The 72,089-nt window shown below is 38.5% G+C and overlaps 2 protein-coding genes across 2 annotated transcripts in view; both read left to right on the top strand.

Moving 5' to 3' along the window:
- Positions 1-2,778, top strand: part of LOC311298834 (uncharacterized protein) — a gene marked incomplete at its 3' end in the record, with an annotated part of 5,103 nt that extends 2,325 nt beyond the window's left edge. The window contains exons 2-4 of the mRNA XM_084422100.1: positions 1-371; positions 500-968; positions 2,758-2,778. The exon at positions 1-371 is cut by the window's left edge and continues 1,457 nt beyond it. Coding sequence (XP_084278226.1) covers positions 1-371; positions 500-968; positions 2,758-2,778 — 861 coding nt within the window. The remainder of the gene's footprint in view (positions 372-499; positions 969-2,757) is intronic.
- A 21,915-nt stretch (positions 2,779-24,693) lies between these two features.
- On the top strand, positions 24,694-54,852 carry fn1a (fibronectin 1a). Its single transcript, XM_084422440.1, has 46 exons — positions 24,694-25,012; positions 25,216-25,341; positions 25,495-25,632; positions 25,733-25,864; positions 26,367-26,504; positions 26,774-26,932; positions 27,101-27,283; positions 27,399-27,581; positions 28,320-28,496; positions 30,349-30,504; positions 30,592-30,720; positions 30,927-31,070; positions 33,494-33,615; positions 33,758-33,926; positions 34,089-34,277; positions 34,412-34,540; positions 35,158-35,247; positions 35,348-35,548; positions 36,769-37,047; positions 37,969-38,232; positions 38,330-38,424; positions 38,567-38,735; positions 38,829-38,915; positions 39,302-39,493; positions 39,971-40,243; positions 41,414-41,605; positions 41,717-41,806; positions 42,789-43,055; positions 43,148-43,264; positions 43,893-44,057; positions 44,176-44,331; positions 44,457-44,570; positions 45,253-45,522; positions 46,579-46,766; positions 47,181-47,268; positions 47,348-47,527; positions 47,629-47,718; positions 47,969-48,157; positions 48,253-48,342; positions 49,281-49,735; positions 52,001-52,139; positions 52,225-52,392; positions 53,180-53,305; positions 53,393-53,499; positions 53,638-53,754; positions 54,025-54,852. The coding sequence occupies exons 1-46, from the start codon at positions 24,883-24,885 to the stop codon at positions 54,091-54,093; spliced, it is 7,431 nt and encodes a 2,476-aa protein (XP_084278566.1). The 5' UTR covers positions 24,694-24,882; the 3' UTR covers positions 54,094-54,852.
- Positions 54,853-72,089: the final 17,237 nt, after the last annotated feature.

Raw genomic sequence — 72,089 nt, 5'->3', positions numbered from 1 at the left:
CGATTAAATAAGGCAGCGGATGTAGCTGAGCAAAGTTTAAAATGGGAAGGTAGGACTCTGGATAACAGGAGCAAAGAGGTAGCAGTTATGTTCATTCGTAATTGCCCTGACAAAGAGTTAGCTTTTGTTTTCAAGAGTAAACCTGTACAGTCATGGAACGCATCTGAGGTGCAAGAGCAGCTTGACGAGTTGTTAAGAGAGCGGAAGTTGACAAATCAAGCGGTCAAACAATTCACCACGGTTGTCTCAGAACCAGATGTTGATGTGTCTATCTCGCCTTCTAAGTCTGAACAGAGTGCGGGCGTAACTGACGAGAATGCATTAGACAAAGTCTTGTCTTTGCTGGAAAAAGCATTAGTGTGCAACTCTCAGTCTGTGCAGGGTCCCTGGCCTAAACGTACGGGCAATAAGATTCGAGAATGTAGAGTGTGTCATAGCAGTGAACATAGCACGACTGCTCATTGCAAAATGTATAACTTGTGTTTCAAGTGTTTTGCAGCTGGACACACAAGCTACAACTGCGACAGTCACAGAACTACGTCAAGGGTGGGCTCCGGTCAGCAAGACAAGGTCACGTCTCAGGGAAACTAGGCCGCTCCCTTCGGGCAGAGGACGAGGTGGGGCTGTATAGTAATTCCTCTGAGACTGATCTTGAGTCGGTTTATTCCTTTTACCGTGAAAGCATTGACAAAACAAAAACAGTAGTATTTCAGAACAACATGCAAGTTGATCAAAGTAGCAGTTTGTTTTATGCAGGTGTTTTAGTGCAGGACAAAGTTGAGCTTCAGGGGATGTTGGACAGTGGCTCCATGGCGACTACTCTGAGCGCAGACGTAGTTCCTCAACTCAGAGACGCTGGGGTGCTGGACCAAGATATCCTGAGTTCTTCTGATATTGTCCTGGTGGGTTGCGGTGGAAAACAAACTAGCCCGGATGGTGTATGCAATCTGAAGCTTGAAGTTTATGGGGTCAGTTTCAATGTACCGGTTCTGATTGTGAGGGGTCAAAAAGACCCAATTATACTCGGCACAAATGTCTTGAAGCCTCTAATAAGTCAGATGAAGCATACAGAGCAGTTTTGGAGGGTGGTAAACAGACCAGACACGGCTATACAATCGGAAAATAGCCAATTTTTGCGCATGCTTTCTTGTATTGAGAGATGGAGGGGTGATTTGATTCCTGACAGGGTGGGTACTCTGAGACTGAGGTCAGCTGTGACACTCCAGCCAAGGAGTGAACACCTTGTTTGGGGTCGTTTGCCCCCAGGGTCGGTGCTGTCTGTAGGGAGCACAGTAGTCATCGAACCAAGTACTTCACGTTGCGTGCATCGGAATGTGTTGGTTGGGAGGGTTGTTTCACCTTTGTGGGGTGATGGTTGGCTGCCAGTAAAAATGATCAACCCGACCAATTCAGAAATTTTGTTGAGGAAAAACGCGAAGGTGGCTGATGTGTATCCTTGTGTTGCGTTAGAGGACCTCGAACAAACGACTGACTGGGTGGTTAGCCAAAATGCGGGTGCGGTATGTTCTGACAGGTCGTGTGGTAGTCTAACGGTGAGAGACTCTACATCTGGAGAAGGTTCAGTAGGTGACAGCAGGTTGGATGACCTGGGACTGAACAATCTTAATGTCAAAGATTGCGAGGTGTCATCCTTTTGGCAAAACAAGCTGGTTGACCTAGTCGAGAAATATGAGTGTGTGTTTTCCAGGCACAGTTTGGACTGTGGTGAAGCAAAGGGGTTTTGTCATCGTATCAGAGTTACAGATGACAAGCCCTTTCGCCTTCCATACCGCCGTCTTTCTCCCGCCCATTACTTGAAGTTGAAAGAGACCTTAGACGAAATGGAGGAGAAGGAAATTATAAGGAAATCGAGCAGTGAGTTTGCGTCTCCATTGGTCTTAGTGTGGAAGAAAAATGGTGACTTAAGGATATGCACTGATTTCCGATGGTTAAACGCTCGCACGGTGAAGGATGCTCATCCTCTTCCTCACCAAGCAGATGTCCTTGCAGCGTTGGGTGGGAACGCGTACTTTAGTACCATGGATCTGACCTCTGGGTATTATAACGTCCCGTTGCATGAAGATGACAAGAGGTTCACGGCGTTCTGTTCACCATTGGGGCTCCATGAATATAATCGATTACCCCAGGGATTGTGCAACAGCCCAGCCACATTTATGAGAATGATGCTGACTGTGTTTGGTGACCAGAACTTTTTGAGCCTTCTTTGTTATTTAGACGATTTATTGGTTTTCGGAAAGTCTGAGGAAGAGAGTTTAGAAAGGCTTGAGATGGTGTTTCGGCGTCTAAAAGACCACAATTTGAAATTGTCTCCTTCAAAGTGTAGGTTTTTGAGGAAGTCTGTAAAATTCTTGGGTCATATTGTGTCTGAAAAGGGTGTGGCCAGTGATCCAGCAAAAATTGAGGCCATTGTGAGTATATCTGAAAAAGATTTGATGGAGAGTGATTGTGTTACACCATCAGCAAGTAAAATCAGGTCCTTCTTAGGTATGGTGGTGTACTACCAGCATTTCATAGAAAATTGTTCCATGGTGGCTAAACCCTTGTTTCAGCTTTTGACAGGACAAAAAAGACCCAGAAAGGGAAGAGGTGTGAAAGGATTGAAAAGAAGTCGTACGCTTTCTCCGGCAGATTGGACTGATGAGTGCAGAGCAGCTCTGGAGAGTTTGAAGTCTGCTTTGGTGAGTCAGGTTTTGCTTGCGCACCCAGATTTTTCTAAGCCGTTTCTGTTGTCTGTAGATGCCTCCACTAGTGGGTTAGGGGCTGTTTTGTCGCAGGTTCAGGAGGGATGTGCTGTGGCAAGGCCTATTGCTTTCGCGTCAAAATCTTTGAATCATGCGCAGTCAAAGTATCCAGCACATAGACTTGAGTTTTTGTCAATGAAGTGGGCTATTTGTGATAAATTCAGTCATTGGCTGCGGGGACACAGGTTTACTGTGTGGACTGATAATAACCCACTTAAGTACATCCTCACAAAGCCCAAGTTAGATGCGTGTGAACAACGGTGGGTAGCAAAGCTTGCGCCTTATGATTTTGACATTCAGTATATCCCTGGACCGAAAAATGTTGTGGCGGATGCATTAAGTAGGGTACCGTTTGTGACTTCGAGAATTTTGCACCGATTGACAAGGACACCTTATGATATTTTGTTGCATGAGGCTGAGTCTGTCGCTGTTGAGCGGGTGCAAGACATGTTCCATTTTTCGTGCGAGCGTCCGAATGGCGAAGAGGTAGAGGGGCTGTTGGAGTCTACAGATGTAGGTGGAAATGTGAATGTAGGGTCCACTCACCTTACTGGAAAAGTCTCTCACCAAGATTTGTCAGCTGTACTTCATTCTCACTGTGACTGGGAGCATGGTGCAGCCATTAGAAGTATGTCGTTTGTGCAGCATTTAGAGAGTTTGGGGGATGTAGGGCAGAGTGAGCTCCCTAGTCTTACCCATGATGAATTGCTGGTGAAACAGAGTCAGGATCCTGCGATTGACAGAGTAAAGTTCTTTGTGGAGAGAGAAAGACGTCCGTCTCGCAGAGAAAAAGTTTTTGAGTCTAAAAGAACTGTGAAGATACTGCGCCAATGGGGTAAACTTACCTTAAGGTTGGGTGTTTTGTACAGAGTTTCTAAGAATCCAGTGTCTAAGAAAAAGACTTACCAGTTTGTGGTGCCGACAGCTCTTCGAGGTACTGTTCTGAAGGGGGTGCATGATAACGCTGGTCATCAGGGTCAGCATCGCACACTATGGTTGGCTAGGCAACGATTCTTCTGGGAGTCTATGGAAGAGGACATAAAGACATACGTTAATGAGTGTAAGAGGTGTATTTTGAGTAAAAGGCCTGAACCAGAGGCAAGGGCTCCACTTGTGTCAATTCACACGAGTGCCCCTCTTGAAATGGTGTGTATTGACTTTTGGTCAGCGGAAGATTCTAACAACAAGACGGTTGATGTGCTAGTGGTCACTGACCATTTCACAAAGCTCGCTTGTGCTTATGTGTGTCCGAACCAGACTGCAGAAGCTGTTGCACGTGTCTTGTGGAACAAGTTTTTCTGTATTTATGGGTTTCCGGGTCGAATACATTCCGACAGGGGCGCGAACTTTGAGAGCTCACTCATGGTCGAACTGTTGAGATTGTCGGGTGTGGGAAAATCGCACACAACCCCATATCATCCCATGGGTAACGGACAAACGGAGAGATTTAATCGTACTCTAGGGGATATGATTCGTTCGCTGCCTTCAAGATCTAAAGTCAAGTGGCCACAGATGTTGAACACTCTTACTTTCGCGTACAATTGTACGAGACACGAGACCACTGGGTTTCCACCATTTCTCTTGATGTTCGGCCGAACACCAAGATTACCAGTGGATGTTCTGTTTGAAAATGTCATGTTGCATAGTGAGACTGTTAATGTTCACAAGTATGTTCAGTCTCTTGAGAAAGACTTAAGGGAAGCAATGGCAATTGCACAAGAGCATACTAAAAGGCAACAAGCAAAACAAGCGGAGTATTATGATCGGAAGGGTAAAGGTCATTCTCTTGAGTTGGGTGACAGAGTACTCCTGGCGAATAAGGGTGAACGTGGGAAAAAGAAGTTAGCAGACAGATGGGAAAAGGTGGTGTATGTTGTTGTGGGAAAGAGGAGTGATCTGAACACTTACCAGATAAGGAATCCTGGGACGGGTCGTACCAAGACGGTACATCGTAATCTATTGATGCCTGTCAATTTCCTGCCGGTGCCAGCTTGGAATGATGGTAGTGATGGTGGTGATGTTGTGGATTCCACTGTCTGTGGCTCATGTGATGAAGTTGATCAAACTCAGAGTGATGATCGGACCTCTCGCTGGGTGTTCGATCTTAATGCTGGCACAGATGTGACCAAAATAGGGTCTGTGAAGAGCTCTAATGCTGATCAGAGTGATGCATTTGATGACAATGCTGTGGAATGTGACGCTGAGTTGGACAGTGTACCTGAGTGTAAGACAAATGTGGAAAACATTCCCTCCTCTACTTTGTCTGTATGTTCTTTGGTGTCTGTTGATTTTTCTGTATCAGCAGTTCTAAGTGATAAATGTGCTTCTGAAGTTGACGAGTGTACTTCAACTGTTGCAGAAACTGTTTCAACGTCAAGTGTACAAAATCAGCAAAATGTAAGAGTCCCTGGTCTACAGGAGGGTTATATGTCAAGATTTGGGAGACTCATTAAGCCAGTTAACAGGCTTATACAGACAATGTCTACACAAAGAGTACATGCAATTCATGACATTTGAATGGTTACATTAAGAAGAACAAAAGGGTTTGTTGGAATGAGTTTAAAGGATTTTTATTTTATTTATTTTTTTGTCTTGTTTTTGTAATTACATGTTTTGTGAGTAATGTACATTAAGAGGTACATTGTTGGTGTCATGAGTAGAACTGTGTATATGGCATGGTTTTCTATGGGTAATTTGGGGATTAGCTACCCCTGGGTTATCTTAATCTCGAAAGAGATAGTTAAGAACTGAGCAAATCTAATATGATTTCAGAAAAATTGACATCGCTACTTTGGTAAGACTTTGTAGGTCTATGTAATGCAGAATCTGGTGTAAAACAGTGGGGGTGGATGTAGCAGGGATATGTTGTTACACCAGATTATAAACCATTTTATTTATATTTTTATTTATTTTTATTATTTGTTTTGGGGCATTTTATTTTGAAAGAAGTTTGTGTGCTCTTACTAAGGGTAAACATCGCAGTATGCACGTCGGCTGACGTCATGCGTAGGAGCGAGCTTCAAACAGCAGTGCAATCGGAGGTTCGTCCTCTTTCCTGCAATGTCTCTTGAGGAGAGGTACGATTTCATGAGCTCCGTGCACTTGATGTTAAATTGAGTTAAAAGTGTTCATGTCAGGTTTAAATAATCATTTGTGAAAGAGTATTCATTGAGATGTTATATTTGACTATTAGTTCGAGTCATTAACTTGTTAAAGTAAGTTTATTTTTGTGCTGTTAATGAGTGAATAGTGCGTTGCGTGAAATGGCGGCGGGGTGTGTGCGTCACAAGTGAGAGATGTGTTAGTGGCTAAGCGTCTTGATTAAATTTTATATATGTGTGTGTATAGAGATGTGTATATTTGGTACGCATACTAAATATATATTCTATTTTATTAATAGATATTGTACATCGCATTTACTGGTTTCTGTAGTTAACTTACTGGTGTATTTAAACATGTATTTTGTGTTTAACAGGTACAGTTAAAAGAGCTGCGGTTTAACAGTGCCTGTCTGTTTATGTGTTTTATCACACAGGTATGTTAATTGAGATCTAAGAAACACTGTAATGCTGTTTTGAATTATTTGCATACAATGACATTTTTGTGAATATATTAATATTATTATTATTATCATTATTAATTATACTATTGCTATTATTACATATATTGTGTATGTGTGTGGTGAAGTGTGTGTCGCTCTTTCCTGCAATGTCTCTTGAGGAGAGGTACAGTTAAAAGAGCTGCGGTTTAACAGTGCCTGTCTGTTTATGTGTTTTATCACACAGGTATTGTAATTAAATTCATCTTTTGCATGACCAGCTTTGAGTGGAAAATCCTTTTATTTAAAATATTCAAAATAACACAACGCAGAGGAACAACCGCTACACACACAAATCTCATACATTACTCCAGAAGTTTCCCTGGGGTCACATGATGAAGTTCTATTGGATGTCACATCAATAACTAGCTCTAACAATGGCTCTATTGACTGGTGTGGATTCCATGTGGGACTCTAAATGCTAAAGCGCTAACAGGTTGGCTTTAAAGGAGTGTCCAGATGCTAATTTATCACATAAGTGTGTTGACCTTTGTTCTTTGCACAGCTTCCCATTGGGGGTGGAAACAACATGGCTCTGTCAGGCAAGTCAAGGTCAGAGAACATGCTGAGGAAAGAAAGAACCTGAGAGAAAGAGAGAGAGATTCCTGCTTCTTAGTAGGTCACTTTGTGTCTTAACATGTAGCGACTCATCCCTTTATGAATGGACTTTAAACATCTGTAATTACAGCGTTCTCCGGGAAGGATATAAAGTGTTGTGTGTTTCCGCTCTTTATGTCCCCTGAGAACCACCTCATAGCTCATCTTACACAATAAAATCTCTCTTTCAGCCTGTAGATCTGTTCTTTCTTGTTTTGTTTATTTTAATTCTTCACCCTTTGCACTACTTTCTGCATTTGTAATCCAGTCGCTCATTTTAGCAGTTTACAGTAAAGACCTTTTGATTAATCTCAATGTTCCCAAAAAGAGGTTTAGCATTCTCCTAAATCAGACATGGGGAACTCCACAGCCTGAGGAGAGCATGCTCAACTGAGTTCCTTCACACAGAGATCAAACATTTAGTAATGCAAAGGTATGGTTAAAAATAGAAAAAAATTATTAATCAATTTGACCCTCTTCATGAAGGTCAGAGAGCAGGAAATGTTGTCCTGGGCCCTCCGACTAGGGTGAACCCACTAAATGCGTCATTACATTGCCTAGTATATTGTTGGGAGGGGAAGGGGGGTAGGTGCCACCCTCATAATTTGTCCCGGGCACTATGTATTACGGCCCTGCATTGGACTGATTTGAGAAAGTGCTTTTTTATTTTAATAAGATTAATGAGGCTCATTTTCCTCTGCATGGGAAATGCACAAAGCAAACAAATACAATCCAAATTAAGTGAAGTTTTCCCATTCACTAAAGTAAGTTATTAACACTGAGTAGCTTTCTTTTAAAGAGTATAAGCCACTAAACTGTGGTAGTTCACGATTTTACACGACAAAAAAGACTTTACTCACTCTTATGTAGTTCCAAACTTGAATGATTTTCTTGCTTCTGTGGATCACCCCAAAAAAAAGATATTTTGAAAATGACAATGAAAGTCAATGGGGTCCAAAAGAACACTGGTGCTCATTGACTTTAATTGTATTGACAAAAGCAGTTCTTCAAAATGTTTTCTTTTATGTTCCACAGATAAAAGAGAGTCATACAGATTTAGAATGACACGAGGGTGCGAAAATTATGACAGAATTGTGATTTTTGGGTGAACTATCCCTTTAAAGTATTTTAGGGGGTATCTTAATCAGTCCTGCATTAAAGGGATATTGTTCACCCAAAAATCACAATTTTGTCATAATTTTCCCACCCTCAAGTAGTTCAAGTAGTAGAAAGAAAAATATTTCGAAGAATGTTGATAACTAAACAAGTTTGGAGAACCATCTACTTTCATAGTATGGAGGGAAAAATACCATGGAAGTTTAAGGGGCCCCTCAACTCTTTTGATACCAACATTCTTCAAAATATCTTCTTTTGTGTTCAGCAGAACAGAGAAACTCATACAGGTTTGGAACAACTTGAGGGTGAGTAAATGATGACAGAATTTTCAGCTTTGTGTGAACTATCTCTTTAAGATTAGCTTTCTATACAAATGTAAAGTCAAATTTGCACAAAAAAAATGACTAAGTTTGTTTATGTTTCACCGGAAATGCCCCTGCAGCAGGAACTTGATAAGGTGGAGTCCCTGTTGAGCTTGCCTTGCATTTTCATCCCCTGAGGAGCAGCAATTGCAAAGCGCTTATCTAGATGCGCCCGAACTGGCCCTTGAAGTTTGCGGTAAATGCTGATGTGCCAGAGAAGGTTTTTTTATTCCTCAGGGGAGCCGAGCGGGACTCATATAACCCACCCCGGCTTTATCTGCAGCGGTCTATCAGATTTGCATGTCAGAACGTGACAGACAGTGTCAAAATGCTCCCTCCCCTTCTTCCTTTGGTGTTTATAACAAACTAAAAGAACAAATATTCACAGCGGATGCTCTCCTCTCTGCTGGGATCCACTTGGGTCTGTGAGTAAATAGACTCAGTGGGTTGTTTCCTGGCAATAAAAAGGAAAAAATCAGCAAATGGGTGAAAATGTAAGCAGATGACAAAAAAAAAAAATCATTTTAGAAAACAAGTATGTCCTCACTCATTTCACATTATTTAGGGTGAAGTTATAAACAAATAAGTCAAGCTATGCATGATATCTAATGATATTTTTATAAATTCGAATTTGTCTGTTAAATATATATATCTTTTTTAAATGTGAAAAAGTATAATTGTTTTAAAATTCTGAGAGTTAGAGTATCAGCAGGTACCTTCTTGAGCCACGGCACAACATTCAGGTAAAATGGGCCGGTATAAAAAGAGAACAACACGGGTCATTTCTGCTGAAATCATTTTATTGTTAACAGTAAATTGCCGCTATTGTCTTTAGTGTGCCATAGCAACACCATGAATGTATTTAATTAAATAGAAAGTTGAACAAATATTTCATTAAAAAATGCAATTAAAAATGAACTGGTAATGTTGTATAGGTGTGTTTTTCTATGCATTAGTGTCTTTTGTGTGCATGTATGTGTGTAAAGAATAGAACATCTTTGACAAAAACACACACACACACACACACACACACAAAAAAACACTTTAACATTTCCTGTAGCACCCCCCATCCTGTCATTTCTCCACTGGTTGGACATTTTCCTTTCTTTCCCTTTCTCTTCATGTCTCTGTTTCCTTTCTTTGATTGTCCTTCTGCCATACTGTCTGCAATGCCTTTAAAAAAAAAAGATATCTAGGCATATAAACCTATTTTCACCCTCAATTTCTGTGTAACTTCTGTGTAAAAGTGTGTGTGTGTGTGTGGATGCAGCCCATTTTAGCTGAAAATGTCAAAACATTGTTCATAAACCGTTGCTTTGTTGGGAAGCTTAATTGCTTAAGTACCCTTATTAGTGATGAATGAAATTTCAGGCTCACTTACCTTTCAATTTCTCTGACAAGCTTCATGTAACACTCTGCCCTGCCCCCATTATAAAACTCAGACCAATCAAAACTATTGTTACATGTCAACAAGTGTTGAAGAAACAATGCAAGATCAGTTATTGTGATTGGCTGTAAAAATTTAAAGAGATTTGACGCTACAACCTTATTTAGCCTATTTTACCTGATAGCCCATTTTAGCTGACTTCACCCCGATGATGAGCATTTCTGACCAATTTCTGTACTTTATCCCAGCTAGTAAAAACATGTTCTAATAATGTTTTACTAACGTTACCGTTAAGTTATGCAAACATCATTTCAGAATGTTCACCGAATGTTCAAAACATATATATTTTTTAATGTTTTAAAAACCTTTTCTTGGTTTTATGAATGTTAAAGGAACATTCCATTTTAGCATTTTAGCATACTACTGAAAAACAGTAGCCTAACATTTAAAAAATGTTTGACAAACATCCAGCTAGTATAAATAATGTTTTTATGTCAGTGTTTTAAGAACATTATTAAAGACCAGATAACTTTAAACGAATGTTGTATTAATGTTAATGGAAAAATGTTTGTTCATAACTTTGAGAGAACCTTGCCAGAATGTTAGCCACAGTTCTGACAATGTTCCCTGCTAGCTGCGTTCACTACCTCAACTAAATGATGGTGAAGCCTTCAGGTAATGTTTCATGAAAATAATGTTTAATTCTTTGACAATACCTGAAACATAATTTGAAAGTAAAATAATAATAAAAAACATCTATAAAAAGCAATGCTTACGGTTAGCATCATAGCTAGCACTTCATTAGCCCATACACTCAAACATAAGTAAATGCACAGCATTGGAGCAATGACAAAACCATTGTTAATCCATGTACACACATTGTGTAAACTGCATTAGTGTGTGGTCTGTTGTATTGCGGTCATTGCTCTGTGGTCATTCAGATGTGTGTTCTTTGGCTTTTACCAGGGGTTTCTAGTTACAAATCCCAGATTTGTTTTTAAACCTTCTATTTAAGCTTCTTTATTTGCATTGTTATTTAGTCCAGTTTTAAACCATCACAAGGGAGTGTTGAAGTTCCTGACAATAGAATTGTTTATCTAAACTGCATATTTGCTTGTATGATTTTGAAAAGAGACACCACAAAAGCTGAACGCATTTACTGAGAAATGCAGGACAGTTGGTCTTATTCACTCTAAGTAAGTCTAAGCCTGCTAATGAGCTCTTATCACAAGAACGGCACCCCTGGAGCGAGTGTGTGCACAAGGGACACTGCTAATAGGTCATCTGTGTTCTTTTAGTGCCTGATTTACTAAAGAAAAATAATGTAATGAAAACACGCCCACAACATCTGTTGTTTCAATATATTTTACATAATGACTGTTACTGATTTCACTGTAACCACGACAGCAATAAATAATGATACATGTAACAATTGTGTAAGTGAATTTCACTTCTCCTTTTTTTTTTTTTTTACAGTTGGATAAAAATGGCACTAGACAGGCCAGTCTTCATCATTTTGGAAGATTATAATGGTTTTATGTCATTTAGACCGACACTTCAGATTCTCACTGTCATAAGTGAGATTCTTTGGAAGTAACGTGTCTCGCTTAAAAGCATAGTTCACCCAAATATTCATTTTTGTGCCATGTTGTTTCAAACCTGTATGACATACACTCTCCTGTGCAACATAATAGAGGATAATTTGATACCCCCCCATACAATGGAAGTATTAAAAATGTAATATGTTCTTTTGTTTTCAGCAGAAGAAAGTTACTGCACTTTTATTAAAAAAGGTTAAATGGGGTTCTATATAGAACCCTGTTGTTCTTGACTCAATTTTAAAGAACCATTTATGCCAAAAAGGAGAACTGTCTACTACTGATTTTTTTTTCTAGTGATAAAGTATAGCGTGCTGTTTAATTCATAAAATTGAATTGAAATAAAAAATGAATTAAAACTAAATCCATAAAACGATCCCATGGGAACCCCTTAAAGCGGTGGAATAATGCCCTTTTCACAAGATGTAAAATAAGTCTTTGATGTCCCCAGAGTGTGTATGTAAAGTTTTAGCTCAAAATACCCCGCAGATATTTTTATATAGCATGTTAAAGTTGTCCTTTTTTAAGGGTGAGCAAAAACACACCGTTTTTGTGTCTGTTCCTTTAAAGGCAAATGAGCTGCTGCTCCCCGCACAGAGGGCGGAGCTTCAAGAGCTTGTGTCCTTTTACCTCACACAGACATGCACTGGAAATTTCAAAAACCTTTAGCCTTTTATGTTCAAACCGAAGTCAGAAAGATAGAAAGACTCAAGAAGAAGTGACAACATTTCTGAATGGTTAGTTGGTGAATTTATGTATCTTATGTGTAGTTATCTTCTAGTCATTGATTAGCATATTCTGTCTTGATAATCTATAAATCGTGTTCAGGGGGCGGGGTTTATGTAAATTTTAGGGTTAGTGATGTCACTAACCCGGGAGGAATGTCGTGTAGTCCCTACCAGCCGTTTGTTGTAGTCCTTAAAAAACTATTTCTTTAAAAGCAAATACCTCCCTTTGCTTTAAACTTTGACCGTCGTAACTTTGCAGATGTTGTTTATGCTCAAAAAGCAACATTACACACCAACTAAAGTTAAAAAAGTGAAATCATATTCAACCACCCCTTTAAGGCCAATTCACACCACACCGACAGGCGGCAACAGACACTTTGCCGGGTTTTGTCGGATCAGTGTGTTACTCTGTTGGCATTTGCCAGAGCTTGTTTTCAACAATTGAACATGATGAATCGGAATTAGAATGTCTGAGAAGTGACATGTTGTATTCTGGTGACTGTCAGCGTTGGTCTGTGTCTGTCGGTGAAGCATGAATTGGCTTTAAAAGTTTCTATAAATGAAGCACCTGCCAGAACCCTTGAAGGTTCTATAGAACTTTTCTTTTCAAGAGTGTGGAATGACATGAGTGTGTGAGTAAACAACTTTTTCATTTTAGGGTGAATTATCCCTTTTAAGACTATGATGGTGATTGTTACTGGTTGCCATTGAAGGATTCCAGCCTAAAAACAGACCTTATACCACTACACCACACTACCACCCCTGAATTTAATACTGAATAATGCTTTGCAGAAAGCTCCCACACCTCAGCACACTGTCTGTTTTCAACATCTCTCAGTCTTACACACACACACATCAAACAGATGGTGATAAAACATAACAGAGCCTTTCATCTGCAGGCATCTTACGAAACATGTAATAAATTAAACAGGAAGAAGGTTTAAGTAAGGCCTTACAGACAGGTAGGTGAGGCTGCTTTGTAGACATGGTGGGCCCGTTAGCCCAGGACCCTTAGGCCCTTCCCTGTGTACACCTAACATCCGCCTTGGGTGATCCGAATGTCATGTGAGACAGATCGCCGTTTACACCCATGATGACTGGATATCTGATGTGGTGTTTAAAACACACAAAAAAAACCCCAGTAAACTTTATATCATTTATAAAAGTGAATCACATATAACAGCATTTTACACAAAATTGGTCCATGGAATTTGTAATCAAATGTGTTTAGGGGTGTCTATGCACAGAATTCAATGGCATGTAATTTATACGAATAACAGTCATTTTGACCTCAGTTTGTGCAAACAAATGGGAAACAGTCTTCAAGGCGAAACCCTAAAACTGTCCTTTGGTGCAACAGATAATTTATACTATAAAATAATTATTTAAATACTTATTTGATAGACCTGTGAAAAAATGGATGGTACACATTTATTATAAAGTCTGACATGTAAAATATAGTCTCTGTATGATTTATTGGCATGCCATATGTAAGACCTTATGGCATACCCACTTCCACATGGCACCGGTGTAACAGGACCCAAAATGGCCTAGAACCTTAAACCTAAAACATATTTAGGGAGATCATTCAGTGATATATTTAGCTGCTTTTCTAATACTCTCACAGTTGGATGTGGATAGTTTTAGTTAGTTTGGATCTATCCATCAGTTGTTGATTGGATGGAGGCAGATCCAAATGCAAGCTTGCTGATGATTTTAAGAAAAGTGCGGGGTTTGAGCAGACAAAATGATTGGAGAACGGCAGCATTTGTCATTCGTTTCAACGGACAATCAAGTTTTTCACATTTTTATTAAAAATACAAGGTAATTTACTTAATGCATAAATTAATCATTCACAATAAGATCTATAACATGCATTTAGAAAATAGAGAGGGTGAATTTTCATTTCATGCCTACTTTAGAAGTCAACGTTACCAATCCTGGGAAACCACTGAGAATGTTTATTTTAGGGTGACTCACACATATTCTGGGATTTGCCCAGGGAAGGAGAAGAGTTTTCCATCAATAACATTATTTTCAGCTGATATTGATTCATAGCTTTTTTCTTTTATTTCTTCCCCAAGAAAAAACGCAGGATTGATATTGGTTTTATATAACAATTCCATAAAAAAATAAGGCAATTTTTTTTATGTTCCAAACAATACATTTAAATTTAACAAGTTCAATTTCAAAAGCTGGAACGTTCGCTCCCTGAAAAATATCACAATGCACCGCAAAAACCAGGGAGCATCGATGCTCATTATGCTTCCTAACCGGAAATTGCGTCCCATTTCTGAAGTCAACTCAATAAATATAATGACATCCAATAGAAGATTTTAAAAGACTAACTGTTAGCATTAACACACATTGCGAGACAGGTAGTGAACACATCTAGTTAACATTTATAATTAATATTTGGCTTAAATGTTGTAAGGATATATAACAGAACAATGTGTTTACACAACATAACAAATAATATCAAAAAAGATATAGGCCTGGGTCCTGACTGTTGTTGATTAATACCAGCGGTGACGTTCAACAACGCTGTACAGTACATTGACATTTACGTAGTCCAGCCACAGAAAATTGAGTAATCACTTTCCCAATCCAAAACCAATGGTCCTTACCAGTGCCTGGATTCATGTACACGATGTAGCTATAGGGATCTGATTGAGACGCACCCTTAAACAAGTGAAGTGATACAAACAAAAAATCCCAATACTGGTATAATAAACATGAACACTTTTGGAGTGCCGTTTAATAATCTCTTTTTGGCATCATGTGATGTCCTTATATCCCAGTCTGGGATTTATGATTTATCTCACACCACAACAGTTGACAACATGATGTCATTCCCTAATTGTACAATGACACAGAGAGATTCATTGACAAGATAAACCATGTTTTTGTCATTTTGAATTAAATTCCTTCTGGGAGCTTCATCCAACTTTCCAACCCTAGTGGGTGGTGTATGAATCCTTTTGAAGATGGAAATGTAATGATTCAGAGTGCTATAGCAATAAAGAACTCCACAAATTTTCCTCTTGATGCCTGTCACTCTACACTATTGGCTTCCCAGTGCAAGGAAATTCTCTCATTACTAGCGCTGCAGATCCGCAGCACCATCTGGAATGACGTGCAGGTGTTTATCCATGTCTCAGGATTTCCACTCAAATTGCCCACAGACGCTGTTCTATGACATAACATTGGTTGAATTATGGCACTGAGTAATAGTTCCACTCATGCACATCCTTCATTTCAATGGTTTGTGTAGTTTATGGGGTTTAGTGTGCCTGAGTCTGTACTGAATTATTGTTACCGGTTTCAAAATCTCATTGTTTTTCTTTTACAATATTTGCCAGTTTTCCTGAAATGCATCTTTCTCACTATCCTTTAAAATCAACCCCCAGGAATATCTAGCAGTACTCTTCTGGGAAACGTCTGAGAAACAAAAACATATTAAGGAACTCTCCATACCACATGCCAGGAACTAACAAGATTAGATTTTCCTTAAAGGTCCAAAAACTCATAAATCTCAAGCAAACAAGTACTTACGCACCTATTAGGGCTTTAAACACAGCTTTAATATATAGTTGCCATTGATCAGTTTGCACCAGTGACTCAACCAAGCACAGCGCAAGCTGTCTTTGTCGGCATGAGTTAAATTATAAGTATAACAGTTTGAAAGAGTTGTTATGTATTGTTGTATGTAATATCAACTTCTATGTTCAATGTGCCTTACTCAAATACTTCTAAAAAAATGTTTCTAAACCATGTGTCAGTTTAGATTTAGCACATTACTATATAAGGCTAAGATGTTCTTGTATATGTGATAGGTATTAAAGTTAATCCAGGATAAAAAAAGAAAAAAGTCTTAATCAGTGTTATTATGTGATTTATGCCTTAGATAGACAAACATACTTTCTCGGTCCAGAGTAATGCACACTAAGAACTGCCTCCCATGCTTTTATCTGCAGATGATGTAGGCTCATTAAACAGGATAGGAGAGAACACAGCCAAATACTGTTTCCCTCCCTCTCAAACTTCATTTTGCTGTGCTTGCAGCTCTGGTGGAAGGGTGGACTAAGTGTAGCTGAAAGCAGGTGTAGGTGTAGTGCTGGGTAAAAGTGACCTGTCTATATCAGATCATCTGCCAGGACAAAAATAACCAGCCATTGTTTTGCAATGAGGGCTATCTGGGATGAGATTGGGATCAGTGGTGAAGGCGCCTCTCATCGGGGATAAAGGGTCACCTTATCATCTCAGCAGGGGCTCTTTTGGATTCACCCTGGCCTCATTTGAGCAGTTTTCCCCTCCGCCCATTCCTCTTTCCACAAAACATTTCCATTGTTGCAAAACACCGAATTTGTGGTTTGTTCACTCCACCCCATGTGTTGGGTAACTTTTCTTTTGTAAGAAATGAATAATATATAATATATTTGAAGCCTCTCTTTATTAATCCCCATGTTCAAAGTCAACATTTCTAATGCTTTTGGTCTTTTCCTAATCCTATGAACTCTGATTATCAACCACATTTCATGCTGTTACTGCTCTAATATACTTCTGTTTAGGTCTTAATGTTCCCGAAAAAAAAAAAAACTATTACAAATCATTTTAGTACTAATAATATGTAATTATTATTCATATTTTTGTACTAATTTGTATTCATTTGTATTAATCAATCTGCGTACAGCATTGCAATCCTCATTTATTTTTTTAAGTTTGAATTTTATTGCTATCTTAAGTGCTACAGTTGTAATCGAAATTATTCAATCCCCATTGCAAATCAGGTTTATTGCCAAAATGTACAGACTTTCAGCTGTTTGCAATGAACAAATCAAACAAAAGTAATTGAAATAGCTCAACACAACAAATGTTTCAGGTGGTTTCCCCAAATTCAAATGAAAATGCAAATTTTAATGACTTCTGCAGTCTCTAAATTATTCAACCCCTTCATGGCAAGCATCTTTGGTACTTAGTAGAACACCCTTTTGCTGTTATAACCTGCTGTAAACGAGATGTATAACCAGACACCAGCTTCTGGCAGCGTTTCTTAGGAATCTGAGCCCGTTCCTCATGAGCAATGGCCTCCAGTTCAGTAATATTCTTGGGTTTGCGTGCTGCAACCGCCTTCTTCAAATCCCATCAGAGATTTTCTACGGGGTTCAAGTCAGGTGACTGTGATGGCCACTGTAGAATCTTCCAGAAATTCTTCTGCAACCAAGCCTTGGTGGAATTTGAGGTATGCTTGAGTTCATTGTCCTGTTGTAAGGTCCAATGACGACCAAGCTTCAGTTCCATCCATGACAGCATGACGTTTTCTCCTAGGATTTCCTGGTACTTTAATTAATCCATCTTGCCTTCCACATGCTGCAGGTTTCCAGTGGCAGAGGATGTAAAGCAGCCGCAGAGCATCACCTAGCCACCATAATGCTGAACTGTGGACAGAGTGTTCTTTTCAGCATATGCTTCATTCTTCTTCCTCCAGGCATACTGCTGATTCATAGGGGCGAAAAGTTCCAGTTTTGTTTCATCGTTCCACAGAACAGAATCCTAAAACCTCTGTGGCTTATTTATATGATTTTGAGCAAATTGGAGCCGAATTTTCTTGTGCTTTTGGGTCAGTAGTGGTATAAGCTACATCTTAGAGTTCTGGCATGCGTTTACCTTACTGTGCAAGCTGAGACTTCAGTGCCTGTTGCCACCAAACCTTGTTGCAGGTCTTTTGCAGTCACTCAAGGGTTTTTCTGAACCTGCCTTCTCAGAAATCTGGTTGCAGCCATTGATAGCTTCCTTTTTCTGCTTTTTCCGCTTTTTCCAGGTAGTGTAACCACTGTTCCTTTAACTTTAAACTTGCAAACTATGCTTCCAACTGTGTCTCTAGGAACATTTAGTGCCTTCGCTATCTTTTTGTATCCTGTTCCTTATTTGTGAAGGGTGATGATATCTTCTCTTAACTTTTTAGACCATTTGACTTTGTCTAACATGCAGTCAAACGTGACACTCAACAAACCTAGCCAGTTCAGATATTTCAAGTGTTCTAGCTCAAGCACACATGGCCTGGTGCAACTAATGAAGCCCTTGATTAGTTGCATGAGGTGTGCTTAAGACAACACCTGTTTTGCAGATTTGTGCTGTTGTGAGGGATTCTGTTCAGGGGTCTGAATAATTTGAAGACTGCAGAAGTCATTAAAAGTTGCATTTTCAGTTGAATTTTGGGAAACCACTTGAAACATCTGTTGTGTTGAGCTATTTCATTTACTTTTGTTTGATTTGTTCATTGCAAACAGCTAAAAGTCTGAAAGAAATTTTGCCAATAAACCTGATTTGCAATGGGGGTTGAATAATTTTGATTACAACTGTATTGTATTTTGCCACAGTGTGGTAAAATTGAACCCAAACAGACATTCATAGCATACCCTTTCAGGCATGGGGCAGTGCGAGTTCCCCCTCGTTCGCGATCGCCCTCTGGGGGGAATGGGAGTGGTGTGCCCCCCTCTGTCCTTTCACGAAGCAGGAGTCGCACTAGTTGCACCACCATACTGACGGCCCTGAATTGGATAACAGACACATTATTGGCAATTGCATTAGGTATATAACAGAGGTTTAAAGCTTAAAAATGTCTGGCTTAAAAAAAGTTATATTTGCAAATTATTTATTGGGGTCTCTGGGGCACAAGCATAAGACAGTGAAGGTAGTCCAAACAGAACATGAGGGTTAATGTACGAAAGGGCAGACCATATTCACAAACTACAAGCAGATTCTGTTCTGACTCACAAATCTCAGGGGTGTAGGACCTTGTGTGAACTTCCGCTCACAAACATCAGTCACTTTCTTTTCTGTAGGAGGTTTCCTAATTTTTTTTCCTTTTGCAAAAAAAAAAAAAAAATTACTCAACAACTTAGTAAGCATTCCTGTCACAGAAGTTCTATGCCTGGTTTGCTGTAACTAGGGATAACCCGTCCTCTGTGCAGACTTTCAGACTATGGAAAGGAAATTCTGAGACATCACTGACTAAATGCACATGTGGGTTGTCATGGTGATGAAAAGTAAGTAAAGAGGTATATGTGTCTTTTAGATCCCTGAGACATGACCAGATCTCTCATGAGCATAATTCCCCTTTACCCTCTGACCTCTCTGGAGCTCTATAATAAAAAAAACCCCACAAAAACCAGGCGCACACATGAACACAAACATGCAAAGAGACATACAGACAATCAGAACAGAAGCCGATTTGGTGTGATGGAGAGTTTGTTGAAATAAACAAACGCCCCTCTAACTGACTTGTAATTTCCTCTGGTAAGTAATTTGATAAATTTGTGTCTTCCTCTGCCCCTTGTCATTGAGAGCACTTCTTGCAGATCCATTGATACACTGTAAAAAAAAAATACAAATAAAAAATAAAACTGTATAAGTATTCATGCTGCCTTAAAATTTTAAGTTTAGTCAACTTGAAATGTGAAATTGTACAAAGTGACCTGGATATTTGAGTTGACTAAACTTAAAATTGTAAGGCATAAACACTTACTTTTTTAGGTTTTAGCAGTGTAATAACTATTCCACACAAGTGTTGTGCTATGATTAGTATTTTTTTATTTAACCCTCATGTGGTGTTCAAAACCCTATAACACCTGTGGTGTTCCCGGTCAAAAATGACAGGCCCATAAAAAAAAGCTTATAAATCACTCATTATACCATATTTTCACCCAATCTTGGATTCAATCTTTTTGTCAACTTGTTCTCTTTCAATTAGGACTGGTTTTATATTTCTGTTTGCATCTGATTAATCATGGGCCTCATTTATCTGAGAGTAGGCATCTCATTTTTTGAGTAAAAAACAAATAATTTATGAGTAAATTTGGAAATATGAAAAAAAAAAAAATGAAAAAAATGGCTACTGTTGATCACACTAGTCTACTCTAATATTTCACCAGGAATTTTGTTTTGAAACTTTTGTTTTGTAAAAAATATGCCACATAGTCACACTTGTGGTGTTCCCGGTCAAAAATGACCGGCCTATAAAAAATAGCTTATAAATCACGCATTATACCATATTTTCACCCAATCTTGGATTCAATCTTTTTGTCCACTTGTTCTCTTTCAATTAGGACTGGTTTTATATTTATATTTGCATCTGATTATTCATAGGCCTCATTTATTTGATAGTAGGCATTTTTCTCAATATTGCCAAAATTATTAACAAATAATGCTTTTTTCACTCAAAAACTGAGGTGCATAAGCTCGGATAAATGACTCCTACAATTAAACTGTTTGAAAATTGAATACAAAACCAGTCCTAATTGAAAGGAAACAAGTTGATAAAAAGATTGAATCCAGTTTTTGGGGATAATATAGCATAACGAGGGATTTATAAGCTATTTTGTGTAGGCCTGTCATTTTTGACCGGGAACACCATAAGTGTAACAAGGTGAAAAAAACAACACAAAAAAAGTAAAAAAAAAAAAAATTTGGACAAGTTGTTATAGTCTCTGTGAACAAAGTCACTAAGTTTCAGTTCAATGCGATAACATTAACTAGTATTTTCAGGAAAAAGAAAATCTTCTCCAGTCAAAAATGACATGAACACCACATGAGGGTTAAGAGGAAAACTGCACAAATTTCAGGATTAAACAGAAACTTTTTATATTAGTTCCCATACTACACATGCATCCCTCTTAAGTCCACAACAGAGCCAAACCTATCAGATGGCAAAATAAATTCAGTTTGGAGGCAGAAAGCAGCAGTTAGATGTGAGGTGGGGGTTGCAGGAGTTTAGTGATGTCTGGGTAAAACTGATGGGGGTTGCAGCTGTACCCCGCCCCTGTCCTCTGGGAGAATTATGTCATACACTGCAGCAGAGATGTAGAGATTACAAAGAGCTTAGACTAGCCATTACCAAAGTCCTGTCCCTTTAAGCCACATCAGTTCGCTGGGTGGCCATCTTGGAAATATTCCCTGGCAGATGTTTCTATGTGAGCAGTAAGCGCGAAAGTACAGTTTCTGTTTACATGAGGAATAATTGGGCAAAGACTGACATTTCTTCAACTGTTTGTCAACGTGGCAAAAAAGAAGGCCACATAATGACAGATTTTTTATTTTTTTTTATCTAATCTAATTAAATGTGATGTTTTATATGGGGACTTCTGGGAAAGTTGTTTATTAGAAATTTTTTTTACAGGCTTATTCAGCAAGGATGCATTAAATTGATCAAAAAGTGAAGACATTTTATATTGTTAAAAAGTATTTATTTCAAATAAATGCTGTTCTTTTCTAACTTTCTATTCATGAAAGAATCCTGAAAAAAAGTATCACTGTTTCCACAAAAATATTGACTGTTTTTAAAATTGATAATGATAAGAAATGTTTCTTGAGCAGCAAATCAACATATAGAGTTGATGACTAAAAACCTCTATACAAAAACCCAATAGGATTTTTCCGTTGGCTTTTGGATTATTGTAAAAAATAAGATCTGTGACTAGCAAAAGCTTATGATTCTCACATGTTTTGTTTATCATGATAATCTTCACAAATTAACATAACTTTTGTGAATTTTGGAGCATAAATACAATCGGCAGAAGTCAAACAAACTTCAACATCACCATCACTAAGCTTCCAACTAACTAAACTCTTTTAGTCTTTGTTTAAAAACATTTTTCCCGAAAGTTCGAGTTATAATAGTTCGCAAGAGAGTGATTATAAAAACGGCGAGGCTGTCAAAGGCTCATCAGGAGATGAGTTTACCTTTTCGTCTGATGACGTTAATGTCCCGACAACCTCTGTATAGTCCCATTTAGCCACTTCTTAGCTACCGCTTATTTCAAGAAAAGTAAAAGCTTTTTAAAAATCACAAGAGGGTATTACTGTATTTCATATCGTAGAATAAAACGTGAAAATATCTTGAGCTTGCGTTAACCACAGACCTTATTTCAAGCATTTAACCAAAATCCTATTAAAAAAAACTCATTGACTTCAGGACAACAAAATGCTAAAATGCTAACTTGTTTTATTTGAGAACTTAATGTCTTTCCTGAACACATCTGTCAACTGCCAACATTTTCATGACCTATGGATGTTTCTGGAATATTGTTGTGCAGCTATGCACAAAAACACTGGCTTTGAGTCATTCAATGAGTCACAGCAAATGCAGCCAGATGTGCTCACATGTTGTTTAGAGGAGTCAGATCTCATAGGTTCACTCTTTGTGCGTTGACCTCCATGACGCAGCAGCTTTAGGTTCAATCTCTGTAACTTCTCCATTTTCCACAAAAATCCCCCAAACAAGAACATATTTGCCACTCACTACCACCAGTGGTTTCAGGTACAGAGAAACCAAAGTGCAGGAAGACCAACCTCAACATGTGCTCATAAAAAGACAAATTTTGAGAAAATGAAAACTGATTCATACAAACCACGTACCTCATCGATGACAAGGTGGTCTGCATTGAGAAACCACAAGAGAATGTAGAGAGAGTCATCCAAATTCAAAGGAGAAAACTGGATTAACTGAGATGTTTAAAGAGCAGCAAAATGTCGTTAAAACTTTGTGGACAGAAGTCTTTATAAGCCCATTAAGAGAGAGAGAGAGAGAGAGAGAGAGAAAGATATCATGCATATCAGCTCATACGCATAGATTACACTTATCCTGGGGCAGGATAAAGAAAGACTGAGGGAGCAGCGGGGAGACAGACATGTAGAATAAAGCATGAGTCAAACCAACCATCTGGCCTGGAAATCACTGAATCATCTGTTAAACTGCAAACTGTCTCATCTCATCATATGGAGGATTGAACAACATGGTGGTATGATTATTGCAAACACAGAAATCTCAGAAAAGCAGTTTATAAAAGTCTAATGATGTTTAAATGGGAGCTCTGTCAGCATAGTGATCTCCATTCATAGAGAGAGAGGAGTACAGTTTTAAAATGAGAGGGTGTTGACATGAGTCCTTCATTTCCATGAATGACCTGCAAGATGCCTTAAAGATAAGACATATAGACAAAGCTATACATCAAGCTGTGATTAGCAGAAAAGTTCAAAAGAACTTTACCCTCACTCTAGCAAAACTTTATATAGCCTATATATTAGATCACAGCAAGGTCACTGCTTACTGACACCATTGCTATCATGTTTGGAACATATTTAGTGATATAATCTGTAATACATTCTTTCTTAATTCCCAATGTGTTTTCCCACTGAAATGATTACATCACCCCAAATATCAGCCTATGAACATTTGAGACACATCATCTAAGTGTAGCAAAAAAATAAAACATTGCGGTTCCAGTGTTTAAAAAAAAAAAAAAGTATTATTGACAACGTACTGTAGTTTCAGCCTTATACTTAGGAAGACTTTTATAAAGGTCAAAGCAGATGCACTGTAGGCTTATATGCATTTTCAGGTGTTTTACAAGGGGTCCATGAGTGTAGAATATGCAAGGTTTTGGAACTTTATAAAGTGTAATCGGGTTGCCTTAAATGAACATATTCAAAATTCAGCCTCTTAGCTTGGTGGAAAAATGTCTAAACAAAGTCAAAGCCAAGAAGTCAAAGCAATTTTGCAGCCTTGAAAGCCCATAGTTGTAATTTTGCAATACTATTTCTTTTTCTGAAACCAAAGGCCAAAAATGGTTTCAAATCATGATTTTATATATATATATATATATATATGACAACATATGTTTTTGCATTACTTCAACTCATCAAAATAAGTTAAGCCATTTTAAACTTTATTTTTTTAAGTTATACGAGATCCAACTAATTATTTTAAGTCAGTTTAATGTAATTTAAGTTAACACGACTTACACGGCCAAGTTGATTGTTCTTAAAAAAAATTAAGGCAGCAAGTTTTTTTTTTTTAAAGTGTATTATATTTGTAATTACAAATTGGCTTCCTAAAACACTTTTAAGGAGGAAAATAAAATAAAACATCATTATTATCACCTATAGAGTCTATGAGGGTTCAATACTTTTAGTGTGTTGGTAACTAATAGCCATGTAAACTCAGAACTGAAATTATTTGTCTTTTATTTACCAGTTACATCTGTGGTATAAGTCCTCTTTCATTCTTTATGCATTTTTAAGGGTGACAGTAAACTGAGAATGACTTTATTTTACCACCAGGGAAGTATTATTAAAGTTAAGAGTTTGTCTAATTGGTTTCAGATGGGTGCAGCCCTGAACCATCTGTGAACGAGACATGGACATTCATGCACTCTGTACAACTGTCTGTAGCATGATCTCTATTAGATTAGTACAGTCAAAGGCTTCCTTAAACGGACAGATTTGGGTCATTATTGAACAATGGCGTGTTGGATTAACAATATTTATAAAACCAAAGCCAAGTACACTCTACTGAGAGTGTTTGTTTGCAAGCGCTAGCTTTGGATTCAGTATCATCTTAAACTTTTTACGCAAAAAGCGAGCTTCAGATTGGGTGTCTGTGTGCACGGCTAGTCGACGCTCTCATACGCGTGTGCACGGGTAGTTCCTCCTCCAGGGCGGAATGTTGAGGTCAAATAAAAGCGCTCCGCACATCTGAGCTCTCCGCAGAGGTGTGCGCAAGAGCTGGAGGGGCAGGACAGGCACAGGGAGGGAAACACACAGAGGGAACTTGGAGACTGAAAGCGGCTGTAGTGACCCTGAATCCCGCAGCCAGTGTATTACTGCGTCTCCTCGACCCTCCATTGGAAAGGAAGGCTTGACTACTGGTTTACTGTTTCATCTCACCTGTGAAAATGACCGGTGGCCCGTTGGGCACGGCGTTGGCAGTGGCTTTGCTCGCCTGCACTGTGCAGTGTATGCCGAAAGGAACGGGGAAACATAGGAGACAAGCTCAGGAACACTCGGTGTCATCCGTGTCCCAAGGTATGGGGTCCTCCGTTTGTTTGTTTTTGTCTTGATTGTTTTGAAATGGGCAATTAAGTGGTTTTACGCACGCAAATTGTTACTTAAAAGCTGGAAAATGTACTCTAGGGATTCGGTTTTTATTCTTTGTGTGATCGTTGTTTTTTTGTTGAGAAAGTTCAAATACTTTAGAGCTCAGAAGGGTTTTGTTGTGTCCTCTGCAGATGGCTGTGTTGAAAATAGCCAGTTTTATGGAGTTGGAGAGCAATGGGAGCGCAGTTATCTGGGCAGCACACTGATCTGCACTTGTCATGGAGTTTCTGGTATAAAGTGCAAATCGAAACCTGATGGTGAGTGCCTTTACATTGGTTTTATTCTTTGGGACACAGCACTGGAATTAATGTTTCCTGACTTGGTTGAATTAATAACCATATAGATATACTACAAGTTAAGTTTGAAGTACTGAATAGTATGAAGAACAAAGAGTCCATGTCTTTTCCCAGCTGAAGAGACCTGCTATGATAAAGTAAACACTCGCTCCTATCGGGTTGGAGAGACTTATGAGAGGCCCAAGGATGGGATGATCTGGGACTGCACTTGCATTGGCTCTGGCAAAGGGAAAATCAGTTGCACCATTGCAAGTGGGTAGACTGGAACTTTCCTTCACTGTACTTAACCGCACTTTGGGAATTATACTTTTGGGAGTTGTGCTGCTGTTTACCTTTTTGGACTCTGTTGTAGACCGCTGTCATGAGGGAGGGCACTCCTACAAGATTGGAGACACATGGAAGAGACCCCATGACACTGGAGACTACATGCTGGAGTGCGTCTGTTTGGGAAATGGGAAAGGAGAGTGGACCTGCAAACCTGTTGGTGAGTTTGGGCATTTAAAGACACTATCAAGCTGAGGCTTCTTTCTGTGTCTGCTTTGATATATATGATAGTACACTTTTAAACATTATTAGCAGATTATATCTAGCAGATATATGCGTTTAAAAATGACTTTCACTTCCAGGAAAATGGACCAAAATAACTGATGACTCATCCTGCACTACACAAATTTTTGTCCAATCAAATACTCTCTAGACTGAGAATCTCTCTTGCCTTAATACCACCTGTAATCGACTAGCAAGTAGCAAATCATAGTTCATAACAAACTTTTTTTTTTTTATCGGCCTCAATATGTCCCGCCCAAAGTTCCAGTTTCAATACGAAATATGTTGACACAAGAAAGAATCTGCAATCAAGTAATTTAATGGGCTCTTTAAATTAATTACAGTGGTTTTGTTTATGATGGAAAGGAAATTAGATGTGTCATATTAGTAGTAGTATTGACATCATGTTATTAAACCCTTTTTATTCTTTTGCTTGATAGCGGAGCGCTGTTTTGACAATACAGCTGGCATGTCCTACATGGTTGGTGAGACCTGGGAGAAACCCTACCAAGGCTGGATGATGGTGGACTGCACCTGCCTTGGAGAAGGAAGTGGACGTATTACATGCACATCCAGAAGTAAGAACTCCACCCCTTTTAGAATAGTGGAACAGTCCAAACCACACAAAACTCCCTTCCATCTGTCCAACTGGATTTCACTTTAATTATCCACTCAAAGTGCATTTAAACCTCTGGCATCAGTGCAAGAGCTTTTTTAACTGGGCAGAAGAGGGAAAAACTTTAACTTTACTGTGTTTTATTAACCAGTTATTTTGTTTGTGATGAAGAACCACAACGTGGTTTCTGATGAGAAACGTCTGCATTGTATGATTGTGTGTGCATCACAGACCGCTGTAACGACCAGGACACACACACTTCTTACCGGATCGGAGACACGTGGAGCAAGAAAGATTCTCGTGGACATGTGCTACAGTGTTTGTGTACTGGAAATGGACGTGGAGAGTGGAAGTGTGAGAGACATGCATCACTGCACACCACTAGCCTGGGTAAGAACCTCACATTTTTGTTAAATGAAATAAAATTTAAATATTACATTTATTAAAAAATTTGAAATCTTGAATTAAATACCCCCTACTAGTTTGCAGTGGCCTTGAGAATCAGTGTATGGATGTAGAGACAAAATGTGTATCCTCATGTGTTGTTTTGTGCTCTAGGGACTGGGTCTCGTGTGGTGACCAATGTCCAGCCTGTGGCGGTGCCTGAACACCCCGCGGAGGGATCCTGTCTCACAGATGCAGGCATTTCCTACGCCCTGGGAATGCGGTGGATCAAGACCCAAGGCAGCAAACAGATGTTGTGTACATGCTTAGGGAATGGTGTCAGCTGTGAAGAGTCAGGTTAGTGTCTTTATTCATCAGGTTTGTCTGCGGTTTTATGTGATTGAATCTGCTGCTGTTCATTCATTCATTCAAAAAAAAAAAAATCATTGTCTCTTTTCTCATGTGTGCATAGAGAGCCAGTCCCAGGTGTATGGTGGGACCTCAGGTGGGCAGCCGTGTGTGTTCCCTTTTGTGTTCATGGGGAAAACATTCTACTCCTGCACGTCCGAGGGACGCAGTGATGGGCAGCTCTGGTGCAGCACCTCATCTGACTTTGAAAAGGACTACAAGTACTCCTTCTGTACCAACAACCATGGTAAGTGTATATATACTACCATTCAAAAGATTGGGCTCGGTAAGGTTTTTATTTGTGTCTTATGACCACCAAGGCTGCATTTATTTGATCAAAAATACAGTAAAAACACTATTGCAAAATATTATTCAATTTAAAGTTTTCTATTTTTAATATGTTTTAAAATGTCCTGTGATGGCAAAGCTGAATTGTCAGCCTCATTACAGTTTTCAGTCACACGATCCTTTAGAAATCATTCTAATATGCTTATTTGGTGCTCAAAATATTGCTAACTACTCTTATCAATGTTGAAAACTGTTGTGCTGCTTAATATTTTGAGGAAACCATGAAAACCAATATTTTCAGGCATTTATTTGAAATAGATTTTTGTTGCATTATAAATGCCTTCACTGTCACTTTTGATCAATTCAATGCATCTTTGCTGAATAAAAGCATTCATTTCTTTAAAACTGCTAGTGCAATCAAATCTACTTTGATTTTCATTAGATTTTTTCATATCTACATCTTTTTTTTTTCTTTTCTTTTTTTTACTATTCGTGTCATGTATAGTGGTGTGGTTAAAGCACAGGACAGTTGGTTCTAGGTTGTTTGTTCAAGCCCTGAATGAGCCATGTACCCATAAGCAGGCTCTTTTTTTAACCCCAGGTTCTTTTTGAAGGATTATCCCTGTCATTTTTTGGAAGTCAAAACCTCTTCTTGGAACTGCTACAGTTTTTCACTGGTAAATATCTTTATTTTTAGTTATGGTCACAACCAGAGGAGGAAACTCCAATGGTGCACTCTGTCAGTTCCCGTTCCTCTTCAACGGCCGTAACTACACCGACTGCACCGCTGACGGCAGGAGAGATGGCATGAAATGGTGCGGCACAACTTATAACTATGACCAAGAGCAGCGGTTTGGCTTCTGTCCCATGGCAGGTAAGTGCCAGTTTTACACTAGCAATAAATGTTGGAGCCAGAGAGAGAGAGAGAGAGAGAGAGAGAGAGAGAGAAAGAGAGAGAGAGAGAGAGAGAGAGATTGTAACAGGTTAGGACTTGACTGGAGCTTGGCACATAAGAAGATGGAGAACTATAATGTTATAAAGGCACTTTATTCCTGTAAGTATCCAGGTCTGCGTTTCCCAAAAGTATCATTACCTAAGTTGATCGTAGAGGCCATTGGTGGGAACTTTTGGGAAACACAGCCCTGGGTCTTAATAGCGTGCTTTGAGGAAATCATTTTATCTTTAACTTCTACTAAGATATTGAGGAACGTTGCAGTCCATGTCCCATGCTTTTCCTTTTCCTTACTTGAGGCAAAAAGCAAAAAGACTGAATATATAAAATAAGTGACATTTCATGTGTCTCACTGCTTTTTCAATTACTTTGTGGTCTGTGCTGGAGAAGATCTGGTAACAGTTAAGATGAGGACGTTAACTACGTGGAATAAAGATCACTCCGCACCTATTCAGCCATATTTACATAAACACCTCATTCTGCCTTAGCTTTGATGGGTGTCTCTGTCACCAGGGTGCCAGTTAGAGCCAGGCGAACCCTGGGGAGTTTATGAGATTTAGTGATCTGACATAGATTGAAACCAGAGCTGCTCTTTGTGTTTCTTTGACGTGTTTGTTTTGTAGGGGGTAGGGATTTCTGTCTCAACACAGGAACCATTGTCATGCATCAACATTTTTTTTTTTTTTTTTTATAATAAGTAATATATTACTTGCCGTACTGAATGTGAACAATGTGGAAAAGAACTTTAAAAACTTGTACTTTGGAAGCTGCAGCTAATGTTTAAGCACAGATTTCTGCCCGTCTGTGATAGCCGTGGCCCCTCAGCTGTGCGGGGCAGCAGACGGAGAGAGGTTGGCTTTGGACCAGAGTCTGGCTGGCAGTGAAGCATATATATCTGGCTGCTCTCCAGGGCAGCTGTGTAGCCTCCTCCACTCTTAACCTTGGAGATATTTCCTCACTCTCATCCTCTTTTATTAACCAGATACACCAATCAGTGATATCCCAATTGAAACAATGAGGCTGTTTGTGAGGAACTGCCTTGAGCTTAATGGATCTATGGTCATTAGAATTGAGTTTTAGCTGTTTGACCCTAATTGACCCCCTAATTACTCTTTTGGCCATTAAAAACTCAATTAACTGGATTTGGTCTCTTCCTCAAGCTAAATTTCTAACTTTGGTGTTAACTTAAAAGCTACAAATGTCACTCCTAGTCCTGTCAGGATCATGCATTTTGTGCTGACGATTAATTGTCATACAAATAAATGTGATTAGTGAAGAAAATTCCGTCATTAATCACTCACCCTCATGTCGTTTCCTAACCCGTAAGACTTTCGCTCGCCTTCGGAACACAAATGAAGATTTTTTTTTTTTTTTTATCTGAGCGCTTTCTATCCCTCCATTCAAAACTTCATTCCAAATGAAGAAAGGTCTTTGATTGTAATAATAATTGCAATTAGATCAAATTAATCGATAATTGTGACAGGCCTAGGTACTCCTTCAAGTTCCCATCGGCCCATTCCCACCAAAGATAATAACTAAAACTATAACAATAAAGACAATAGTTATTGTTTTTGATGTGAACGGGCCTTTAATGTTGTTCTTTGAAGGAGTTAGAGGGTTGTTTTTTGGAAAAGTCCTCAAGTGCTTCCAAAACGAAGAGAGATGTGTTCTTGTCTCATTGGCTAAAACGCCTTACATTTTTAAGAAGGACAGTTGAGGAGAATTTAAATGTGAAGGTTTGTGAATAATGTTGATGTTGATGGGTTTCCATCAGCTCATGAGGAGGTGTGTACCACTGGCGAGGGTGTGATGTATCGTCTGGGAGATCAGTGGGACAGACGCCATGATGTTCTGGGTCACATGATGCGCTGTACGTGTGTGGGCAATGGCCGTGGGGAATGGAGCTGCATTGCCTACTCACAAATCAAAGGTGAGCGTTGTCATCTCCCATTTGTAAGTGATGGATGAAATATGTATCCATTATTTATATGTTCATGCATGTCTTTTCTTCTTTCAGACCAGTGCATTGTGGATAATTTGACCTATGAAGTAAATCAGACTTTCACTAAACAGCATGAGGAAGGCTACATGATGAACTGCAGCTGCTTTGGTCAAGGCCGTGGACGCTGGAAGTGTGATGCTATTGGTGAGCCAGCCACATCTATTGTTTCATCAATTAGAACTGAAATGGATAATTTGTCTTCATTTGCTTAAATGAACTTTTCTTGAAACAATTAGAGTGCCTCTTCCTCTAAATTGTAGCCTTAGGATGAGCAGTTTTAGCCTTTTTCCCTATAAATGACCGAGCTAATGATTGGAAAATGACCGTGTTACTCCGATTTCCATTTCCAGATCAGTGCCAAGAGCCCGAGACTAGAATGTTCTATCAGATCGGAGAGTCCTGGGACAAACTCATTCAGGGAATCCACTACAGATGTCACTGCTATGGAAATGGCATTGGAGAGATGAGCTGCGAGCCTCAGCAGTCTTTCCCTGGTGAGTAAACTGCATCTTTTTGAGAGATTTTTTTATTTTTTATGAGGCACATGTTCCCTCTCTCTCTCGCGCGCACACACACACACACACACACAGTATGTGGGTCACACTGTGTACTGCTATAAGTAGTCTTGTGGGCATGGGTGGGGAGAGGTTTGGAAGTCAAAGGCTTCCAGATGTTTACTGAGAGCAAGTGTGCTGTTTGCCATTTCTCCCAGGTGTTTTGTTGGAGTGGTGATTAGGATTTGCTCTTCCTTGTGATCTTTTCTTTTACAACGGACAAATGCTCGTCCTCTGGCAGCGTTTGAAATCAAGGATGTTGGTTTTAAGATGCCCTCATCCACACCTTGATTTGGGTGGGCCCATGCCTTGTGTTTGCCGTCTGTTCTTTTGAAGTTCCCTGGATGGAGAAAGGCACACACCCAATCAACACAGCTGTCTAAATCACCCCCTGCAGCCCTTTTGGCACTGTTTGTTTGTCTTTGAGTTTCTTTCGTCCTGTGTTGAGAATTAGTTTGAATTTCAACCAAACCTGTTACTTTTTCTGCTTGCACAGCATCTGTAAAGTAATTCAGAGATTATGTACTTTCCATTGTTAATGGTTGCCTCCCAACTTTTGTAGAGGAAAATCAACAACTAGGGTTGGATGGAATGACGGTAGAAACTTAACTTTATTATCCTTGAAGGCAATTCTTTATGTAGACATCAGTATACATACACATACTCATACACTGCTAAACAGAAACGTGTTAACTGGTCATGTGAAAAAAAAAATCATCCAAGATTAAGAAGAAAACTACAGCATACTCTTCCTGTCTAGACAGCTTTGTTGATTTGGGAGTGGTTTTAATTTGACGTGTTGCACAATGCCATGCCAGGCCTGTTGTGCATATTTTGCCTATTTAATGATGACTTCAAATAATGGCTCATCCAGTTATATTTGTAATTCACTATTGTTTTGAGTCCTATTGTGATAATATAAAGCTGGTTCTGTGCTGTCTTATCATTTGTTGGTTTGTTATGTGATCTATACACTACCTTTAAAAAGTTTGGGGTCGGAATTTTTTTTAAATATATTTGTCTCTTATGCTCTCCAAAGCTGCATTTATTTGATTAAAAAAACACTGCAAAAAAACAATAACGTTGTGAAAATATGATTACAATAATAATAAAAAAATCTATTTTAGTATACTGTAAAATGTAATTTGTGATGGCAAAGCTGAAATTGCAGTAATCATTACTCCAGTCTTCAGTGTCACATGATCCTTCAGAAATCTTTAGTGAATAGAAAGTTCAAAAGAACAGCATTTATTTGAAATCTAAATCTTTTGTAATATTGTAAATGTCTTTACTGTCACTTTTGATCAATGTAATGCATCCTTTGCTGAGTAAAAGTTTTAATTTCTTCCAAAAGAAGACCCCAAACTTCTGAACGGTATAGTGAATATCATATAATATGATATAAATCTAAGTTTTTGTACCATTACCGTGGTTTTGGTCATATTGCCCATCACTAATGACCAGTACAGAATGTTGTTTATATTAATCCGTTCCTTTTTATCACAAAATAAATGTGTTGTTAATTATATGTATTTATACACAACCACTAAATTCCCCCACAAGATCTGACAAGGTCTGCATTAATAAAGTTTTTCCTCTTTGTGAGAGCTTGTTGGGGTCAGAAGTGCTCCCTTTGCTCATTGAGTGAAAGCAACCCCAGAGCAATATCCCTCAGTAATGGCGTCCAGCTGTGAGAAGGCTGGGAACAGTGGGAGTGAGGCTGGTGCAGGCTGGCGGAACGTAATGCAGACTAAGTGAACTTTAAGTGCTGTACACAGACTACCCTCATGGCAATAATTGGGAGAAATGGGGACCAGATTGAAATCAGATGCAATTTGAGGATATTGCTATATGAGGCTACAAGACACTTGAAGAAAAATTAGTTTTAAATACACTGTTGAGAAATTTTGTTGGTAAATAATAGAGATTTATCACTTTAGAAAAGTTGCTGAGGGTTTCTGGATTTAAAGGTTTGAAAGCCTGAGACGGAGGTGGTGGTCCTCTCATCCTCATGTCTTAGTGCTGAAACTGTGGTAAGAATCTCACAAGCTAGTGCTACGTTTCCCATTTCAGCGTTTCCCAAAAGGAACAGAGCACACTAACGCTACAAACTATTTTTTTTTCTCTTTCCTAGAACACATTAATGTTTTTTTAGGCCAGAAAACATCTCGGTTTGTTCTCAATATGCGAGTTGTGAAAACACTGTTCAAATACTCTGTGTTTGTTGTTTTATAGTATTAGCATGATGAGCTACTGGCATGGTATTCTCTTAAGACATTTTACGTATTGTAATTTGCAAGTATGGGTGCTCTTGGCTGTAAATATTATTTTTAAATTCTGAATATTTTATATACCTCTATCAGGTGGTCATCGTCCAGTCCAGGTGATTATATCAGAATCTGGCAACCAGCCCGACTCCCACCCCATCCAATGGAACGCCCCGGCTTCTGCACACATCACACAGTACATACTCAAATGGAGACCGGTGAGTCTCTTTTGAGACGCTATAAACTTTAGTGGCCCTTTGCTCTTTGAATCAAATTGAATTATGATTACATTAGAGTGGTTATTTATCTAATACACTATAGTGTGTGATAGTTGAGCTGCAACCTACTTATTTTAAACAGAAAAACACCCATATCCAATGGATGGAGGTCACTATTCCAGGCCATCTGAACTCATACACCATCGCAGGATTGAAGCCAGGAGTCACTTACGAGGGCCAACTCATCAGCATCCTGCGTTTCGGACGTAGAGAAACCACTAGCTTTGATTTCTCCACCGTGCATGGCTCATGTAGGCTATTCATTCATTAAACGTGCATGTGCATGTATTTGTGACAGTTTTCAAGCATAAATAATTATTCATCAGCAAGTTTTTGAATGGGACTTAATGTATCCAAAAACAGCATGTTTAAGAGCATGTTTGCTAATGTACTCCTTTCCATAACCTCCCTAGTGGCTACCCATATAGAGGGATATACCACCCAGCCCCCTCCGATAGTGGACACCTCTGAGTCTGTGACTGAGATCACTTCCAGCAGTTTCGTCATCTCTTGGGTGTCTGCGTCTGACACAGTGTCTGGATTCAGGGTGGAATATGAGCTGAGTGAGGAGGGAGGCCAGAGAGGACAGCCCATGGTCTTGGGTCAGTATGTGCATCTCAAGTGTAGTGTCATTGGTTTAGTCAAATTAGACTAGTAAACCTAATTTGTCCACAATTCATTTGTGGAAGTTAAAGATGTCAATGTTTGTAATGTTAACTTGATTATCCGTTTCCAGACCTTCCTCATTCGGCTACATCCGTGAACATCAGTGAACTTCTCCCAGGAAGAAAGTATACTGTAAATGTGTATGAAGTGACAGGAGAAGGAGAACCCAACCTGATCCTTACCACTTCCCAGACTACAGGTGAACCTTTTCTCTCTGTCTTTCTTGGTTTTTCTTGTTCCCTTTTCCTCTTTCATCCTCTTTATAATATTATAAAAATTTAACCTACTGGGAAAGCCATATACGACTTGACATATTTTTGAGAAACGCACCAAGCGCAATGTTCTCTCACCATTCCTGATTTCTAACACGTGTTCGGCGTGGTCTTTAAAACACCAGGTGTAAACGGGTATGTGTCTCCCTCGTGTACTTGTGATCCGATCGACCAAAACGCATCTTAATGGCAGGTGTAAACAGGGCCCTAAAAAGCATAAAGGGGGTCCAAAATACCAATATTAAATTCTACAATTTATATTTGTCTTTATTTTCATCTTAAGTAAAAATATAAGAATATGGCAAATGTTTAATTTCATTTGTTCACATCTGATAATATACCATAAAATATAATATAATATAATATATAAAACAATTAAATAATGTCTAACAACTTAAATCTCAAGCGTGTTTATGTCAGAAATTTCACTGCTGTAAAAAGTCAACTCCACAACATCTTCCACTTACAAATACTCTTACTTGCAGTATTTGATTGTTTGATGATGTGATCGTTTTAGCTTATGTTTTGGCTAATGCTTCCACAGCTCCTGATGCTCCTTCTGATCATGAAGTGGAGGATGTGGGGGAGACCTCTCTGATTATCAGCTGGTCTAAACCTGTGGCTCCTATCACTGGTAAACACAGGGTGTCTTTAGTAAAAAACAAACCATTATGTGACCTATATATAAATTGCACACAAAATACAGATGATAAGTGTATATCTTGTATATTTAGGTTACCGTGTGGTGTACACTCCATCTGAAGAGGGCAGTTCTGGCAGCACTGAGCTGAACCTGCCTAACACTGCCACCTCAGTGACCCTGGGTGACCTCCGCCCTGGTCTGCTCTATAACATCAGCATCTACTCAGTGGAAGACAGTTTGGAGAGTGAACCTATTTTTGTTCAGGTCACTACTGCTGGAGAACCACTGGCAGGTATGAAATCACTTCATGGGTGAATCTTGAAAAACTTGGATAAAAAAAAGGAAATTACACTTTACATAAAGTATGAAGCCTATTTTTATGACCATTAAGAGTTTTAATAATGTGACATTATTTTCATGACAGTTAAATACATTGTCCCCTAAAACTGCCTTCATTTATGTGTATGCATATATATATATATGTATACTGTATAAAATGTATAATGGTGGGACATTGCAAAAATCTGTGATGTTCCTAAAATAGGCTTCTATTTTATTTAGTTAAAATTATTTTATATTTATTTATTTTTGATTTGGGGTGAATTATGACCTTGACCTGTTCTTGAAAGGTTTTATGAGATTCACCCACATCTTTAAAGAAGAGATGTGTTACATGACCTCAGATGTGTGTCAGGATACATCTGAAGATAATAACTTCTGTTTAACAAATGGTTTGATCTTTGGGGTGCAGTGGAAACATAGCATGATGTCATCAAGCCATAAACGTCTTTTTATTGTTTTCTTTTGAGTGGATTTAGGTGTTTTGTCTGGCAGGCCAAAGATAAGATCACATTTGAGTTGAGTCAGCGAGTCGGCGTCCAAACGCCTGTGAATCCTTATAGGGTAATATGTCGAAAGTGTGTGGATTTTGATTTTGCGGGGACTGGCTTGGAGAAAATTACACAGTTCTGACTGTTTCATACTGATCTGGTAAATCAGCAAACATTGCAACTTTACAAAAACTGTCTGAGTCTCACTGAGAACGTTTCATCTAATACATATTCACATTGACTTTTATAGTATGCTCTGATTCTTCGAAGGTGCAAATGAGTCAAAAAGGGTTCAACAGTTCGGCTTTACATGTAATGAGGTTTTTGATGTCTGCTGAAATATTATGGCTGCTTCTAAAACAAACAGTCCTGAAAGCCTATTATTCTTTTCCCTGTCAGGCCGTCTGGTCTGTCGGTAGGGTGTCTGAATTCCTTTGCTCAGATGAGCAACTTTTACAGAATGGTAAACACATGTCTGAATGAGAGGCTACAATAAAGTTAAGCCCTTCAAAGGAAGGTCACTCAGAATCAGGTTTGTGACTCAAAAAGGTAGAAAGGGTCATGGTTATGTTTTGTTAAGGAGCAACCTTTAATTTCTTGAAAGTATTAGAATAGCTTGAAACTTTTCCCATTGTATTCCAAGGTCTGAATGACGAAAAAAAAAAATGTTTTCTACCCACAGAGGAAGTTCCCTCTCCAACCGATCTGCAGTTCTTTGAAGTGTCTGACTCTAAGATCACAGTCACCTGGACTAGTCCATACACTGAGGTGTCTGGGTACCGTGTTTCTGTGGGTGAGGTGGGTCCAGATGGATTGACTGAGAGAGAAATCCCACTCCAGGTGACACAGAACGCCTATGCTGAGATCACAGACCTCCACCCTGGAACCCTCTACCGTTTCTTCATCTTTTCTCTCAAATCGGGTGAAGAGAGTGAGCCACTGGTTGGAGAGCAAGCTACAAGTGAGAAAAGCTACATTTCTACAAAAATAAATAAATTAATATAATAAAATTTACTTGAGAAACAACATTGCAATATAATATAATATAATATAATAAAAGCAATTTGATAATTTTACAATACAAAAAATCTTGGCTCAGTGTTGCTATTATTTTTGGGGTAACACTTTATTTTGATACACAAAGCCTATTTCAAAGAACTAGCTATGTCGAAAATCGGCGTTGTTGCCTCGCGTCAGCTGCGTCTGGACCAAAAAGCTGCTCTTGATCACACAGCACAGACTACAGCCGACTGCAAACTAGCACATGCGTTCTGCGCAACCGAATCTTATCTTTCTTTCTCATGTTTTTATGAAAATATTCGCGTTTTGGAATGCACGGGTAGGATAACATAACATTAGATCAGCCTTCTGTCTGTGCCGTCTTGACTTACTTGCTCTCTTTCATCACTTTTGCTTTAATTCTCATGCACTGACTTGTTCGCTAATCTGAACATCCAATCGGGGTTCCCACTCTCACCAACGGCCCCAACGCCAAATTTCAACATGCTTGGTGCCTTTAGACATTTTGTTGACTATAAGTAATGTTGCACCTACATGTCAACTAACTCTCATTAGAGTATGTGTAGACTGTCTGCTTAAAATCTACTAACTCTTTATCGGGATGGTCCCCCATCAGACATTCTACTTACTATAAGTAACTTTGCAAGTGCATGCCACATTATTCTAACCCTAACCCCTTATTCTTCTAACCTTACCATACCCCTAACAGTCTACTCCACTTACACTCTATTGAGAGTTAGTTGACAAGTAGGTGCAACGTTACTTATTGTCAACAGAATATCTAAAGAGGACCATCAAAATAAAGTGTAACCATGTTTGCCACTATGATGCGTGTTAACCTTGTACATCTTTCTCTTCACAGAGCCTGACCAACCCACCAATATTCATTTCACTAACATTACGGAGGACAGTACTGTAATCATCTGGTCACCTCCTAGGGCTCAAATCACAGGTTACAGACTTTTCCTGACTGTTGAGGGCTCAAACCCCAAACAGCTGCGTATTCCCGCCCGCTTGTCACAGTACACCATCCTCAACTTGCAGCCTGATACGGTGTACTCTGCCACTCTGCATGCAGAAAAAGGCAACGTGCTTAGTGAGGGGTCCGTCGCCACATTCGCCACACGTGAGTTTCTGTTTGCCTGTCGAAACACTTCCAAATACATTCACGAATCATTAACCACAAGTTCTAAAGCAATTGTTCCGTATTTTCTGGCTTTTAGTTCAGCCAATGGGAAATGCTCCTTACTTCAGCACTGATGTCACAGACACTTCCATCATTGTCTCCTGGATCCCTGTGCCCAAAATTGGATACAAGGTAGGTTACCGTTGAAACACACCAGAGGCACTGAAGCAGCTATAGGCCATTACTTTTTGCTCTAACGGCTACTTTGAGAAAGTACTCTTGACATTCTGACACCCTCAATGCACAATGTTTATGCTTTAATTTTGCTCTGCAGTTAACCGTGAGGCCCAGCCAAGGCGGAGAAGCCCCTAGGGATGAGATCTCCGAGTCTGGTAGTGTCATCATCTCAGGTCTAACCCCTGGAGTTGAGTACACCTACAGCGTCCAGCCGGTCATCAGCGGTCATGAGCAAGGCAACCCCATCACTCGACGGGTGGTCACTCGTAAGCGCATTTTTCTGTTCTTATTATGTTGAGCTTATTAAAGATGTGGGAGCGTGAGAGAGAAGTTTCTCACACTGTTTTATCTGTCTATAGCTCTTTCTCCACCCACGGATCTGAACCTGGAGTCCAACCCGAACACCGGAGAGCTGACTGTTCAGTGGAACGATGCTAAAATCCCAGGTTAGTATCAAGAGAGGGGTGCCATCGCGTTTTTCAAGTGCGTAAATTATTGTATATCATGTGATTTATTACTTTTTTCTTCTTAAGATATTCATAACATACTCCTCATTCGGAACCACTTTGCCTCTAGGACCACTGCTGTCAATCAAATCGTGAATACTATGTTTTTGGACATGCTACTCTTTTGGCGTACTCTTTTTGCATAGTATATAGTAGGGAAGTGTTCGATTTCGGCGCAGCGACAGTGTTCCAGTAATTACAAACAGCTTGAAAAGTCATGGAAATAAAATTTAAAAATGCAGGATTACTGTGTAATAAAAGAATGTGAAGCACTCTCTCAAATGAGCTCCTGTGTTCCCTTGGCAACACTTGTTCTGTTTCCGTAGACATCACGGGATACAGAGTGACCTGCACCCCCACCAAAGGACAGCAAGGGAACTCTGTGGAGGAGTTTGTGAAGGCGGGACATAACTCGTGTACGTTAGAGAACCTGAGTCCAGGAGTGGAGTATAATGTCAGCGTGTTTACTGTGAAGGATGACATGGAGAGCATTCCTGTCTCCAGCACTGTGACTCCGGGTAGGCATAAGAGCTTTTTGAGAGACAAATCACCCCGTAACTCAGTAATTTTGCATCAGTAACTTTGCTTAAAGCATGTGTATTGTAATCAGTGCAGTACTTGCTTTTAATGCCTATTGAGGCATTAAATACAGAGAACATGCAGATTACTAAATACACATTGCTTTCTCAATAATGACCAAAAAATGTGAAGCAACAATAAAATCAGCATATGTTTCTGTTGTCAGCCAATTTTGGCAAACAGAACATAAGAGCTCAATTTCTTTCACAATTTTGGTCTGTATTTTAATAAATAAAAAATGGCATTAGAACTCTGATATTATATACTCATATCACAAATTCCTAATGCTCATCTCCATGGTTCAGCATTCACATGAACTATGAAGGATCTATTTTTTTGGGTCAATGACTTACCTCCGCCACTCTGTGTTGTGTCTCTGTCTGTGTTGGGCCTCTGGCACCTTCTCTCCTCTCCAGATGTGCCCAAAGTAACTGATTTTAACTTCATCAACATCACTGACTCCACTATTGGCCTCAGCTGGAGTCCTCTTAACTCCACCGCCGTTACGGGCTACCGCATCACGGTGTTGGCTGCAGGGGACAGTGTCCCAATCTTTGTTGAATTTGTGGAGCCCACGACAGGGTTTTACACCGTGCACGGCCTGGAGCCCGGTATTGATTATGACATCACCGTCACCACAGTCACAGAAAATGGAGAGAGTGAACCCATCACCATCACCCAGCAAACAGGTAAAGAGTGAGGGGAACTTGTAGGGAAAAAATTGCTGAACAAAATGTCTCCAAGATTTTACATACATGTATGATGAAAAATAAGGCTTTAAAAAAGCCTTAAGGCTCCAAATATGGCTTTTTTTTAAATAATAATGAGAATACATTTGGATCAGTAAGATATATATATATTTTTAATCTTTTTGAAAGAAGTCTCTTATGCTCACCAAGTCTGCATTTATTTGTTAAAAAATATAGTAATAACAGTAATATTGTGAATTTGTTTTTATTATTATTATTATTATTATTATTATTATTGATATTGTTGTTGCTTAATATATTTTAGTGGAAACCGTGATTTTATTTCAGGATTCTTTGTTAAATTAAAAGTTCAAAAGAACATCATTTATTTTAATATAAATATATTCTAACATTATAAATGTCTTTACTCTTACTTATGATCAATTTAATGCACCATTAGTGAATAAGCATCAACTCCTTCCAAAAAAATCGTACTGACACAATGCATATAAAAAAAAAAAAAAAAACGGGTTAAAGTTGGATGTTTTTTGGGAGTAAAAATGGATATAGTACAAAAAAGACATATATTTTGTGTACCTTTAAGTGAAGAAAAACCTGTGAATGTAATGACCTGTTGGCCCAAATGAATGTGCAGTAAATCTGGGTCTTCATACTTGTTGAACGTTCCTGCTCTTTGTTGTTACAGTATTTCTTTATATACATATGGCAGCCATATCCCTGTTTGAAAGTGGATTGAGGAAAAACTAGCAGCTGTTTCTTGTTGCAGCACTTTATCCTTCTTTCCTTCTTACTCTTTTATTTTTTTCCTCTCTCTACCACACTATTTTATGTCTCTTTTTCTTCCTCACTCTCTTTTTGTCTGGAGAAAACTGATGTGTAGACCCACATGGCATCAGTATGTGTGACTTCTGCTTTTCACATAAACATTTTCTAATTCTGTCCTCCACCTGCTTTAGAAAAAACTGAAAAAAATACTATAAAAGTATATAAACAATACTAAAATAACACCGTTTGAGAGCCTTCCACAAATGGGACGCTGAAAATATTTCATTATATTCTTGTAGATGTTTTATCAATGTTTGATGCTTACAAAACAGCTGCTTTTTAATGGAACTAAAAAATATCGCACTTGCCTCCTGTCTCTTTTAGCTGTCCCTGCCCCGTCTGGCCTGTCCTTCAGTGGCGTGACTCCAGACAGTATGCTGGTGTCCTGGAATGCCCCTCAGGTCCCCAAATCCTCTGATATCAATCGCTACATCATCCACTATCATCCGATCGATGACGACGATGACACCACTGAGCGCACTGTGGAAGGAAGCGAAAATTTTGTCGTTCTTCACCGTACGTGACTTTTAATTACAGCCGAATTGATTTATGTTTGTTTGTGCAGTCCTGTCTTTAGTGTCACTAATGAAAAGGTGTTAGTAATAAGTCTCTCTGTGTGATTTTTAGATCTTGTTCCCAACACTGAGTACCTGGTGAGTGTGATTTGTGTCTATGAGGAGAGAGAGAGCTCACCTGCGATTGGCACTCAGAGAACAGGTAATAATGATGATTTTTTGCTTTGACGCAGGCAATATGTTCTATTCTGGGAGACATGGTTTAGCGTAGACCGAACAAATTTCTGTTACCGTAATTACTCTTTTATTTCTGTGCATGAAATGAAACATCCCTTAAAGTTTTAGAAAACTAAGAAACTAACAAGTGGAGATTTCCATTCAAGAATGTTATTTGTTAATCTATACATTATTATGAACTTTTGAATATTTTAAGGAGTGTTTTTTACTGTGGTATCTAAATTGGTATTGGTATAACATGAAATATCATCTACATACAGTATCATCTATAAATATCAGCTCTTCTAACTAGTGTCCTAAAACAATGTTAAATTAGTCTTTTAGTTAAATCAGGGTTCTCTAAATCAATCATTTTTAGGACCGTCAAAACTGCCTTGAGCAATATTTGTGCAAAATTCTATACAAGAAGTTTGAATTGATAAAGTTTCTCGATAAACTTTATTTACAGTATATGTTACATGTACCCTTACTATAGTAATAACATTAGATTGTGCATAATTACATGCAACTAACCGTAAACCAAACCCTAACCTTAACCCTATGGCAAGTACAAGTTGTTAATTAATATTACTTATATATTATAATTACACCTTAACATGACAGCTTAAAATAGGTGAAGTCATTACAGTGTAATTACACAAATAGGTGCTAAATAAAATTAATTAACTGCATGTCCTTTCTATAGGGTTAAGGTTTGGTTTAGGGATAGTTGCTTGTAATTATGGATAATTTACTGTTATTATTATAGTAAAGTGTTACCTTTTATTTCAATATTTTTTCAATGCTTTAGTTATTTTTATTTTATGTCCTTATTTTATTACATTTTATTTATTGTCTCAAACAGCATATATGGGTTTTAATATGAAAATATATAGCTTTACCAAACGGGATCACCCTATTTCAAGCCTGTTTCATTGGTTGACTAAGTCATGCATTTTACTTCACAGTCTTTGACGCTCCTGTCGGCCTGCAGTTCTCTGATGTCGGCACCAACTCCTTCACCGTGCGCTGGCAGGCTCCTCAGGCCATTATCACAGGATACCGTATCCGCTACCAAATGACCAGTGGGGGGCGTGCTAAGGAGGAGAGACTGCCCCCATCAAGAAGCCATTTCACCCTCACAGGCCTGACTCCGGAGACGGAGTACAGCATCAGCGTCTATGCCGTCAGCGGATCCCGCGAGAGTCTGCCTTTAATTGGAGCCCAGTCCACCAGTATGCTGCTACGTCTCTTCCTCTCTTGACTTCTCATTGCGGCTCACTTTAGATCTTATTAGTACTAATTGTCTCATCACTATTTCTCTTAGTCTCTGATGCCCCCACTGACCTGGAAGTCATTTCCTCAACACCAACCAGCATCACAGTTCGGTGGGACGCCCCCTCGGTAACTGTGAGGTACTACAGGATCACGCATGGAGAGACAGGTAGATCATTGGATCCTGTTGTTGATCAAATAATGTTGTTGAGTTCACACCAACGCGAATATTCGGCACAAAAATTTGGTGTGTGTGATTGTTCAGACCAGTTTGTAAAAAAGCAGCAGACGGACTGAATTAAAATACTAATTCACTCTCTGTGCATAAATACCCTGGTTACTTTGGGACACAAAGCGCTACGTAAGTTTACATTTCAGTATTTGCATGTTTTCCTGCCATTGTTGCCTGCTTTAGTTTGCTTACGTACTAGCATAGCATACAGATACCTAATTAGCCTGATAGCTTAGCTTACACACCACACATTTGCACTTACCTTACATGTATTTGCAATAATCTTTTTGGAGTTACGTGTAAATTAAGTGTTAAAACATTTTAGATATAAAAATAACAATGTAACGTTCATTTATTCGTTTAGTGGGCCAGCTGTATTCACAGTGCGATAGAAAAGTGATTTGCAAAAATAGTTTTTGCATTGACAGTGTGCAAATGATCGTGATGGTCTGATGTGAACAGATGTATTAACAGTCATTCATCCAATTTTTGCACCGAATATCTGTGTTGGTGTGAAGAGTTTGTGTCTGCCGTCGGCTAAATCATTCAAATTTTTCCCATGCAGGAGGGTTTGACGCTCCTCTGGAATTTACTGTCCCCGGCTCCCAGTCTACTGCCACTATTGAAGGCCTACGTCCAGGCACCGATTACACCGTCACCGTTTACGCTGTGACCGGCAGAGGCGACAGCCCTGCGTCCAGCACCCCCATCCATGTTATACATAGAACAGGTAAACCAACGCATCTGAGAATCTGAGTCTGTCGGGTCTTTGTGCACTAGTTTGTCAGACTTTTTTAAAGGATTTAGGAAGTCAAAAATATATAAATGGACTTATTTTCTTTAAACAGATATTGAGTCTCCACCAGGGATGGAGGTGACTGACGTGAAAGACAACACTATTACAGTACGCTGGAGTCCGGCGGTTGGTCCCATCACAGGTTATCGTGTCACAGGAACTCCACTAAATGGACAGGGACCCGTTTTCTCTGAAGTGGTGGCTCCAGGTAATATCACTCTCAATACAACTATTGTGTTGTGCCTTCTCTTATGTACTTGTGAAATGAAGGAAGCAATGTTGTCAAAGTGAGAGTTAAGTTTGTGTGTTGTTTTTTTTTATGTGTAAATCCAGACCAGACTGAAATGACGTTCTCTGGCCTGATGCCGACAGCAGAGTACACCGTCAGCGTCTACGCCCTGGGCCAGGACGGAGAGAGCCCCCCTCTGGTCGAAAATGTACTCACAAGTAGGTGTACAAGCTGAGAAAAATAGTAGAAGGATGAAAGTGATTGGATCCCTTATGAAACATAAGTACACTTTAGTATACTTTTAAAAAGAGAGAGTACTAGAAATAATATACTTTAAAATAATGTTATCATACACTTAATTGCATGTTAATTGTAATTAAATTAAAATCTATTATAGGTTACATGTATATTAAATGCAATTAGCTGAACCTTAAAGTGCTTTTTTGACCCGTTCAAAATTAACTTTAAATGCAATACAGAATAACACACTACAGTTTAAATTATAATCAAGTCCTTCACATGTGCTTCAGAATGTTAGTCAGCACATCAAAATAAGTGCACTTCTTTATAGCACAACTAAAAATTGTTAAAACATAATAATTTAAAATGTACTTTTAAAGTTAATGTTTAATTTGATATTATAAAATGTGCACAAAAGTGTGTTACGAAACTTTTTTTTGATATGCTTTTAAGGGTTGAGGTGCACTATAAGTGCACATTCAATATACAATTTAGCACACTTAAATTTCACCAAGGATATTAAAAAGACACGAAATTGTCAAAAAAAATGGTATCAGTTCACTATTAAAAAAGTGCTTGCAATGTAAACAGTGCAGATGTAATGACATCAGGTTTAATTGAAACAGATGAATTCATAGTTTCAAATATTTCTCTCTCTAGCGGTGGACAAACCCAAAGACCTGTCCTTCAGTGACGTGGACTCAACCTCCATGCGCATCTCCTGGGAGAGTCCCGATGGCGTGGTCTCCTCGTACAGAGTGTTGTACTACAGTCCTGAGGAGGGAGAGAGAGAGCTGTTCCCTGTCCCGAATGGAGATGAGGAGTCTGCAGTGATCCGTGACCTCAGACCGGGCACAGAATACACTGTTAAAGTCATCGCACTGCATGACCGGACCCCCAGCCCTCCTCTGGTGGGCACTCAGACAACAGGTATTACATTCAACAACTGCACTATTTAATAACATGTCCACCGACGTGCATTTATATTTCTAACTATAATAATTATTGACATGCATAATCATATTTTTTATATTTGTATTAATATATGATTTTAATTTAATCAGTATATTTATTTATATATATATATATATATATATATATATATATATATATATATATATATATATATATATATATATATATATATATATATTCTTTTAATTAATTATTATTAGTAGTAGTACTGCTTATTATTACTATTTAGTCAGTTTGCACTATAAATATTTGATGCATAAGTTCTCCACTGTTTTATGAACATGAATGATATCTACAGTAAAATCATTGATGCAATGATTGATACAATGATGCAAGATTTATAAACTTATCTTGAAACATTAATATGAATGAGGCTACCTATTATGTATGGTTATTATTATTATTATTATTATTATTATTATTATTTCAAATGTTTGGGGTCAGTAAGATTTGTATTCTTTGAAGAATTTATATTTTTATTCAGCAAGGATGCATTAATTTGATCAAAAGTGACAGTAAAGACCTTTGTTATTTTAAAATAGCGAAATAAATGCTGTTCTTTTAAACCTTCTGTTTGTCAAAAAAAATCCTGAAAAAATAAATGTATCACAATTTTTACAAAAATATTAAGCAGCACAACTGTTTTCAACATTAATAATAATAATAAGTGTTTCTAGAGCATCAAATCAGCATATTAGAATGATTCCTGAAGGATCGTGTGAGACTGAAGACTGGAGTAATGATGATGAAAATTCACAGGAATAAATTACATTAACTAATTTTCATTTTAATGTATATTATACATTTTAAATTGTAATAATTTTTCACAATATTACTGTTTTTACTGTATTTTGATCAAATAAATGCAGACTTGTTGAGCATAAGAGACTCAAAAACATTAAAAAGTTTTTTTTTTTTTTTTTTGTAGCCACCTAGCAATCAGCAATGTTCTTCAGAAAAATCTGGTAATATAATTAATGTTTCTTTTAATATTCTCTTTTCTTTCTGTAGCTATTCCTGGGCCCACCAGTCTGCACTTCTCCCAGGTGGGTCCAACATCCTTCACTGTCTCCTGGTCTTCCTCTAACGCCAGGCTGACGGGTTACCGTGTGGCCATCACCCCCAAGAGCAAGAACGGCCCCACTAAAGAGGACAACATCACCCCTGACTCCACTGAGTTCCACGCCACTGGACTCATGGTGAATAACCATCTCATACTGGAGAAGTTCCTTCTCTCAAAACTAGTGACTAGTGTAGAACAAACTACTTCATTCCTTGGAGTCTTTGCATCACACTTTTAATTGCTAGAAAGTAGCCCTTATAAACAGTACTGAGGGGTTTCATGGAAAGATCACTATTGAAACAGCTGTTCCTCTAGTTTTGAGGCATTTACTCTTGATTTTAGCTGTGGTTGTGGGTTACTGGTACTCAGAGAGCAATGTTAATCTCCATCAAGCAAACCTCACATTGTATAGCTACCTTGTCATTTTGGTCAGGGGGTAGATCAAAGATTAAAGCCTTTGCCAGATTGTTTCAGAAAATTATATGGTATTTTGTGGAGCACGTTTTCAAGGCTTAGCTTCATTTTTTCCCCCTTGTATGCGTGTTTATAGCCTGGCACTGATTATGAAGTGGAGGTTTACGGTGTGAAGAACTCTCTCACCAGCCGTCGTGTCAAGGGAGAAGTCACAACACCTGACAGTAAGCCACGTCTCTAAATCAGACCCACATTATTCATGTGTGCGCTGGCCAAAACTCAATCTAGATCTCATTTTCCCAGACATCAGTCCGCCTCGACGTGTCCGTATATCCAATGTGAAGGACTCCTCCATCACCCTCACCTGGCGCTCTAAGACCGAGACTATCTCAGGCTTCCTGGTAGAAGCCACACCAACCATGGGCGGCCACAATCCTATCCAGAGAACCATTGAACCGGATTCACGCACCCACACGATTACTGGTACTGTACAACTCCACACAGCTATAGCAACTTATATAACAGGCTGCATCATTTGCTTGGCAAATCATAATTTTATGATCATATGATTCTGTGTCCTATAGGTCTGGAGCCAGGAACCGTTTATAAGATCAATATCTATACGCTGAATGAAAATGGACGTAGTGAGCCTTTCACCCTTACAGCTACTACAGGTACATGTATAATTATAATATAATATAACATAATATAATTACTTTAAAGGTGCTGTATGTAACTTTTTCACTCTACTAAAGCATAAAAATACCATAATATGTTTGCATATATTGCAGAAACATGCTAAGTTCACATACTCGTTTCTCTGAAAAACACGACGATCTCCGATATTTTGAATTCGACTGCAGTGCCTATTTCGACCACTAGTTGTCATTCTTACAGACTGCACCTTTAATATTTTTTTTCCAGCGAAACCAGTTATTAGCCCACCTACAAACCTCCATTTCACCTCTCTGACTTCTACTTCAATCTCCTTCACCTGGGAGGCTCCACGAAGCACTATCACTGGATACTACGTGACCTATGAGGAGGCTGGAGACCGTCCTAAAGAGTTGACCCCTCGACCCCAGGCTGGCAGGACCTTCGCTTTTATCTCTGGTACTTATTTAAACTTTTGTTTAGACAGCTCGCCAATGAATTTGCTTTTTTTTTTTTTTTTTGTAAACCAACATTTTTGTGGTGTGTGCGTGTAGGTTTGAAACCAGGCACTGAGTACATTATCAAGATTGTTGCATTAAATAATGCTCAAAGAAGCACTCCACTGACTGGAAAGGCAAAAACTCGTAAGTACACCTTTATTAACCTTTTTTATTTACTACTGTTCAACAGTTTGGGGTCCGTAAGATTTTTTTTATATTTTCTTTTATGCTCATCAATGCTGCATTTATTCTATTGAAAATACAGTACAAACTATAATATATTTTTTCAATGTTATTCTATTTTAAAATGTAATTTATTCCTGTGATAGCAAAGCTGAATTTCTAGCAGCCATTACATAAATCATTCTAATATGATGTTTTGCTGCTTAAGAAATATTTTAAATTATTATATATGTTGAAAACAGTTGTGCAGCTTAATATTTTTGTGGAAGCTGCAATAAATGATTTTCTTTTTACAATCCTAAAGAAAGTTCAAAAGAACCGCATTTATTTGAAATGGAAATCTTTTTAACATTATAAATGTCTTTACTGTCACTTTTGATCAATTGGACGCTTTATTGCTGTATAAAAATATTAATAATATGTTTATATTAATTACAATTTTTATATATTTTTTATAATTTATTAATAAAAGAACTCTTACTGACCCCAAACTTTGGAACTGTAGTGGACTTCCACATCTTCCAGTATTTTGGGGGTGTTATTGGCAGTCTGTTTATATTATAATTCATTTTATAATTCATTTCAACTAAGCTATTAATACACATTACATAGCAAAGCCAGAGCTTTTATTTTGAAAGAAAGACTTTTAAGCTATTTTTTTAATTGCTTTAAAACTACACTATGTAACTTTTGCCGCTCTAGCGGTTAATGATGTACTCGCTCATTATATAAATTTTGAACAAAGAAAAGTTGCATAGTGTACCTAATTCAAAAGAAAGAAATGCAAGGCTGATCTAAGCAGAGCACAATAAATTAAATGTGCTTTACATTGCCCTCTGCTGGCAAAAATGTGCTATTGCATTACTCATTTGCTTGCCCCAACACAATGTTTCTGGCAGAACTGGAAAGTCACCAGCTGCCCCCTCAGCTCCCCGACCCCAGCCGGCCCCGCCATGATATACTAGATGTCCCAGAGGACAATGACCACTTCAACAACCACGTGCAAATGCTGGGGCCAAACAGACACAACACACTGGGGCAGCAGGGCCAACACATCTACACTGAATATCAGAGCTTCAACCTGGGAAACAACGGCCAGCAGCCTCATCCCCCAAACCACCGCGAGCCCCTGGTCTACATCCCTCTGCCAGGAGCAGATGGCCAGAGAGTGCCAGTGGTGAAGGTGAACGAGGGCCCTGAACCGGGCTTCCCCTTTGGTGGGCTTTACAATGAGACAAACCTGCCCCAGGAATCTCAGACCCAGACCACAATCATATGGCAGCCTGTGCCGCACACCTCAGAGTATGTGGTGTCATGCAGTCCCATCACAGAGATCAATGAGAAGAGCTTCCAGGTGAGTAAACTAGCTGACAATATTGTGGTATTATATGCAATATAGAAATACAATATACATTTTTAATAAATAAAAATCACAATTAATCACAAATATCAACACTTGCTAATAAAGCCCCAAATCAAGATCATTTAAAACATTGCACCATTAAAACAATGGTCAGTAAAAAAAGTTGATTTGAGCCACGTGCAGAAGGACATTTCAAATGAAATTACTATTAATTCTTTATTTAATAAAAATTATTTATATAATTAAGTATTTTATATATGCACATACATTACTGTTCAAAAGTTTGGGGATAAGAGGTTTTTTAATGCATTTATTTGATCAAAAATTAAGCAAAAACAATGTGAAATGTTTTTACAATTTAAAATAACTGATGTAACTGACAATGACTATATATGTATGTGTATATGTATGTATGTATGTATGTATGTGTGTGTGTGTGTGTATATATATATATATATATATATATATATATACATATTACATACATATACATACATACACTCACCTAAATGATTATTAGGAACACCTGTTCAATTTCTCATTAATGCAATTATCTAATCAACCAATCACATGGTAGTTGCTTCAATGCATTTAGGGGTGTGGTCCTGGTCAAGACAATCTCTTGAACTCCAAACTGAATGTCAGAATGGGAAAGAAAGGTGATTTAAGCAATTTTGAGCGTGGCATGGTTGTTGGTGCCAGATGGGCCGGTCTGAGTATTTCACAATCTGCTCAGTTACTGGGATTTTCAAGCACAACCATTTCTAGGGTTTACAAAGAATGGTGTGAAAAGGGAAAAAAATCCAGTGTGCGGCAGTCCTGTGGGCGAAAATGCCTTGTTGATGCTAGAGGTCAGAGGAGAATGGGCCGACTGATTCAAGCTGATAGAAGAGCAACTTTGACTGAAATAACCACTCGTTACAACCGAGGTATGCAGCAAAGCATTTGTGAAGCCACAACACGCACAACCTTGAGGCGGATGGGCTACAACAGCAGAAGACCCCACCGGGTACCACTCATCTCCACTACAAATAGGAAAAAGAGGCTACAATTTGCACAAGCTCACCAAAATTGGACAGTTGAAGACTGGAAAAATGTTGCCTGGTCGGATGAGTCTCGATTTCTGTTGAGACATTCAGATGGTAGAGTCAGAATTTGGCGTAAACAGAATGAGAACATGGATCCATCATGCTTTGTTACCACTGTGCAGGCTGGTGGTGGTGGTGTAATGGTGTGGGGGATGTTTTCTTGGCACACTTTAGGCCCCTTAGTGCCAATTGGGCATCGTTTAAATGCCACGGCCTACCTGAGCATTGTTTCTGACCATGTCCATCCCTTTATGACCACCATGTACCCATCCTCTGATGGCTACTTCCAGCAGGATAATGCACCATGTCACAAAGCTCGAATCATTTCAAATTGGTTTCTTGAACATGACAATGAGTTCACTGTACTAAAATAGCCCCCACAGTCACCAGATCTCAACCCAATAGAGCATCTTTTGGATGTGGTGGAACGGGAGCTTCGTGCCCTGGATGTGCATCCCACTAATCTCTATCAACTGCAAGATGCTATCCTATCAATATGGGCCAACATTTCTAAAGAATGCTTTCAGCACCTTGTTGAATCAATGCCACGTAGAATTAAGGCAGTTCTGAAGGCGAAAGGGGGTCAAACACAGTATTAGTATGGTGTTCCTAATAATCCTTTAGGTGAGTGTATATACTTATTATACATACATATATATACTTATTATAATTATTATTATATATTTATTTTTATTTATTATTATTATTATTATTATTATTATTATTACTCCATTATGATCTCATGTGATCTAATTCAGAAATAATTCTGATATGCTGATTTGCTGCTTAAGAAACTACTTTTTATTATCAAAACCGTTTTTATACTGTACATTATTGTGGCAGACAAGTAAATTATTTGTATGCAGACAGACATTGCAGGGGGCATTATTAGATTCTTTAACTATTAATAATTATATAAATGTATTTATTTTGAAAAATATTTTTATGTAATTAATTTGATTAAATTTACATTTAAATTGCCAGCGCTAATTAATACATTGGTATACTGAAACAATCACACTGTTTAAAAACTAAAAATCAAAGTGCAGATTTACTTGTTTGGAAACTTACATTAGGTCCTAATTAATGCAACTTCAAGCTGTTGATGGTTACATATTTTTTTCATGGTATGATATTTTCAGTGATTATAATGCTCTCTCCCCTTCAGATGCGTCTGCCTGGTACATCTACTAGCGCTACACTGATCGGTCTCACCTCTGGTGCCTCCTATAATGTCCTTGTGGAGTCTGTCAACGGAGACCAAAAACAGAAAGTCCTCGATGATGTTGTGACTGTTGGAAACAGTGGTAAATCATCCAAAAGCCAAACAAATTTCACATAACCACATTTCAGAAGTTTACATGCTTGACCTTGACCCCTCATATGCTTTAGTTCCAGGTGCTGGAGTGACTCCCTCGAGCAAGGATGTGTGCTACGACACATTCACTGCCACCCACCATGAAGTGGGCGCTGAGTGGGAGCGCATGTCTGAGACAGGCTTTAAACTCTGGTGCAAGTGCCTTGGCCTCGGCAGTGGTCATTTCAGATGTGATTCATCCAGTGAGTGAATGAGCAGTGCCGCTAAATGCTAAACACCACTCCTCTCTCTAGCATGGGCAACCGTTTACCATTTTAATATGTTTATTTAAAGTGCCCCTCTTCGGATATAACCTTTCATGTAGTGTGTAATATAGCTGTGAATGTAAAAGGTCTGCAAAGTTTTAAAGATTAAAGTGCACGATAAATGGAGTTATTTGGGGCTTTCGCACCGGAGGAACCTTTTCATTGTTCCTAGAACTAATGGCGGAAATACTCGCTTTTTGGCGTGTCCGCATCGCAGGAACGAGGGAGCGAGTTTAATTCTAGGAACGGCCCTTTGAGGGAACTAAATTATCTCCTACTTCAGTGTAACCCAGCACAATAGGAACTACCAGTGACGTAATTCTACACTGATTGGCCGAACGTATGTGAAACACCAGCACCCGCCTTTTAAAAAAAAAAGCTGTGTACACATGCAGATTAGAGCCTATATAGTATTTACTTTATATATCACTTTAATTAGTACACTTGAGATCTTTTGTGAAATAAAATCCAAATTTTGCCCATGTTAGCTTTCTCCTGACATGTTTGTGGAGGTTTTCAAACATGACAGTCAGAGATTAGGTGGCTCATGTCTCAGATTTGTATTGTCAGCCTTTAACCAGATGATATTAAACTCTGAGACCAGCTTATTAATAACCACTGTATGAATGTTTGTGAAGGATGAATACACTGGAAACTCAAATGTCTTTCTCCACACACTTCTGAGAGTTTATATGCCAACCAACACGCATCTCTTAATCTACAGAGTGGTGCCATGACAGTGGCCACAACTACCGAGTCGGCGAGAAGTGGGACCGTCATGCTGAGAACGGTCACATGATGAGCTGCACCTGTCTGGGAAACGGGAAAGGAGAGTTTAAATGTGAACCCCGTAAGTGTAGTTTGTGTCTAAGCAACTTTGAATGTTTAACTGTAGTTGTAAATCGGTTAGTTGATTGACAATCATTGTCTGCTGTAGATGAATCCACCTGTTATGATGAGGGGAAGTTGTACCAGGTGGGCAACCAGTGGCAGAAGGAGTATCTCGGAGCCATTTGCACTTGTACCTGCCACGGGGGACAACAGGTAACACTAAGTCCTATGTCCTAGTTTCCACACTATATATATATTACTTAATAAATTGTGTATATATATATATATATATATATATATATATATATATATATATATATTACCATGTTTAAAACCATGCTGTCTATCCAGGGCTGGCGCTGTGAGAACTGTCGTCGTCCTGGAGCTGAAGTTGACGCGGACCTCATTCAGCCTCCAGTGCGCACTGATGCTTTTGACCGCTACAGAGAGAACGCCCTACGCAAACTAGTGAGTCTTTTATAGATGTGATACCCAATTTGTTGAGAAAAAATAAAATAAAAATGTTATTAATCTTTGATGAAAGTCAGATTTGAGGGTAATTATAGCTGATAATGTGTAATATTATGCACTATGCTTTACCGTTCAAAAGTTTGGGGTCGGGAAGTGGTCTCTTCTACTCTTTTATTTAATCATCACATACTTTTTAATATCTGGAGATTTAGTAAATGTTTTGGATTTTGCCATAAAACAAGTGCACTTTTTACTTTTGCCCTACAGAACATCCAATGTCCCATTGAGTGCCTGAGACCGGACCTGTTAGCAGATGCCCAGAACCCTCTAGAATAAATGCGCGTATTAGTTTTGCCCAATACTGGAGAGGACACACAACCCCCAGAGACTGTATCTAGCACCCTCGGTGCCTCTCTGTCCTTATTTTCACTCACACTGCAAACTCTGTCCTGCTGCTTCCACCTGTGACATCACGCCCAGAGACAAAACTTCTCACTCTTCTGATTGGTTGAGTCTGCAGCCAGTCTCCCTCTGCACGGTGGATGGAAGGACACCATCCGTCTACACCGAGATTCCACTGGTTTGAAATTTGGCTGTTGACATCGTATACGCCGGAAACTCAAATCAGTGGAACATCAGCAGAGAATCAACACATCTTGCCTTTGTGTTTTTCAGTATTATTGCCTATTGTTTGATTGTGGTTTTAAAAAAAAATGATTTTTGTGACTTTTTTTTGTGTATTTTTGTCAGTGATAAACTTTTATTGGTGTTCTTTTCTAAAACAAGCACTGTCTTACAATGAGAACCTTTGTGCCTTGTAGGCATCCTTTTTGTATGATGTAATATTCGCCCCTCCCTAATCTGATTGGTTGGTTGAAATCTGTGGCCTTTGTGTCTGCCAGGAGACAAAGGAAAGCACTGTGTTAATGAAGAAGTGAACTTTTTTTCTTTTCTTTTATTTATCCCTTTTATGTATGCGTTTTGATGGAATGCAGATTATGGGTGTATACTGTTTTTTTTGTTTGTGTTTTAGGTGCCAAAGTCTTAACTACTGTGGACAAAAATACTTTTTAATAAAACATTTTTTTTACAATGTTTGAGATTCAAAGCCTATCTGTAAGAAGCTTTCAGGGCACTAAAGCAGCATTCAGCTGGTGTCGTCTTCTTTTTTCTTGTGGTCTAATAGGTACATGAGGCTAAGAGATATCAGCATGCAAGGGTGTTCAGGAAACTTGTTTGCAAAGTAATTATATTTGTAATTCCATATGGGGATTGCGGTGAAATGTGTAATATTCTGTTGTGTATAGAGGGAAAAAAAGATCAAAGAAATTGTGGCCCAATTCGTTTCCACCATTTATTAAGTCGTTCCCTTGTTTTAGGTCAGTTGTGGCCATATTGTACAAATTGTTCCCCTTTTTTTAGTTTAAAAATGGCAACAATTTAGCCAAATTAAAACATGGGAGTGATTTTATTGATTCGAGAATTTAATATTAAAGGTATAGCGGAGGATTTTCCCGAATTTTAGAAAAGAACCGCCCTCTCCACTTTTTGAAAAAATGCACACTCTACCTGCTCCCGAGAACGCCTATTAAACGTGTGCACGAGAGAGCATGCACGAGCTAATCATAGCTTACATTAACTTTTACTAGCAGTGATTTTAAATGGATTTCTCCAAATAGCATGCCAAACTTTACCTGTCAAGTAGAAACTTCGCGACTGAGGCATCAGTGGGAAGCCCAACCTGTGTTTTGAGCGCACGCCATCGTGTGAATCGTGTGCACGAGCACGTGCGACGGCCTTACGTAAACATATCACCAGAATGATTGACACTTAGGAGGACCAATAGTCTTGATGATCCACCCGGAAAAAGAAAATCCTCCGCTATACCTTTAATTATTTCTTATAATACATAGGCCTATAATATGTATAACATGCTCTTCACATATTTTCACTTAAATGTTTGCATTACAAAAATTAAATCTGAATTATTGGAAGAGCAATCATTTTCCTAGCTGTAAAGTATTTTTTAATGGAAGTATGTTTGAATGGAACCCTTCAGATATTTATCCTTCAGTGATTTCAATTGCACGAACAGATGGAGGTTGGCTTGGATAGAGCTGAAGCCATGCATGGAAATATGAGTAAAAGGCAGGAATTTCTCTTTGAGTGAAATCCTTCACTTTGTTTGTTTCTTTTTGAAGATAATACTAATTTGTGTTCCCATGTTAAAGAAAATTGTTGGCTACCGGTGATTTGGCCATGAATTTCTTTTCAAACAGATCCATTCTCTGGCTCCTCTCGAGACTGGGCACATTTTATTGGAATCTCGTTTTTCATTTACATTTGAGCTTCGGGACAAAGGGGAGTTTGCTTTTGAGCTTCCAGAACAGCAGATCCAGCCTGCATGTAAAAAAAAAAAAGAAAAAAAAAAGGCTTATGTACATATCACATAATCAAATATCTTCATTGAAAAACATTTCATAGTAACACATATCACAGATTCAGCAGCAGATTCATATACATTGCCCGGCCCAAAAAAAAAAAAAAAAAAAAAAAATTAGGCAACTGCTTAAGAGTTCATGATTGTATCATTATTACAGTGATTATTATGTTTCTAGCATGTTATATGTTTGCCAATAGTTCTTCTAACCCTAATTGATGGAGCGTGTAGCTTTTCATTTCTTAGACAACCATGTAGGAAGACGCATCATGGTCATATTCCAGGTCAGGATGACAATGTCAAGATTCATCAGGCTCAAATTGTGAAAGAATGGTTCAGAGGGAGCATGAAGAATCATTTTCACACATGAATTGGCAGTCCAGACCTTAAATTCATTGAAAGTCTTTGGGATGTGCTAGAGTACAGAGTGCTGGACTTTATAGCATTTTCTAAATTCAAGATCTTGAACAAATATTTATGCTCCTCTTGATGGAAATAACATAACATTTATTTCCATCTAGAGGTATAAAATCCTATATCCAGGGGGGGTTCTCTGTTACCTTCTAAATCTTCAGCATATGCTCGAAATCACGACTTGCAAGAAGCTACATAATTTCCTTGGAGGGAAAGCAAATCCAAGAACAAAGTATTAGGCTGGATCCGAAATCGCATACTCTCTTGAGTACTTATTTTAATTAAGTAATTACTTCACTACTGCTAAAAAAGTACGTTCTATAGTATGAGTGTGTCCATTATGAATGTAATCTGAACGTACTACATCCGCCATGCTTTAATTATCATGTGACCTAGCGTCAGTTACATCGCATCACTGCTATTCACAAATCCTCTCCTGTGGCCTCATGGGATAGTAAAGTGTCCATCGCATGCACACTTAAGAATCTCACCTGAAGTAGTTGGTCATCTAGGTACTTTTTGCCTACTCTTTTATGTTTCTTATGCCACACGTGACATTTGAGGCTTGAGCTTAACCAGTGTGTGTTCTGATAGACTAACATTTTCTCCCTCAGATAAGACATTTTAACATTTTGTTTTTCAACAAACCTGGTCAGTCCAAAATCCTCCAAACATGAATGACCCTGTTGCTAAACTGACGCAAAATAAGGCACAAGTTGTCAGTTTTCCACAGCAGAGGGCAGTATTGCTCTTTACTCAGTTTAGGACTGCCATCTACATCCTGCCATGTTTCTCAGATGTGTTTGTATTGGACATATTCAATGAACCAACTGTTGCATTCACTTATACTGTTTTCCTTTGACATATATTTCATAATCACTTCATTCAGTCCATGGATTGCAGAAGACAGCTTATTTGGATCATTGTTATTAGGCTACGCCAGTTCATTGAGATGCCGCTCCACTCTACATTGTTGCCCAAGGTAAAGTTAGTTTGTTTTTTATCTCTGTTACTGAAGTCAGTTTTGGCCAGGGGTGGACAAAGTACACAACTTCCTTACTTGAGTGAAAGTATACTACCTCAAATATTACTCTGTTACAAGTTGTTACAAGAGAAGTTGTAAAGACCTATTTTTACTTAAGTAAAAGTACAAAGTTCTCGTTTTTAAGTACCTAAGTATCAAAAGTAAAAAGTAAATGTCAATGCATTGTTATATTATTGTTGCATTGTTGTATGTTATACTTACAGTACCTTATGCAGTACAGTATGAATGTATGCCTGCCTATACCCTCATATCAATATCAAATTTATTTCTAGAACACAGTTCCAGTAGTGGGATTGAATGTGAGATTGAATAAGTGCACTCAATAACGTTCACAATGGTTTCGGACACCCAAATGGCTGTTCCCTCAAATAGTGCCCTATTTAAAGTTTTTGGGCTTTTAGTATGAATATGTTACCCTTACTGTTATCTATAAGCTAGTGTGCTCCAAAACAATGACAATTCGCATTTAGAAGACCATACCCAACGTTGAAAATGAAAATCGGTTTGATGTCAGAATCCAACGTCAGTCGGGTTCTGACGTAAACCCGATTTTCATTTCCAACCAAAATGCAGTCCCTGCAACCAAAATCATCCCCTGACTGACGTTACTACTTTCTACTCAAGGACCTTGACAGAAATGTAGTGGAGTAAAAAGTACGATATTTGTCTTTCAAATGTAGCGAAGTTAAAGTAAAAAGTTTCCAGAAAAAATAAGACTCAAGTAAAGTACACATACTCAAAAAGTGTAGGCTACTTAAGTACAGTACTCAAGTAAATGTACTTTGTTACTGTCCACCTTTGGTTTTGGCCTTGCCCTGTCTTATTGGATCCAACCCAACAGACCGTGCTCAGGTTTGCAGAGGTGCAGTCAAGGAAAATAACAATCTCAACCACATCTGATTGTCTTTAATGGAAACGTGCAATTTCATTAGCCACCATTAAGATGTGCATTGATAATCACAGATTTCTTTTTCAACGATTTCTTGGGAGGACTAACAGGGTTTCAGTGAGCGATTAAACACCACATTCAGTCTTTTGAAATAATGTTGACCATTCGTTCTGAATTAATTTGACTTGAAAGTAGTCTATAATCTAAAAAGGCTTTAATGAGGGATCCACCAGCTCACTTTGAATTATAAGAGTGTTATTTGAAGCCACAGAGCGTGTGAAGCTCGAAAGCTTGTGAAAGAAGTAAAATGGTAATTTCCATTGTGTTGTTCAAGATTACATCTCTCCATTGCCAATACTCTCATCCATCTTTAGGAATGTGATTGATTAGTCTGCATTTCCCAGCTTGTCCATCAATTAATTTATATGCCATTTGTGTGTATGACCAACACATCTCTATTAATCTTTCCTAGCACTCTCACTGTTTTCCTGGAGTCTTGCTTTCAAGTATGGAAGTGATCAATGGTCTATGGTTTTGTGTAAAAACTGTTAAGATTTATGAGTCTGCAGTGGTCTGAGTGATGAATGCTCTGACTCTATGCGTACGCTTTGTGGGTCCTCATTACATGTGATTGCTACATAAATGATTCTAATCAATATTAGCTCTGAAAAGAACCCCTTTTTTAATTAGCAGAAGCTGGTGTTTTGTGTGTGTGTGTGTGTGTGTGTGTGTGTGTGTGTCTCTTTTAGTCACCGTGACTCGCATACAGTGTACAGAAAGCGATTTTGAACCATTCAAGGTGTGACAGGTTTGACCTTTGACCCTTTCTTATAATTCTATATCACTTTCTTCTTTATATGTCATTCTGCTTTTAATTTATGACAAATGCAAAATGGTTTACAGAAGTGTTGATGCACCAAGTACTTCTAGAATATTTACCATTATCCTCTAATGCAGTGGACAGATGTGACAATAAAATGCCAATATTTGGAACCATATTTCAAGGACAATAGAAGTAATAATGAAATTACACATACAAATGTTCTACTTAAGTAAGTCAAAAAAGCACTAATTGCAATTAAAATAAATGTAAACTATAATACATTTGATTTAATCGCAATTAACATGCAATTAAGTGATAATGTAAGTAAATATACGTTTTGTTTGGGATTTTTTTTTACAAGGGGTTACATGACGTTTCTGTGCATATTATCTGATCATGCAATGTTCACTTTGTTCAGTTGTGATTCACTTATGTTTATTTCCTGGAATTGTGCTACAATGGCTGAGGATCATCAGTGTCCGGAGCCTCCGGAACTCCTGTCTATGCACTAATTAAATTCTCTCATTCATTCCATGCTGCCTGCTTTTTCAGATCTTAATTAAGGAACATGTTTATGAGAGCTGTTAGGTCAATTTAATTGGAGCTATGGCTTCTTAAGCTAGCAAGTGATTACCTTTGTACACACATTTTGGAGCTGCTAAATTTGACTTTAATCCCTAGTTTAGTTTGACAATTTAACTCCTAGTCAAATAATATCTGTCTCTGTCTTGTTCTTGTTTCTGAAAGATTCAAAGCAAAGCAGGTGAAAGTTTAGAATTCCACTTAAAGTTCATTCTCTCAAAGATAAAAGGAATGACATGGTCTGTGATGGGAGCTGGTCTCTTTACAACAATGTGACAACAACACTGGTGTCTGAGACACAACTGAGGTTGTAGACCCCCTGTACCCGCTTGCGTCTGACTGTAACAGGTCTTGATAGATTACTCACACAGCGATTTGGCTGCTGGCCTGTTATTGGAGCCCCGTTAGGCGCTCTCGCCCTATGGCTGGTGATTTACTGCCTTATGTCTCTATAAATCAATCTGTGGCGAGTCCGTGGGCCTTCCTCTCTACCCTGCCGTGACGCACTGAGCTACTTAATGTCAGATGCTCTATGATGTATGGAGGGCCAAATATTTGATTTGGCAAAGAAGAAGGAAATTCCTCTGCCGTCTTTGGTAGGAGTTTAACAAATTGGTTATTATTATGTGTAGTTGAATAAAAAAGGATACTAGGGAGAGGTAAAGGTGTGTGTGTGTGTGTTATTACAATTGGCAATTAAGGTGGTTAACATTTTAGTTGACTGGTCTTTCGTTAAATGGCAGTTTAAGCAAATTAGCTCAAGAGAAATATGAATAAATAGTAAATTATTTAAAAAATTTGGATCAGTTAATAACTTAAAAATTAACTTAATGTAGCAGAATTAATACCACAACCACCAACTAACCTATTTCGTCAAGCGAACGCTTAGTATTAATTATTTATTAGTTCTAAGATATGTTAATTTCCAGGGTAAGGAAAATGACTTTTTTACTGTACAGTACTATTCAGAGCATGTAGCCAAAATCTGCATGATTTGGTACTCCAGTATATGAGCATGAACCACAAACAACTTTACATGTGACACGAACACGACTTTATTAAAGGGGTGGTTGATTATGATTTCACTTTTTTAACTTTAGTTAGTATGTAATGTTGCTATTTGAGCATAAACAACATCTGCAAAGTTACAACGCTCAAAGTTCAAATCAAAGGGAGATATTTGCTTTTAAAGAAATCACTTTTTAAGGACTACAACAAACGGCTGGTAGGGACTACACGACATTCCTCCCGGGGTTAGTGACATCATCACCAACCCTAGAATTTACATAAAACCCGTCCCCTGAACACGGTTTATAAATTATCAAGACAGAATATGTTAATCAATGACTAGAAGATAACTACACATAAGCATAAATTCATCAACTAACCATTCAGAAATGTCCTGTTGCATTCTACATGTTGTCACCTCTTCTTGAGTCTCTCCATCATTGTCTGAATCCGGTTTGAACATAAAAGGCTAAAAGTTTTAGAAATTTTCAGTGCATGTCTTTGTGAGTGCAAGCTGTTGTAGTTCCGCCCTCTGCAGTAGCACCTCACTGCAGAACACGAGATCCAGGGGGCGGAGTTGGATCCAGATCTAAGGGGTGGAGAGTGGTAGGTTTAGGGATACACTGTAAAAAAAAAAACGTAAAAAAACGGCAATTTTCTGGCAGCAGGGGCGCCAGAAAATTTCTGTTAAAAAATGGAAAAATACTGTAAAAAAATTGTAATTTCTCCCCGTTGTTTTTACGGAAAAAAACGGTATATTTAACAATGGATTTCAGTAATATGATATAATGTTAATTTACCGTCCTATTGAAGTATTAATATCTGTTTTGTACACTGATAACCACCAATCACAGCAGTGATGAGAGTCACATGATCAATCAAAGCTCAACACAAGCAGTTCTTCCACAAGAAAGTTAATACTAATTTATATAGAAGCTGCACAGTGTCATTCACACAAACATTAAACACCATCATGGTAACACATGAAATTTTAAAAACGCAATAAACATTAATTTAACAACATTAAATGTAACATAAACCCCTAATGTACATAACTGATTAGAAAAAACGAAGAAAACTATGAAGAAATATAGTTATTTATACATCAAATGTGAAGTGTCACAGGGAATTGTGGGAATGTCAATTTACGTTTTTTCACTGTAAATTATACAATGAGTTGTTTTTTCACTTTCAAAAACTGTAAATTTAACGCTATGTTACAGTAAAATTACATTAAATGTACCGTTAGATCTATCACAGTTATTTACCGTATATAGTACGGAAACTTTCTGTTAACCAGTTTTACATTTTTACAGTCTTTTACCGTTAAAATTACGATCATTTTTTACAGTGTGGGTTTAGGGATCAGGGGGTGGAGATGGGTAGGTTTAGGGATGGGTTTAGGGATCAGGGGGTGGAGATGGGTAGGTTTAGGTATATGTAAGGTGGGAGGAGTTGGATCTGGATCCAACTCCTCCCCCTGGATTTCGTATTCTGCAGTGAGGACCATCTCGCCCTCTGTGCCGGGAGCAGCAGCTCATTTGCATTTAAAGGAATAGACACAAAACGGTGCGTTTTTGCTCACCCTCAAACATTGACAATTTTAACATGCTATATAAAAATATCTGTGGGGTATTTTGAGCTAAAACTTCACATACACACTCTGGGGACATCAAAAACTTATTTTACATCTTGTGAAAAGGGCATTGTACCACCCCTTTAACTAGACGAAACACTTAGACTAATAATCCAACATACACACACATACATGCATTTTAGCAATGGAAATAGAGATAAAAAGCTGGAAAGCATGAAGTTATAGCAATGCTTGAAATTCAGCAGACTAACAGCCTTGAGCAAACCAGCTAATCAGTTTCTTAGTTTTAACACACCCTTCTTTAAAAGGGGTAGGGATACTTAATGTAACAAATAAAGAGACTTAAGTTTGATACTTGCATGTCTCGCTCATTTGAATAAAACTTCCCTGATGCAATTTGTTGAGGCTCCAGTTGATCTTTGCTGATGTGGTCTTGATGAAAGAGAACCAGTTGGAGTCTTTGGTGAATGGAAAGACAAGGCCCCAGCCTGGCACAAACTTAGGGGTCCTTAGATGACTAGCTCAGCATCATCTTCTCGTCAGAATTTCACAGAATCGGTCATGATCTTGTGATCAGTGATCTTTAAAGTGCATGTGAAGATGTGACCCCCTCTGGAGATGAGTGAGCCATACGAAGTTCTTCATTTGGAAGGAAACTTTACAACTCTTCGTCTTCGGGTTTGGATTGGGTGTTGATGCAGAAATTATTAAAGATTCTTGTAGTACTAATAGGTTGCATTGGTATCAACATATACACGATTATATTTGTAGATACCAAACATGGTATAGGTCAGTGGTTCCCAATTCCAGTCCTCGTGACCCACTGCTCTGCACATTTTGTATGTCTCCCTTATTTAACACACCTGAACCAGATCATCAGCTCATTAGGAGAGACTCCATGAACTGAACTGAGTGTGTCAGATAAGAGAGACCTACAAAATGTGCAGAGCAGTGGGTCACGAGGACTGGAATTGGGAACCACTGGTATAGGTGATGTTACTTTAACTGGTTGTTCTATCATAAAGTATGCATAAAATGGTATACAATACAAAAGATACTAAACAAGATAGCAATAATCTTACACACAATATCCTGGAGATATGCATGTTCCTTCATCGAAGGTTTTCTATGAATGAATATGGAGGAGACCTTTTTTATGTGCCTTATATGTTTCAACCGAGGAATGGAGTGAGAGTTGACTTTTTACATTCTTTTTGATCGTAAAACCATGCTAAACAGAGGCCTGGGTCGATCATTTTGGGGGGTTGTCACAGGCAACTTGTTTTGTGGTTGGGTGAGGGGGTTTAAAGATTATTCGTTAAATATAACAAATAATTGTGTCTGATTTGTCTCAGTCACTACACAGTATAGCATTCACTGTCAGTATGGCTCTACTGCAAAATTCTTAAATTCAGTGTCTTCCATCTTATGTGGGCAGACTAAGAGCCAAAGCCTGGGCGCTTTTCTCTTTTTTTTTCTTTCCTTTTTACCCCAGCAGGCCCATATTCTGAGATTTATGCAGCAGAATATGGACAGATAACCCTTCATCTGTTCACCATGTGAATTATTCTCTGCTCTCACTATCTGTCTCACCCTACACAGCCAGGATTCATATGGCTGCATGGCAGAGGGAAGAATCTGTGTCCTTCACAGCAACATGGCCAGTGTGTGTGCGTGTGTGTGTGTCCGGCCTGCCTGCTGAAATGTGTCAGTTGGTCTCTCTCAACTTTCCATTCTCTCCAGATTGCAGCACAGACTGCAAGACGTTAACGTATTCACGCCACATTTCCATTCTTCCTTTCAGAAGTGTCGTGAAACAGGGTATTAAGACGTTATCTGAAGGAGCTTCATCTCTGCAATGAAACACCAAATCAAGAAAATGTATCTTTTGGCTTGTAAAGGATTACTTTGTGCATTTTGTTCTTTAAATGACCTGTCATGAAAAAGGAAAATGTCTTCTCTCTGTCTGTTTCTCTCTGGGTTTTGGTTACAGATGTGCTGATTTGCTGGATTAACCTGCTGACTCGATCTTTCCTTAGCAGACAGACAGGAAATTAAAACAGAATCATTTCTTTTATAAAGTCTAAACTTCACCTGACCCCAGATCAGAAGCTCTGCCTTCAGAATGTTAACTGTAGAGTTCAACAGAATCAGAAACCTTTACTCTTCCCTGGTGTCCACCCAAAGCCTTAATCTGAAACCTAACATCAAAGACACACACTTGTCCTCCCTCAATAACACAGCAAACACAAAAGAAAACCCCCGTTTCAGACTTCCATATGCTTCAACGACGTTGGATTCTGGAACATTCATGTATATTTTAACAGTGGGCCTATTTTTTGTCCTCGATGTGACATAATAGTTTTTGCCACATCATTTATTTAGTCATTGTTATGTTTTCAGTCACCGTTTCGGTTCCACGTGAGTCAGGCTGTATTTGTTTAATTTGGGGTGACAAATGCCAAGTTACTTTTTAATTACACGTATGAATCGCTGTGTTATTAAAAAACAAATTCGTTCCCAGATTAAGGGTATAATGAGCATTATTAGCCGGTTTCATTACTGAAATCCAATCTCGCTTTGGCCAGTGGGGGAAAATAACCTTCCAGCAGAGCATAACGCTCGGTCTGAAAGCAGTTTGATGTCTCTGCTGCAGTCTGTCTGAGTCTACACATAATGCCTTTGGAATGTTGAGCGCTTTTTGAACATAAATTAGCATTTAGACAAACCATCAGCCCTGAAAAGAGCAGTTTCACTTGTTAACTTGCATCTAAATGGATGCTTGGCTCCATTGTGGACTCTGGTATAAGGCAGGCTGCTTAGTTGATGAATTTGGGTTTAATTCTGTTCGGAGACGGTGCACAGGCTTGCGGGCGCCGTTTGTTTTTCCATGGCTGACATTCATCTCCCTCCTACCTCTGCTCTTCTCCACCTCCTCACCGCATACTGACATCCGTCTCCTTTATGTTCGAGGCATTTGACATTTCTAATGTCATGCATAATCTTGACAAACAATCTTTTTCGATGCATGAAAAAAAAAAACTTGCTATTTCTTCAACTGTGGTATATTAGTTCAAACCGAGACGGCTGTGATGATAATAATGTCACTAAATGGTTCAACGTTACAGGGATAAATTATTATTTATGCCCGTGTTTTCCGCCCCCATCTCAAGGAAACGTGGCGTACTGTCTGCCGTTTGGGTTTCATTTCATTAAGCATTTTTAATTTTGCTCGGCTCATTCATTAAAGGGAAGAACAAAGACAAGTAATTAAAGCTAACAAGGCGGATCTAGTCACTATTCAGCTCAACTTTAATACACCTGAAGAGTAAATAATTAGAGCATGATATTAAAAATGGAAAGATAAAAGTGTCTGTCGTGCTCAGGGTTGTGTGGAAAGACAGAAAGGAGGGAGGAGGGGTACAGGTAAGCTCGTCAATGAATAGTGAAACCGTTAGCCGATAATATTTAATTGTTTTCTTGGCTTATCTATGGCTAAATATAGCTTGTACTTGTAAGAGTGGTTCATTTTCTCTGAATATTACCCTATGCTTCACAAGGAAACAAGGAAACATACTGCACAATTCTGTTTTTAGGAGAAAAAAAACTAAACATTTTAACATCTGTTTATTAATAGCCTATTTGCAAAAAATGTCCACCAAAATAGTCATGTGATGCAATCAACATGCAGTAAAAAACATAAAACATAAAATAATGTCATAAGTCTCTTAAAATACCAGATAATTTAACCTTTTTATGACAAGGCAAGGTTAGTTCAGGTTGTGAAATGTTAAAACATTATATTTATGAATAGATTAATGAATTAATCATTTGATCAATCAATGCATTTACTGACACTGAATCACATCCACAAATATATGCTGTTGTTTATAAGAAAAATGCACAAGACACAACATTACTTGACACTGAGAAAAAACAATGAAACCTACAATACTGCACAAGTGCACATCGGGTAATTCTGTTTTATATTTTAACAATTGCTCATTAATATTTAAAAAAACGAATTGTTCACCTCACCAAATCGGTTATGTGGTGCAACCAACATTCCGGAAAAACAACAACAACATAAAACAAGAAATGATGTCATGCAATAGGCCCCTTGTCTTTGAAATATCATATAATTTGACCATTTTATGACAAGGCAAGGTTAGTTAAGTAAAATGTCATGTGGTGTGACTCCCCAAAAACATAATAATAACTATGAATGAATGAACAGCAACAAACAAATGAATGAATTAATGAATTAATGCTGATTCACATCCATATGCTGTTTTAAAAGAAACACGCATGAGAAAACACACTATGATACTATAGAGTCCAGTTACCAGTTACTTGACATTAAGAAAAGCAAGGAAGAATAGTGTACATTGGGTAATTCTGTTTTGTAAGGATAGTATGTTTACTATACTGTAGCTCTACTAAACTCTCTTGCAAGGTCTAAATTCTTGCTGAAGGTGATCCATACAAATTTAATGGCGGCTCTATCCTGTAATGCTTGCATGGTCGACCATCTGTAGGATTAATTTCAGACTTTCATATTGGACTGGTGAGGTTGGGGTCTTTGAGATGACCGAAGGCTTCAGTAAACAACGATTGTTGAACCATTGCCATTGATGTTAGGCTGTCCAGACAGGGGTCAAGAGCTACAGACATACTTGAACTTTTACAGAGAACTCCCTACGTCCCATTGGAAGGGGGAAACTTTCTCTGTGAAATAACTGAAAATGAAACCACAGTAATAGGGTTTTGTGACTTTTTATATTTTTTAATGCGTAGAAAAGAAACTCTAGAAGCTTTTATGACTGTCCATGTGGCAGTGCTGTGATCACGATCAGAAAATCTTACATACGGAAGCCATTCGATTTGTACTTTCCATACATTTCTACATGGTTCTTGGGTAAATTAGCATGTTGAAACCATGCTGTGACTGAAATATATTAGCTACAGTTTATTAATATATCAGATGTCTCAGATCCCTGATTGCTTTTTTAATTTGGTATCTTTTTCAAGAATGTATTACACCACGCTTTTGATAGAGGCTTTTAATCTAAAAATGAAGGGTAGGATACACAAAGCAAACACGGGCCCATGTTTATGCATGCTGCGTTTTAAGAATTGACATTCATATTGAAGACTCATTGACACAATGCTCATTTTCATCCATATTAATTACATTAAAAATGCAATTCATACATAGAGTGTCTTGAATAGATTTTTTTTCTCTGATTAACCAGTTTTTAGTTTCTGAATGAATTAATAATCATAATAATAATACTAATTTTGATATGGGTGTATAATTAAAATTTTTTTAGTGTAATACAACTGTCCTATCATAACAATGGGGGAAAAACATTAGTAGTTTTCCATAATCAATTATTAATATTTGTTAAAGTCCACCAAATTAAAGTCATATGCTGTGGCCAACAAAATCAAATGGTGCAACCAACATGCAGAAAACAGGAAATGGTGTCATAGAGAGGTCCCTTGCAGACTCTTGTAATTGTGTGTCAAGGTTATAAAATGTAATGTTGTGTGACTTCCCATTTGTTAAAAAAACAACGCAATTCGATTTCTGACATTCATTTACATGACAACAGCGTTTTGGGGGCCTGAAAACTTTTGAGAATGTATTTCAAAGTGCAAGTTTTTGAACTTTTCCATTTTTAGGACATCGTTGTCGTGTAAACGTACCCTAAACCAGTTGTAGAGGTTAGCACTTAATCTGCTCCATGCATTTCATCAAGGCAAGTCTGAGTTCGTATTCTGACACTTTAGAATGTCAAAAGCTTTTCTGAACACTCTCTTGTGAGAGTGATGAACCTTTACTCAGAAGTTTGGCTGTCACTCATTCTTATCTAGAGAGCAGCATTTCACCTCTTGTGCCACAGTTACTCACCCCTGCACCCTGATCTCCCCATACCCTTCTTCACAGAGGAGAGAGCAATATTTAAGTGGTTTTAAGGGAGTAACAAAATGAATAAGCTCTTCTCTTTGAATGGGTGTCAGAGGGGTTAGGCACAGTCTAAGGCTTGACATGCCCATGGAGACCGGGCTCTGTGGCAGTGCAGTGGTTGACACAGTCAGCCTTGGAGCCTCTAGCTCAGCTTGTCACTCACCTTGATGCTCCGCACAGGCCAATAATTACTTTTCCAATCATAGCAGCCCAGCATCCGACCAGAGGGACCCTCAGTCAGAAACACGGTACTCAACACATCTCTTTTACTCTTTACTGTCTCTCTCTCTTTATTCTTATAGAACATTTCAGTGTGTCACACTCTTGCACTCTTGCTGAAAACCAACTTAGGCAAGCATGTTTTTGTGCTGGTTATGTCTGGTTTTGTGCACAGGAATGTTGTTCGGCATCAAAGTAGGAGTCAGGTCGGACCTGTCGGTATTTCTATTGTGATTTTAGGTCCTGGCAGTCCAACATCATTGAGATTTTTCACTGTTTGTTTCGCACCAGGGATAAGCTATACAAATACTTTGTTGCTTGCTATGCTTAAGAACAGTTTTTGGGCATTCGGGCCAAAATTCTCGGACAGCATGCCAAATACGCATACTCTTTTACTCTATTCGATTATTTTAAGTGTGATTACAGTTTGTGTTTCCAAAAATATAGACTCACCTAACCTGCACTCTTTACACTTCACATTATACATATTGTCATATACATCAAAGTGCCAAAAAGTATGGTACACTCTCAGAAAAAAAGGTACAAAAGCTGTCACTGTGGCGGTACCTTTACAAAAGGTACGCCTTTCTACCTAAAGAGTGCATATAAGTCCCTCAAAGGTACATATTGGTACCAAACGTGTACATACTGTATGTACACGTTTGGTACCAATATTTGGACAAACCCTCGACCCTTTGATTTTGACCTATGGAGCGAGTCTACTCAATTCACAGGCTGCATCCTTCAAAGGCCGATTGCGTCACCGTGGAGTGATGAAGGCTGTCCCAATTCGAAGCCTCCTCCAAATGCATCGTTCATTTCCTGTGAAATGAAGGATACAACAGATGGATCCTTCGCAAGGCCGCGAATGCATTGCACGCCAGTGACGACAGAATTTCTTTGAGAGAAATTGGTGAATTACACTTTTAAACATAAGTATTGGATTTCAACTTACTCAAATAAATATAAAACACTATAAAGCGGTTCATATGTTGACATATCTTACTAAGGTGCTATATATAGTTTATACTCTTTATTATATACAGATATGGTCTGTGGTGAACATATTTAGACAGTCTGTGAACCCTGTTTTGTTTTCAGACAGTTTAATATAACTTTCAAAAAAGCCTAGTACAAACTAGGGATGTCCCGATCCGATCACATGATCGGAAATCGGGCCCGATCACGTGTTTTCAGACTCGATCGGAATCGGACGTTACCTCCCGATCAGGACTCGGATATATATGTATATATATTCTCATTATTTTTTAACACATCTATAGTTATGCGGTGGCACAGAGTTACGCCGGTTTCACATTGCACGCGCGTAAGCAGCGCAGGAGCAGTGGGTATGGTGAGCAGGAGCAGGACACGCGCGTTTTGCTTTCACACTGGCAGTGTTTGTCACGCGCGGCTGAACCGCGGGTTGTGTAGGCTACAGACAGAGTACTCTATAATGGATAAGTTGGCATTGCTTTTTTTCGTTTTCAAATACATTTAAGAGAAAAGACTTGTCAAGAAGCTTATTTTATTAATAATTTCATTTATATAACTTTTGGTTCATCTTTGTTTTTATTGTTATGGCAACAAGTTTGTTTTTGGACATTTTTTTTTTTTTTACATTGCTGTTGGTCATTTGATTGACTGTTTAAAACACAATAGATATCATCAATGCACTTTTTGGATAAAACTGCAGTGTATTTTGGCCATGATCAATGTATTGTCACTTTAATTCAGCAAAAGCGCCGCAGCAAAATTAGACTCGGCGCCGAAACGATCGCGGCACTCCTGCTCTGCTCTGCTATACGCACTGCCGCGCCGCCTCTGCGTGCGGTAAAGACTAGTTTAATCTGTTAACATGGGCGGCGAAAAAAATACGCGCTGCACGCTCTGCTAACAGTGCAGTGTGAAACCGGCGTAAGAGTTAGGAGTGCAGTTCCTAAAAGCACATTACTGGCTTTGCAAACACTGTGGCACTTTTATTTTTTATTTGTTTACATGCCTACCGGGTATTTTAAGTTGAGGTGCTATTTGTTTATATATTAGACTTTTTTATATTTACTGTTGCACTTAAGTCCAAAAGTGAAGAATTTATTTATTACTTGATTGTTCAAGCTACCTCACAGAAGTGCTCTGTTTGTTAACAGAGTTGTTGAATGTTAAAATAAGGTGAATTAAATAAAAAATAAGGAACATCCTGGATCTGTTTTTTCGCTCTTCTTTATTCTTTTTTTATGTATTATAGAAGTATCGGATCGGGACTCGGTATCGGCAGATACTCAAAATCAAATGACTCGGACTCGGACTCGAGGGCAAAAAAACCTGATCGGGACATCCCTAGTACAAACGTTACTGTCAGTCATCAATGGCAGCTGTCACAGTTGCTAGTCGACAAGAACAATCCTCCATTAAAGTCCGAGTCCTTCGAAGGATGCAGCCTTTGAATTGGGACACAGCCAACATGTACACTTCAGGCAGATCCATAGACCACAATGCACTGATTGTGACGTCACAGCAGATCGCGCTTAGCCCTCTTGTACTGTTCACGTGTCGGTCAAAAAAATTTCAATGAAATGATGGTACTATATTTTAGTTCGATAATGTTTTTCATTCAATATTTTGTATTTTTAGGAGATTTTATGGTACTAAATAATATTTAAGCAGTAGTAATAATCCATTTATTCACATTTTTTAGCATGGACCTGAAAAGAGAATTTCCCACATAAACTGTCATAAATCTTGAATGCTTTGGAGCACTGACTTAAGTTTCATGCATACTTGATAAATTTAATTAGTTTATGTGCCATTATATTTATATATAAATATTTACTTATATTTATATATTTACTTCACCAGGTGCAACAGCCAACCATTGTGAGAGACCTTCATACAGCGTGGTGGTACTGGGTTAACAATCAGAGAGACTTATTCCGTGAGGAGTTGACAGAGCCTGCTTTTCTTCAGATGAACAGTGATGATCAACAAAATGCCATCAGGAATGTCCTGGGGAGTGAATTAATCTGAAGCAAAGGTTGACTTTTTGTTTATATTTCAGTGTCAGGATGACATGGAAAAATTTTTTTGTCATACTGTGCCGATGAACAAGGCTGAAAGGTCAATCCCATATTCCTCAAAAAGCAATTGCAGTCAATGAGTGAGTGAGGGAGGGAGGGAAAGAATGAAGGATGGAATGAATGAATGAATGAATGAATGAATGAAGGAAGGAAGGAAGGAAGGAAGGAAGGAAGGAAGGAATGAAAGAAGGAATGAAGGAATGAATGAAGGAATATATGGATGAAGGGTGGAAGGAATGAATGAATGAAAGATGGAAGGAATTAATT

This window comes from Rutilus rutilus (genome assembly GCF_951802725.1).
Source record: "Rutilus rutilus genome assembly, chromosome: 10".
In the NCBI taxonomy this organism is placed as follows: Eukaryota; Metazoa; Chordata; class Actinopteri; order Cypriniformes; family Leuciscidae; genus Rutilus; species Rutilus rutilus.
The sequence above is the reverse complement of the archived record's forward strand: the minus strand, read 5'-3'. Positions and strand labels throughout refer to the sequence as shown.

What these genes read in the sequence shown, in the direction of transcription:
- fn1a (XM_084422440.1), top strand. Translation starts at nt 24,883, where the DNA reads ATGACCGGTGGCCCGTTGGGCACGGCGTTGGCAGTGGCTTTGCTCGCC. An exon ending in GTGCAAATCGAAACCTGATG is followed by an intron (nt 25,342 to 25,494) that starts GTGAGTGCCTTT and finishes GTCTTTTCCCAG; the next exon opens with CTGAAGAGACCTGCTATGAT. An exon ending in GACCTTCGCTTTTATCTCTG is followed by an intron (nt 48,158 to 48,252) that starts GTACTTATTTAA and finishes GTGTGCGTGTAG; the next exon opens with GTTTGAAACCAGGCACTGAG.